Below are 69,764 nucleotides of genomic sequence, written 5' to 3' on the forward strand. Positions count from 1 at the left end.
AGGGACGCGGGGGTCTCGTTCCTCGGGCTCTGCTGCCACCTAATGGTGTCCCCACAGCCCGAGCCAGCCTCGGAAACCGCTCCCTGCCAGGGCTCCGGTTCTGTTCCCTTTTCCCCTTTTTGTTCGATAAACAGGGGCTCAGGGGCTGGCTGACACAGCCGGCAGTGAGGAACAAAGGGAAGCTTTATGCCAGCAGTAAGGTGACGTTTCCTGCATTCTGTACCTCGCTGTAAAACACCTAAGGTGCAAAAATTGAAAAGTTTCTAAAAGCACCTTCTAAATTACTGATAGGGCTTTAGGTACTTTAGGCAGGCCAGAAGCCAGACCAGCTCCTGGGCAGTGTGGATGTGCAGGATGGCGCTGGCACTCAAGTGACTTCACACAAATCAGTAGAACCCACACTAGACCTTGTCACTTTTCATCTGCAAAATCCCCTTCTCATCAAAGAGATTCATTTGTGAGTTAACTGTGAAACTAAACACAGTGCATGGGCAAGATAACTCTCATAAGGTTTTACAAGTTTATCCTTCACTAAATAGTGGGTTTAGAAGCAAATGCTGAAAAACTACAAGAAATATGTTGCTTCAAGTAAGCCTGTGTCACAAGAAAGCCATCTCCAACACTCATGTTTGCAAAAACCAAACACAAAACACATTTGTATCTCAAACCAAATATTGAGATAGATACAAAAACCAACAATGCTTCAACAACTAGTAAATCTTCCACTGTTTTAAACAAATAAGCATGTTAAATAATGTTATTTCAATTTAAATATTTGAATGTTCACTTATTTTAAAATACTCCACATAAAATGTAGCTGTGAGCCACCCTGTATACCATTCTTTTGGAAGATCCTTGGGCATTGTTAGCAGCTGATACACAAAGTGTTCACTGGTGATGAGTAGTTGGAGTAACAAATCCCATTGGTGCTGAGTTTTGCTCCTGCTGCTCTTGGTTAATGAGTCATTTCACATCTTGAGGTCACACTTCCACTTTTGCTCGTTGCTGAGGGCTGAGTTGCAAGCTTTGAACACAGAGCAGTGGACCTCTGCCTCATGGCATGTACCTTTCATCAGGGTACACAGCATGTAAATAATTGCTGCTTGGCATCCAGGTGACCTCTGTTGAAACAGGGTGATGCTCCTAAGTGTTAAATATTTTGGACCTATTTGGAAGTCTCTCCCTACTAGGATGCTGTGCTGCCTCTAACAGTAATTTCATTTTCATATTACACTTTGAAGTAGAATTTGGTAGGTATGACTTTTCAAAATTCAAGTCTTCAATCGCTGCTTGAGCCTCTGAACTGTCTGGCTATAGAAACCACATTTAATATCTACCCAGGCAGCACAAGTGGAGGCTCCCAGCCAACAACAATACTTCTTCCAAATTGTTTGACTAAAGTGAGATTTCTTGGATAAGGTACTGACACTTGATTAAGGGGAATCTCTGTATCTCCAGGTCTATCAGCCAACACAATGACACAGATTTCTTTGTCAAGACCATCCCTTTTTCCTCCATTGCTCATGCTTCTGCTGCAAAATCTCACTTCATGATCTGCATTCTGCAAGAGCTCCCTTGGCAATGGAGGCTCAATGTCACCATGTCACCCTTTGAAACTTTTATCACACTAGAGGGGACCTGTTCTCCTCTGCCCTCTGCCACCTCTCCCTCAAATCGACCATCCTCATCCAATCCTCAAAGGCTGTAAGCCACTTCTGCAGTAGTTAGAGAAGCTCTACTTCAGGGTGCTCCTTAGGTCCATCTTAGCCATGTTGAGCTAAGAATACTCCAAATTTTGCAGCCTATTGCCTTGGAGACTCTGGGGTTAAGGAACACTTGTCTGTTACTGATTCCAGTGTCTCAGTGGCTTCATGTGAAAGGAGTCAGGACCTAATTGCCTTGAAAGGGATCTCATGTCACAACCTGTCTCCTTCTTCCAGCTGCTGGGCAGGAGAAGCTGTTCAGGGTCCTTGTGCTGCTTTGCCTCCTGCCACACTTTGAGAGTTTCCTGCCCTCCAAGGCAGTTCTTATTTTGAAGAACACTCCATAGTCCCTCCAGGTCCCTTAGGTCTCTCTGGAGGTGATTGTCCCCAACTATCACAGCTGTTCAGGGTTTTTTCAGAGAGAAATGCTCGTTTTCACTGTGATATTCAGAGTTTCTAGCATCATGGGACCCTGTCTCTGATTCAGGCTGATAGAAGCTAATAAAGCATGAATAGAAAGGAGCATAAAGTTCATGGTGTTATTGTTGTAATACTTTGTACATTCCCCTCTCCATCTCTAGACCAGTTTCCAGCATCAAAGGAGACTTAATGCATTTAGTTTTTATTAAGAAATATTGCATTCAAGGGAAAGGCATCTGTGCAGGACAGAATCACTTTAATAACATTCATGACACACAAAATGCAGGAGGAAGACAATGTGTTTATAATTCTACAATAGATACTTACTAGACAGAACAAATGTCAGATGACAATCATCATACATAATTAATTGCTTTAAAATGCTTGCCATTAGAGATCTAAGAGACTGGAAAGACAAGAAAATCTACATAAAACTTTAAATTGTTGGCAAGGAATAAAGGATGAAGGATTGTCAACAGAATAATAAATTATGTCTTTTTTTTAACCATTTTAGATTTAACAATTCCAATGGAGAGGCATATAATTATTTAAGGCTTTAATAATTTTTTACTCTTATCTTTTTACCTTTTTCCCTGCTCCTAGAGATTCATTTTGCCCTTGTGGATTACTGATCTTTTTGATGTATTTTCCAGGTATTGGAACCCATTTGAAATCTGAATTCTGTCTGTATTCTGGAAATCATCCTATCCAAGGAATCCTGAATGTCTGAAGTGTCCAGCTGGACCAGAGCAGAGGCCCACCTGTGCCACCCCTCTCTCACTGTCCATGGCAGGGGAGGATGGTTCATTTAGGGACCACCATGCAAGCCAACAGTCTGTCACCTTACACTTCCAGGTATCCATAATTATCACCAAGCACTAATTGGAGATATTAGATGATTATTCCATGCCTATTCTCTTCTTTAATTCATGTATAGACCTGTTACCTAGTTTGACTAGTTTCCTTTTGAACCTGCTGACTGCTGCCTTTACTACAGCCTGTGGTAGGGAGTTCCAAGCATGAATTACCTGTCTCTGGGCAGTTTGTAATGCCTGAGCAGTCTCTGTGTGTGTACCTTCATTCCAGTCTGACAAATAACAGCTTCATATCATCTCAGCCCCTGCCTTTATGATTTCATAAGCCTTTAACATAGTTTCTCAGCCTCCTCCCCTGCAGGTGGAAGAGCCTCAGCCACTTTAATCTCTCTTAGTACATCACTGTTGCACTCTCTTGATCACCACCTCTGCCCTTCTCTTTCCCTTCCCTGGTTCTGTTGTGCTGTTCTTGTGGTGTAGTGACATCTCCCACTTGTAAGCACAATGCGGGGGTACCAAGGTTTCATACAGCAACCAAATTCTTCTTATTCTTTCCTCTTCCCTTCAGTTTTCATGAGGTTTGTTTTCTTTCAGATGGCCATTTCATAACAGCAAAGTAGCCAGGAGAATTTTTTTCTAAAGTTTTCAACCATTGAGCTCTTGCGGCTCACTTGTTCACAAAGTCTGTTTGCACAGTTTCTTTTTTAGAAGTGGAACAGTTATGTTGCTTTAAAAAGTGGAAATGTGATAGAAAGTTATCTTTGGCAGAGGGCAGGCATAAGTATAGTGTCCAATCTTTTGAAGATATTACAGGACAAACACTAAAACCTGCATTCTGGACACTCTTAAGTGTCAAGTAAAATAATGGATACAACCTAGAAACCACACCAAAAGGCAAGTTTAAAAATGCAGAACCATCTTCCAAACTATGTAACAAATGGCCTGGGTTTTGCTGCTGACAGAAGAGTACGAGGTATAATTGATGAAATTCTGTCTGAAAAGAAATTCCTGCTGCTTCTCCAGGACTGTACAGCAGCGTGTCCTGACTCAGGAAGTGGCACCCAGGTGAGAGCCTGCGCTGGGAGTACGACTGCAGTCCTTGCTCATGCACAGTGTGCACAGGAGTGAGGCACCATCAGATCTGCTCAGGCACTGGCAGGATGCAGGGTATTGGCAGCAGCAGTGTGAGATGTGCCCAGGTCTGGGTAAACTTCTCAAACACTGCTGTAAGAAATGATTTCAACATTCAGTGTCCATTAGTGAGGACAGCTACACTCAACACCAATTTCTTAAGAGCTGGTTGGGCTGTTGTTGGTTATAGTGTGGGTGGTATTTTTGTCTTGTTAAAGGAAATGCAGATTATCTTATAATTATCCCAGTTACTTCTGACACTCTCTTACAAGCTGTAAATTCATGGATTAAAATTACAGATAGTAATTTCAGAGTTCCCTGTGGTGCTTCTAATACTCTCTGGTGTTTGGTGGCTCTGTGTCTCAATGCAGGTATAGAAGAGGGACAGAATAATTGTATTTTGGGGGGAAAAAATCTTTAGAGAACATACAAAGACATATGGTAGTCTTGGAAAACTATGTAGTCAAATAAAGATGAGCTGAAGATATAAATAGAGTTTTGGCAAATAAAGAAATCAAGATAGTATCTGGAGCAGCTTGTTTTTCATATTTGTAGACATCTGGATAATCAGTTGTAGGAACTCTTCTTCCAAGTTACCATGGTATCAGATTTAGGTATTTATGCATTTCACAATCATAGAATCTGAACCAGTTCTTTTACCAGAAGTCAGCATTTTTAAATCTTCATCACCAGCATCCCACTTCAGCAGCACATCAAGAATCCTCAGAGAGTCTCTGCAGCTTCTGGTTTCTCACAGCCTGTGCCTGCCTGGCACGTGTGTAACTCTTCACCCAGCCAGCACAGGCTCTCTTTGCATCTCTCCACTACTTCCCCATGAGGGTCTGCCTCTTTCAGCTTCCTCTGAGTCCATTTTCCTGGAGTAAATTGAATGCAAAAATCTTTACATATCTAATAGAATAAAGTTATCATGATCATCAACTATATTTAATAACTATTTACAAACTGTTTCATAATATGCATATGAAGTAGGTGAGGATTAAGGTGTTTCTTATAGGTGCAGTATAGCTTATTTCATTAACAAATGTTGATTGAGTTTTGTAGCAATAAGCACTATATTAATGTAAATATTGATTAGCAAATAGCTTATTCAAGAACTAATTTTAATATTATAATTCTGTGCTCCATAATTAAAAACTTCTGTTGCATTTTTTCAAGTTTTTGAAAGCTGTAATAAGCATGACATTTCCTTTTTCAGGTTGTATAAGTCTGTAGAGTTTATTTTAGAGCTCAGAACTTTGTTGGTGATTTCTGTAGAACAAGTGTTAGATCAAGTGAGGACATGAACTGACACAAGGGTGGGGAAAAGGGGAATTGAGGCCACACATCCAGCAGTCCTGGAATAATTCCTGAGTACATTGGGTCAGTGGACAAGGTTTTAGGGAGCAAGTCAGGTACCTGAACATGGATGTCTGGTGGCATTTTAGATGTGATGTAGTAACTTATGTCCCATGTCCATGTAGTAACGTAAATCCGCCAGGCCTGTGTCTTGGATACCTGAGGACACCTGCACTGCTGCTGGATCCTGAGCATCAGGGCTGGGAGCAGCTACAGTAAGAGCTTAGGGGCTAAAAGCACATGGCAAAGGGCAAAGGGCAAATGGCAGGACTGAGGGCTACTGACGGTGCATTCCTGCTCTCCCCCAGCACTGTTGTGTCACAGAGCACGGCAGGGCTGAGGCTGCTCAGGGAGAGGCAAGGCCAAGGGTGCTTTCATCTGAGACCAGCGGAGCTGAGGGTGGTTCTGTGGTCAGATGGCTCTTGGAAAATCGCCCTTCCCTCTCCCTTCAGAGTGCCTGAAGAAACTGAGAAATAAGGCTTGTGTGGGTTCTGAAGAGAACGTGGGCTTGTTTGAGAAAGCCTGTGGCTACAGGTGGTTGGAGTCCCCGCCGAGGAAGATGGCATCGAATTCGAGGGATGCACAGTAAATAGAAAAAGGCACAGCGATACTTTTAATTCAGTGATTGATGATTGAAAAGGCACCACCGAGACCTCAGGGCGGCGGGGGCCGGGCCGGGCCGACCCGAGCACAGCCGAGTGCAGCCGAACCGGGCTGAATTCGTCCGGTCCGGTCCGGTCCGGTCCGGTCCGGGCCGAGCCGAGCCGAGCCGAGCCGAGCCGAGCCGAGCCGAGCCGAGCCGAGCCGAGCGCACGCTCCGCCCCCCGCGCCCCGCCCCAGGAAGCGCAGGGTTTAGCGGCCGGCCCGCGCCGCGATGCATTGTGGGGCGCAGCAGCAGAGCCAAGATGGCGGCCAGCAGGAGGCTGATGAAGGTAACAGCGCGGGGCAGGGCCGTCGGGCGGGCGGCTCCGGCTCCCGCGGCCGCCCCTCCGCCCCGGCCCCCTCCGGCAGCGCGGGGCCGCCTCCCCCGCCGTCCCCCGGCGGGGCGGCCTCCTCCGCGCCCCTCGGCGGCGCCCCGCGCCCTCACGGCCGGAGCGGGAGCAGCCGGCGGTCGGGCCGCGGCCGTGAGGGGCCGCGCCGCCCCCCCGCCGCCGCCGCCCCGCGCTCCGGCAGCGCCCCGCGGAGCCGGCGGCCGCCCGGGGCTGGGCGGGGGCGCCGGGCGGGCGCCGCGGGCCGCCCCGACCCCCTCGCTCGGGGGGCTCCAGGGTGACTAAGCAAAGAGGAAGGGACGGGGGAAGGAAACGCCGCCGCCCGGGGCCGGGGCATCCCCGGGGCGGCGGGAGGGCTCGGCGGCCCTGCCGGGGAGGCCGCGGCGGGGAAGCGCCCTCTCCTCCCTCCCTCTCTCCCTGCGGGGGGAGGTTCGCCGCTCCCCCACGCTCGCCCCGGTGAGGAACCGTCCCCAGGCGCCCGGGGATGAAAAAATTTCGTTTTCGTTGTTTCGGAGAGTAACCTCTTCCTCGTATGAGTAAGAGGTTTATCACACAGAAACACGGACCGGGGTTCAGAAGTTTCTTCATTCGCTGCGGACGTGGTAATGTTTTTGTCTTCACTCTTATTTGTTCTGAACCGTGGATGATACTTGGAAATGGAAACTCGGCCCCGGCTGGGCTTTTACCAAGAGCACGTATAGTTTATGGTTAAATACCACTCGGGATTGTGTTTCTCGTTATTTTCTTTGAGGAAGAAGGTGCTTTGTACAAGGAAAATAGTAACCATTGCCCCCAAAGCACACAAATTTATTTTATGTGCTGTATATAATTGCCAATTAACATTCTAAACTGTAAGCAGCGAGGTTTGCCTAGGACGCACTACATAGTGGCATAAAATTTATTCATCTGTAAAATGCTGTGACAGAATCCAGATTTGCATGTGAAGTGCCTGTGGGGAAATCAATGGACTTTACAGGACAGTCCTGGGAGGTAGAGGGGAAAGACCCCATAACTGTTGAGCAATGTTTCAGCCTTATTTAAAAACCTGCCCCTGTGGGGTGCAGAGTAACCCTCCACTGGGATTTAACAGATTCTTGGGTGATTCTGTTAAATTTAATCCTTTAATACCAGTTTTACAGCTGGCTTCAAGGCCCTGGACCCCAGTAGGGCTGGGATTTCACCCGGACGTGTTCATGGCATGTCCTGAAGTTGCATTTCCTTGATGTGCAGATATATGAATAACCACTATAACTCGGGTATTTTAGAGGAAACCAGTAGCTCAGCAGTGCTTCTATAAGACTCATTTTGTTGGTTTAAATGTTCTATGGAGCATTTAAAAATGAAATAGTAGATAGTGTGCAGTGTCATTCATATATATTAAAAATCAGTAGGTGTAAACCTTTAATTGTCCTTAAGGATCCTGGTGAGATGGAATTCATTTTTTACTTCATTTTTGGTAGCTCTATATTTTCTCAGGGCTTTGTATTATAATCACCATGTCTGTTGGTGATTGTATTATATTACACCAAGTCTTTATACTCAAATAAGGTTTCCCTTAGTTTCAGACATAAGATTAAATGCTTGTTTACTGTTTTTGTAAGGCAGTTTTTCTTCTTGTTCTGAAATAATGCATGAATTGTTCAAAAGCACATCACTACTACTCTAGTAGGAATAATATATATTTTCTATTTTTTGTTTATTTAAAATAGAAAATACAAATCTCAAAGGCAAGAAAAATGGTTCTTAATATTTTTAGTGCCTCTTGCTTTTTAGCCTCCCTCTTCATTTTTACTATACTTGTGAAACATTAGGATTTCAGTCTTTCACTAAAATACACTAAAAAGGAGTTTTGATAATGTGACCTTATTTTCTAGAAAATTGGTGTGGCAGTTGTTTTTTGGAGGGAGTGGTGTGGGCATGCAGGAGACATTGATAACTTACCTCTTCTGTTTTCACTTTTGTTTCTGTTGCCTAACACGCGTGGGTTGTTCGTGTTTGTGTGGGTTTTGTGCAGTTGAGGAGCTGTGGGCTGCTGTGTCCCACAGCTTGCAGAGGCTGTTAGATCAGCACTCCCTGCCTGCTCCGGGGAGTGGAGCAGCCCAGGAGGCCCTGGCTGTGCCATTCATCTCGGCAGGAACAAAGTGGAGCTCTCGTAGGGATGATGTCATCGGGATTGCTGCAGCATGATGTGAAGGTCCAGGCTCACGTGTGTGTCAGCCTCAAATGACTGCTAAAGTCCCATGTTCACAGGTCCACTTTAAATCAAAGCCTTTCACTGTTGGAGTTTTGCAGTTAGGAAGAGTCTTTGGGGTCTCTTTGTCAGGGTCTTGGAATGATGAGTGGTTATAACTAAAGGAAATAGGGTTTTTCCCTGTGTCAGTCAATTACCTTTAAAATAATTTAGGATAAGCATTAACTGTCTTTTCTTCGAGCTAAATAATCAAGCTTGTCTTTGATAAATGAGACTAAGCCTTAAACTTTTTATAGTTACATAAAATTAAGCAATTCCAGTTTCCTTAAGGTCTTGCCAACATTTTGAAGTACTGCATTTTTTCTGGACTCAAGTCATGCATCATAGTTATTCATATTAATCACCATGGCTCAAAGAGACTGGGTGCAGTACATCCATAGTAACTCACTGCTGCCTGTGGCAAACTGGGAGCCGTGTCCTGCCCTTTGCCACTTGGGGAAGCCATTTGCATCTTCAGTTCACAAACCCCTGTGTGAAACAAACATTACAAATTTTGGTACCTTGAACTTGTACCATTCAATTTTAAACATGAATTCAGGTTATAAAGACAACAAGATTGGCTTGTTATCTGAGGGTGTGTTTGAACAAATCACCTTCCCTAGGCCAAAGAGCTTTTTTATGGCCTCTTTTTGCTGAGCTTTATCCCATCAAATGGTGCCACCTCACTGAAGTCTTGTCCCCTGATTCACAGCAGAGGTGTGCCCTTCCAGGAGTGCACTCAGCATAGCAAAAACGTGAAATAAACATGGCTAGTGACTCATATTCCAGTGACATCTGAGGTGGAGGTTTGAGCTGTGAGCCACCATTACACCTTTTCAAAGAGCCCCAGTTGTTGAATCCTGGCTCCTTGTGAAACGTGAGCTCTGGAATGAAGCTGTGTTTGTCAAGGTGTGGTGTTGTGGACAGTCAGGGATAAAACACACAAATATGGAGTGATGATATTTAGGAGAGGATCTAAGGCTTCTCTTTGAAGGGGGTACTGGGCTTTATGGCACTTTCTCATAGAAAGGGAATTGTCTCAGGCTGTATGATGGGGAACACAGATCTCCCAGAGAAGTGCCAGAGACTTCAGGGAAGGCTGTGCCCAGTTGCCACCTACTGACATGAAAGAGGCCGTTCCTCATGCTGGTGCTGTGTGAGAGGGGGTGCCCAGGGAAGCTGCTCTGTGCTGGACACTCACAGTCCCTGCAGGGCTGCTGCTGTGTGGGGCTGGGCTGTGCCTCCCACGGGGGTCTGGGTGCTCCTGGAGAAGGCTCTGCTGCCCCAGTGTGGGGCTGGGCCTTCCATGGGCACTGCCTGGGATGGAGCTCGGGTGTCTGTCACATCCATGCTTTGGTTCCCTGGCTTTTACATGTTCAAAAGCATCTTTAGCAATAGAAATTGAAAATGGATTTAAAGAGTAAATAACACTTCACATAGGAAGTGAGAGATGTTGACAATTATTTTAATTTTATTGTTTTTACTCTGCTTCCATAGTTGCATAGTCAAACATTTATGCAACTGTTGAACTCCTCCATGATAAAACACAAACATGGGACCACACCCAGGTAGGTGGCCTGCAATCTCCAGGATGCTGTGGTCCTGTAAACACTGTAGTGCTCCCAAATAAAGGGGTTTTAAACAACTCTGATACTTGAAAAATAATTCTAAATTGATCCAAGCTTCAGTTCTTAGTAACAAGGGAAATACGGGTTTGAGCAACATGTGATTGTCCTTAGGCAGAAGTGAGAATGTTGATGCATTTTCACTTTTTGAAACTGAGAATTGACAAAAGGATTTTTAATTAAATTGAAATACTTTGCCAAAAAGTAGAATTGCTCAGTCAATAAGATGTGAGTATACAGGGTTGTAAGTTGCAAAGGAAACTTACTGCTGACTCTTAAAAGAACTGAATTCTGTTTCTGTTTTTGCTTGGATTTCTGATGGATTTTTTGGTGTGGTAGAATCAGATTTTAAGGTGTTTTAAGACTTCTCTGTACTGTTAATCCAGAAAGTGAAACTGGCCAGTTCCTGATCAGTGTTTCTGATCCTGTTTGACTTAAAGGCATTTTTTAGAGAATGTATTCATAAACAGATAAATAAGTTGTAATAATGATTTAGGGTTCTTTCAGGAGGCTTTTGGGGTTTTATTTGTGAATTTAATATTCACAAATTAAACCCAGTATTCTGGGCTTGATGCGGCACTTACTCCAGTCAGTATGAGCTCTTACACTTATTCCCACATTCTGGGATTGCACTCTTACAAGTATTTGCTTTCACTGCATCTTCCTGTCTGGCTTGGGTTTTTAGGGAAGTCCCAAAACTTGAAAGATGCGTGGACAGAACAGTTACAGGGTTTTAAAAGATTTAGCTACATTTTAAGCTGATGCTGCTTTTCTTTCTACTTTAAAACATTTAATTTTTGATTTGAACAGCCCCAATGATTACACAGTATTGAAAATTACAATTTTAAACCTTGAATGGTTATATATGAGAAGTTGTATGTACTTTCATGAATACCTTCAGCATTATAGGTTTGAAGATCAGGTACCACCCCTGAAACAGTGTTTTCTCCATTTCATGTGCTGTGTGTAACATTTTGTCTGAACATTTCCAAATTACAAACATCATGTCTCAAGAGAGCCCCATGAACATTCAGACATTTCAGTTTTTCAAGTGGATAAACCAATGCAGCAAGGTCACATGCAAGGTTGATAAAGGAGTAGGGAATGAAGATTGATTTAAATTCTTTCTGCAGTCATCTAACCTTTAGTTACGCTCCTCCTGTGCTCCTTTAATTATGTTACTTGACAAAATTAAGGGGTGGAGGACAAGAAAAGGAATTAATCTATTTACTGTCCGCCTAGACTCATAAGTATTGCTTTGAAATAAATATCTGGACTGTATCTTTTTACCTCAAAGTAGTTTTTGTCCCTTTGGAGTTGCTCAAGCCTGTGTTAAAGGTATTGTTAGCTTTTAATCTGTGATGCTTGAAAGTATTCAGTAGCTCATTCACTTTTTTAACAGCACTGTATACTGCAGTGCCTGCCTGCGTAGCCCTGAGGCAGTCAGATCTTTATTATGGGTTTTGGCAGTTGCCAGAAGGAAAAAAACCCAAAACAACCTCCCCTCACACCCTAAATTGTGCACGGTGACGGTCCTGCCACTCCTGAAGGCACGGCTTGGGCAGTGTTACACCGCCCTTGTGGGGAAAAGCTGTTTGTGAACACCTCCAGCACGGACTGGGTTTATTTGCAGTGACTTACTGACACACTCCTAGTATGAGAAAAGTAATTTGTAGTACAGATTTCAGTGTGAGCCCGCGGTTCAGGTGCGGGCCCTGCTGAGGTGGCTGCATTGTCGCTGTGTGAGGACGGAGCTGCTCTGCCCCTTCATCCCCGGCTGTCCCTGCCCAGCTGCCGGCTCCTCCCGCGGGACAAGGGACAGCACGGGCCTGACACACCCCTCATTGCCACAGCTTTGCTTTTGGACCTGGTTTCCTGCAAAGGCCTCTCATGACATTTTAAGGAGGAAGATGGTCTGAATAATTTTTGTTTGGTTCTTTCGTGCCTCTGTACTGTTTCATTCCCTCTCTCATATGGTGGACTTGAGAAAAAGTGGGAAACAATTTGCATATGTATTTTAGCTTTTCATTGATGGCATACAAAGTTTTACAATTTTATAATAATCTCTGTATGGGATTCTTGCATTTCTTAATTCACTATCCAATTTTTTAACCTGAATCTAACTATAAAATGTAGGTGTTTAATTTTCCATCAATGTGAAGCTACACTTTTCTAATTTGTTGTGTTCGTTTAATAACATACCTGAATTATAGAGTCATAGTCCTTCTTTTTTTTACATCTGGACAGTTGTTCTCTGGGCCAGCAGCAATACAGTGCTGTTGTCTGAACCTGGGACAAAAGCTCCTGGAAGCTGCAGTCCCACTGGGCATAATGGGGGAGATTTCTGTCATATGCATAATGTTTTTGCTATAGTAACTAGAAATTAGTCTAAACCCATTTTCCTTGCCTTCTTTTAGAATGAAGGCACTGGTGATGATGCACATTTATTTATGCTTAAATACCTACTGCTTGGTTAGCTTATGTTGTTCCCAGTGTTTGATGTGTTGTATCTAGTGTGGAATGGAATTTATTCCTTTTACATGCTGTGGGCAGTGCTTTGCCAGTGCCTCACAGGTCTGTGTGTGACAGGAGTGAGCAGCAAACTCAGCTCAGAGCAGGTCCCTGCCCCTGTCAGGACCTGCCCAGCTCTCCCTGAGCTGCTGCTCTGTGCAGGAGCACTCACAGTGAGGCACCGTGGGGATTTGCACTCTGAGTGATGGGAAAGCACCTCTAGAGCTGCAATCATAAAGGTTATTTTCTTTTGAATATTTTGGGTTGCTCTCTATCCCTATAAATATGACTCATGGGATTATTGGGGGGGTTGTGTTTTCCTGCTCTAAGGAAATAGGATAATCCTCTTAGCTCTTTAAAAAAACCACCCAAACTGTCTGTGACATTGCATAAATCGAGCAGCAGTGGAATTTGGGGATTAATCCATGGGTCTAGACTAAAAAGTCAGTGTTAGTGTCATGAAGATAGTGGTAGGCATCAATGCAGTTTCCAAGGCTCCAAGGTTAAACTCCTGTGTTCAGAGTGTGCTCTTGCTTTAGTAGGTCCAGGGGTAGGAATATAAATGTTCATTTGCTGATATGTGGCTGTTGTGATTTTTGTTTCACTTGCATCTGGAATTCTCACTTTCTCTTTGGGTTTTATCATGGTGCTGCATTTGTGCAAGAGGTTACTGCAAGTATTAAATCTGCCAGTCAAGTGCAGCAAGGTTTGATCCAAGATGAACAGGGAGCTATTTTGGAAGACAAACCACGGACAGCACTTGTAGCAGGAAAGCTGATTGGTTTTGTTTTTCATTGTGTAGTGTCTTTCCTTTTAATTGGTGGATTTATCGTAATTATATCCAGCCTAATTTTGCCAGACACCTGCACCCAGTGCAGAGCTGAGCACTGTCAGAGCACCCCAGTGCTGCTGTATAAGCAACATTTTCCCTAACATATGCAGCCACCAGGCATGTGATGCAGTTTTGAAAGCACTGGCAAACTTTTATGTTTTGCTGTGGATGATTTTTGAATTCGTATTTCATTAAATTCTCTTTAAAGATAAAATGGCAGAGTTCAACCACAAAGGACTGTAATTGTTGTGGAGGAAATAAAAGTGGAACCTTGAGGTGTTTCTTTTGAGGTGTTATGAAATACTCCAGGAAGCAGTCCCTACAGTAGGGCTTATATGTCATTTTAAACATCAAAATGCTGAAATACTTATTTTGGTGATACTTGGTTCACAAACTGATTAAAAATAGTCTTCCTGGTGCAGGAAGATAACCTTGCTCAAGACTGATACAGCTTTAAAGAGAGGAATCCTAATGTGTACTGTGGGCTTTGAGGTACGAAACAGAGAGAAAGCTGAATCTTTTCAAGTTACTGCTCTAAACAAGGCTTGATTGATATTTTCCTGGGTTTGGATCAATTTAAGCTGTTCATGCAGGAATTTGCTCATTTTCAGTTGAAATAATTGGCCCGTTCATTGGATTTATCCCTGTTTAAAACTATTATGAAATAGTTCTTCCAAATCACTGCTCTCCTCCACACAAGCCCTAAGATGCATTTTATTTCTGCACCTCACAGTGTTGTCAATAGTCTGTTACCAGAGGCACTGATTTACATTTGAGATAAACTACATTTAAAAATTGTTTTAATACTTCTGCTTCATTGTGTCTATAATGATTTTAATAACAAGACATTTTTGTGTTTTCCTCACATATCAGAAAACAAGAGTTTTAGTATCTCATCTCAGAGAATTTTACATTTTATAGGTGCAAAATTTTATTTCCTATTTGTGTGGGTTGCCACACCACTAATTAAAGAAAACCACATTGACCTTTAAGCATTTTGAAAAATTTGAGCATCTTGCTTAATGCAGTTATTAACTTACACTTAACACTTTGCTTTGCTTTTCAGGAGCTTGAAGAAATTCGCAAATGTGGAATGAAAAACTTCCGTAATATCCAGGTTGATGAAGCTAATTTATTGACCTGGCAAGGGCTTATTGTTCCTGTGAGTATAGACTGTTCCTTATGAGCTTTAAAATAAAATGAGGATCGTTTGTATCTCATAAATCCAGAGCTCAGCAGTGCTGCTGGTGACCATGAAATAATTTTTTTATTGTGGGCCTGGGCTGACACTGGGCTGCAGGGAGAGGTGTTGGAAGGGGAAGCAGTGAAGTTTGGTTTTACATTAAGCCTAAAGTACAAAATCTGCATGATCATAGGAAAAAGGATGTACGAAATACTTTTACTCCTTAATATGTATTTTTTTTAATTTACTGGGTTTATTACTAGGATAGCGCTGAGTATTGGGAAAAATTTGATGCAAGGAAAAGGTTTGGATTTTCTGAAGTGAGCTCTTTAAAAGAAAATAGTATCTTTGTTTAGGCATTAGTTAGTGCCAAAATAAACTTATATTACCTAATTTTTTTAAAAGCACTACAGTCTTCTTAGGGAATGTTTGATTGAAGCAGATAACCGTTTTATTAGTCAAATAGAGAGGGATTTGTTATAAGAGGAAAGCAGAAAATGTGAAGTGTTGATTTCTTGGCTGAAAGTCACTTGGATTTTCACCTCTTGTGTTTCCCACAGCTGTGGCCCATAGCAGTGGGAAATGGCTGGCTTGGTTCTAAGAGCTATTTTTAGTCTGCAGCAATAGGGGCTGGGCCATGGGGGCAGCAGTTGTGGTTTTCTGTGGGTGGTGCCAAAAAGCCTCCCCAAGCAGTGCAAGTCTGTCTTTTTATTCTATGAGTAAGACTTTGAGCCATCTCTGCAGTGCCTGTGCCTGGTTAGTCAGAGGCTGCTCTGGAGCTCACATGGCCCAGCTGAGGTAATGGCTGGGTGGTTCCACTGTGAATGCTGTGGAATACATTCAGTTTGCTGCTTGCTTATGTGCCTGCAAGTGATTCCTTGCAGTGGCTGACACTGCTCCTGCGAACAAAGCAAGTGGGATCTGACACTGAAATTTGACAGAGCTGTGGAACAACTCCCTTTAATCAGTCACTTTGTGGTTCATGTGTAACAGTTTAGTGCTTTGATAACACTTTGAAGCAGTATAAGGTTGGTAAATATGAGTAATAAAACAAACAAAATACTTGTTTACTCCTGTTAAGATGAGGAATGTGTGGTGTACAGCAGCTATTTTTAACAGTTTCTGCTCGACTGAGGATCAGCATGGTGTTTGTTTTGCAGAGCTTTGCAGCATCACAAGTGTTTAAATGCTGGTGCAGTGAACTGTGCTCCAGACCTGCCTTTTGATTTGTAATATGTCCTCTTACAGGGGAAATAGCCTCAAATTCCCTGCTGTTATAGGGAATTTTGTTATTAAATTACACTTTCTATAGTAATTTCAAATTTGTTTTTGTGTTCAAAGAGTAGTGGAAGTTTTTATTCTGAGGTTATGCTATAGATATTTCAGTGTTTCTGTCTCTTTAGCTATTTTTGGTACCAGAGTTGATGGCTTATAAATGCAATACATGAGCTTGTTGAAAGTTAAATTTTTTTCTGTGTTTTTGCTTCACATGCTGTTACCATTTTAGCAGATGTTCTGACTTAGGGTTTAAAGACACATACTTCAGTAGGACTAACCAGTTACTGATTATTAAATGCTATAACTGGGCATTTCCTTGTCAGCTGCTTAATGAAGGCATGAAAAATAATGCTTATTATTTTAATAGTGTTCACACAGAATTACTGTGAAAGATAACATAAAGGTGAGCTGTAAAGCTTCAAAAGCTCCTGTTTGTAACACATTTTGCTCTTCAGAACAAGTGTTAGTTTGTAAGGGTGTTCACTCAATAGAGAAGCAAATTGAAGATAGCTGGTCAACTTCTTTTCCTGTTCTAAATTGTAGAATGAAGTAGTTTGTGTCCTGTGGGTGGCCAAGGTACACTATTTGTTTGATTTCAACATCAAAACAAGACTGTAGCCCAGGGTCTTTGCTCATGTAAGAGGCACAGTGAAGAAAATGGATGTTTTTAAGGCAGGTCACTTCTTGTGTCAATTCACTGAACATCCTCACAAATTACAGCACATGATGAGGAAAGAACAATTGAGCTATGGGGGAAGAGGGCAGTGACTGCCTTAGCTGTCACCACCACCACAAGCTATTGGTTCAACTTCCAAAGCCTAGGATTGCTTGGGTAAAAAGTGATTTTAAAGCTGCTCCAGTTGCTTCTCCCCCTGAGAGAAACTGTGCTGTATTTCTTACAGATACACAACCAAATTCTTCGCATGGATGAGCCTAAAATTTAATGTTTTCTGTTGACAAATATTTTAATAGAACACTCCTCACCCCCAAGTATTGATAAATTCTGGAGTGGAATTGATTGCAGGGAAGGGTCTGGTTGCTAATGAAGAATGTGTGTGATTATACTTTACACCAACTGGAAACTCTCATGCTTTGATTCTTGTTCTCAGAGTGTTTGGAAAGGCTTCATTCCATAGTTACTGTTTTCAGTGCAGAATGGGATTTTCATAGGCTTTAAATGTAGCAGTGTTTATTTTTGTTCTGCCTCTCTTGTGCAGTATCTGAAGCATCAGTATCAATAGTCTAACAGGTTTTTCTTAGTGAAATTCTGGGCATTGTTTTTTCTGTTTGAGCATGAAGAACTGCTTTGCTCACTTCACAGTTCTCTCATCCTGCTCCTTCAAAACTGATCTGATAAGAGTGGGTGCTAAAACTGCATACAAATTCAGAATGTTCTCATCAGCAAACACAGTGAATATCTATCTTTAGTACCAATGAATGCTCAGCAGATTTTTGTGTAGTCAGCACAAAAACAATCTCGAAACATTTAGGGAGATCTGACAAACCAAATTGCTTTGCTGTTCATGCCACCATGTTGTGAGACACACAAAATAACTGTTCAGAAACCCACTTCCCTTGTCAGGTTTGCTGTTTGTGTCTTGTAAGGCTTTACTATGTTTTTTGAAACACAAAACTACTTACTAGAGAGGGCCTTGAGTTTGATGTAAATGGAGCTGGATGCTTTCTTACCCATGGAAATGTCAGAAATGTGGGACAATGGCAACCTGCTTTTTCCAGGGTGGATGCAAATGTGCAGCTTGTATGGCCTTTCACATGGGTTTTGATGTTTCCTGACACATAAACCTGGCAGTAGTGTTGGTAAAATGCCTTTCAAAGAGGTCATTGAAGAGATCAGTGAAATCCAAGTCTGTGGATGCTGCTTTTCACTTGTGTCCATCGGCATGTGCCACATTCTGACATTCTGCCTTCTTGTTGCAGGACAATCCTCCATATGATAAAGGAGCCTTCAGAATTGAAATCAACTTCCCAGCAGAATATCCATTCAAACCTCCTAAGATTACATTTAAAACAAAGATCTATCACCCTAACATCGATGAAAAGGGGCAGGTTTGTCTGCCAGTAATTAGTGCTGAAAACTGGAAGCCAGCAACCAAAACTGACCAAGGTAGGACTCCGTGTGGAGAAAGAACTGGGTATTGAGAAACTTTGTAGTGTTTGGATTTAAAGATAATAATGTTTCACTTGTCAGTTTCCCAGTGCTCTGAGGGATATTCATTGTAAGGTTTGTGTCATGAATCATGTGTTGAGCACAGTACAACTTGTGGAACTTCATTTTGTTACTGGAATGGGAGGTACTGGCACTGAAGTGGCATTTCCACCTCCAGGAAACCACAAAACTCTTCATGACTAAGGAGTTTATTGAGGAAGTGTCCTCAGCATACTTTAAAATTTTGCTGGTGGTTTGTGTGGAGGTTATGCTGTGTTGCTTTTTAAACAGTGACTTTAGAATCCAAAGCTGTTCAGTAAATTCCTGGATGTTTGAAAGGCAAGGTCTAAAACCTCAAGGTTCTGTATATTTTATAATGTGCCATGTGGTTCAGTGATTTGAACATATGGCTTGAAATATCATGCGAGTCATAAACAAAATCTGAGAAGATACTACAGATTAACTTGTAGTTCTTAAAAGATCATTGCTGTCAGACTTGCTGTGTAGAGTGTCTTTGGTAAGAATCTAAATATTGTAAGGGAAAAAGTTTTGTCAAGTTCTGTGGCAGACTTAAGTGTAATATAAGTAAGGTTTTTCCTGTTGTTGCTTGCATCAGGTGTTGGAGTGAGAACTCTGTGTTGTCTGGGAGGTGATGATTAGTTGGGTATTAAGCTTTTATTATTATACATGTAGAAAGCAAACATCCTTGCAAAAAAATGCTTATTTTTAAAGAGTATTAATTCAAATGAGTAGCAGTTTAGGGCAGTGCTAGAGCTCCAGTGACACTGAAGTATCTTGTTCCATAAGAGAAAATACTTTCCCCTTCCAGGCTCTTCTTAAAGGTTATTTTCACATGATCTGTGTTCCTGATAGGAAACAATGCTGTATTTGAGATATTTTTTTCTGTTTATCCCTGTGTGCTAAAGAAGGTACTTCTGGTTTTGTGGTCTGCCCAAAGACAAAACAGGAAAATTGCAGTTGTTTTAGAAGAGGTGAAACAGCTGAATGTTGGTGAATGTGGAGGTGGCAGCAGAGAGAGCCTGTGAAATAGGACTGCTGAGAGCTTAGATCTGTTGTACATTTATCCCTGATTTTACAGGACAAAGGCCCTCAGGAGAGAGGAGATGGAAAGAACATGTGGAAGGTTTCTGTTCTGTCCTGTCCCACACCTGAGCAGCTGTCCTGGTGCTATCAGCCTTTGCTAGTTAACTAAAGGACTTACATGTCTCTACCCAGCTTGAAAAACAAGCTGTCATTAGCTGGAACTACTGAAATGATTGTTTGCATGCAGAAAATAGTCAGTGTCTCCCTGAGAAGTAGCAACTCCCTTTTTATCTGAGAGACTGAATAAAAGCTGTGCTAAAATCAGAATTTGGAACCAATCCTGGCTATCAAAATATTGCAGATCTCTCATGGTCTGCTGTGTTGTGTTTGTTTGTCTTAACTCTTTCTTCAAGTTGTTTTAATGTCAACATCTGTTGTTACTACATGGCTGTATGAACCTGTGACAATGTTACTAAACCCTGCTTAAATGTCTATTCCTTTTCCTTCAGATTGCTTTTCACTGAAAAATCACTCCTAGTTTTTCTCAATTAAATAATGTGACATCATTAGTACAGCATCCAAGTGATTGGTTTTGCTCACACAGGTGTCAAAAAAGTGAAGCAATTTCATCATAAATCACTAACTTACCTTTTGCATACTAAATGTCCATCTTACTGCTGCACTTTTTGTTAATTTATGCTCAATATTAAAAACAACTGTTCATGGCAGGATAGTTTTCAAACTCTGTGGCTATTGAGGCAGCTCCTGTTCTGCCAGGCCTGTTTTTTCTGGCTTGTTACTGTTTTTAAGGTTATTGAACACACATTTTCTCTGCAGTGTTTTTGCATGCTTTGCTCAGTGAGAAGGGATTGCCCCTCAGTGTTTCTGCTGTTTTCAGCAATGTGATGGCAGTTGTTGTAAGGCAGGACTGGTGAGTTACTGTGAAGGAAGCTGGTATCAATTCTGTATTCCTTAGATAGTTTGTTGCAGTTTAAATTTGGATTTGTGGTAAGAAATGCTTTTGTTTAGCAGTTTAGAGACAAATTTTGGATTTGAGTGTGGCTTTGAGTATTAGTTTTGAGGATCAGTGCCCCAAACAAAGCCACTCTGGAGTGACCAGCATTGTAGGAACTTGCATTCCTGCCCAGAGAAAAATGTAGCAGTGAATGGCACTGTGGGGTGTGAGGTTCACTGTGTAAATGTCAGGTGCGCTTCCACTTCCTGAAGAGTGACTTTTCTTTGGAAAGTGACAGGGACATTGGTGACACTGCTGTGAGCACCTTGCCACTCTCACCCCGTGGTTTGCCCAGTACATTTCTACTGGTGGCTGCCTTGGGAAGTTGAGAGTGAAGGGAAGACATGCCTGCTTTTCATAGATGTAAGAATCCCAGGGAAATAAAGCTGGAAAAAAGGGTTTCCAGAAGAGGGTTGGTCACAGCTGTGTCCCTGTGACAGGTGCTGGGAAATGCTTCATGGTGCAAATTCCATCTTCACCAAATCCCTTCAGGGAACCTGTCTGAGGACTTCCATTCGTTCTCAGCCATAGGAGAGGATTTTAGCTGGGATGCCAATTACATGGGAGATGATTTGTAGTGCACTTTGGTCTCTATTCATGTTGATTTTGTTTACAAATACGATTTTCTGGTGTTCATTCATGGTCATTGAGCTAAATCTTGGCATATCACTGCAGCTTACTCACGCCCTGTGCTTGAAAAGGCCCGAGATTTATGGGGATGTATTGAAATGCAGTTAAAGCTCTTTCCTTACAGGGGAATTTTGCTTACATTTTGATTTTGAAAAATTACCCATCTAAGTCTCTGACTGTATTTATACTTCTTTTGACAGTAATCCAGTCCCTCATAGCACTGGTGAATGATCCACAGCCCGAGCACCCCCTCCGGGCTGACCTAGCTGAAGAATACTCTAAGGACCGTAAAAAATTCTGTAAGAACGCTGAAGAGTTTACAAAGAAATATGGTGAAAAGCGACCAGTGGACTAAAATCTGACACAAGTGCTGTCAGCAACCTATGATAGAAGATCGGAGCAGTGCATTTGAGACACCCCGTAAAGCAGGACTCTATGGAAAATTGACAAGTGCCACCTTTCGGTGTGAACTTGTGGCTGTTACTAACTTTCTACAGTTTTCTTAATCAAAAGTGGGCTAGGTAACCTGTAAAGAAAGGATTAAAATTTAAGATGTTCTAGTTCTGCTTTCTTTGTTTAAAAATCACTGCTTCAATATACTTTAAAGTATGCTGTTTTCTTTTTCTTGTCAGAATTTATCAAAAATATCTTAGACTTATATTCTGCCCTTAAATTGAAAAGGTTGTGGCTGTCATTTCTTATTTTTCCTTGCAGTTCCCACTATCTTGAGTTCATTCATTGAATTTTAATCCCCTCCTCAAAGTGATGTCTTAGGAAAAATATCCCAGTTCCGGCAGAAAATGATTGAGTGTTTGGCAGTTTCGTTTACTTTTCTTTCTAAATGTTGCACTGTGCTTTGTGGGACTTGTTGCAAGTTCCCCTGAACTTCAGTTTGTAACATAATAAACAAATTCCAACCCACAAAACCAATCAGAAATAATGTCTGGGTCTGATGTAAATCTGGCCAATGTCTATTAAACGGGGAAACCCAAGTTTTTGTGTGCATCATTGAATTAGAATACGGCTTAAGTTCTGCTCTTGGAAAACTTTGGAAAAAAAATCTGTAGCAAACAAGTAGTAGAATGTGATTGCAAACTTCCTTCACTTCTGTCTTTAATACCTATGCAGAGTAGTGGCAAACATGCACAGAACAACATTGCAACCAATCCAGGAGAGTTCCAGAAATCGGGGACCAAGAGGTACCAAAGTGACAAACTATCTTTTGAATTTCAAATCATTATTTTGGAAACGTTAATTTTGAATTCAAGAACTAAATCTGACAGCACTGCTGTCTTCTCAGAACGTTTTCCCTCAGAATGCGTCAGGAGCATCTGTGTTTGTGGGAGGGCCCTGGAGCTGTTCCCAGCCCCAGCACGGCTGCCAGGCCGGGCCTGAGCACTAAGGTGAGGCAGAGTGTGCTTGGCTGCTGCTGCTGCTGGGTTCAGCACAGGGGCAGGGCTGCAGTGAGTGCTCAGTGTTAGTCTGTCCATCAGCTTTGCAGGGGCTGCAGTGAGTGCTCAGTGTCTGTCTGTCTGTCCTGTGGCTGCCCTGGGGCACTCCTGCGCATGCTGAGGGAAAGGACAGGGAGCCTTTCCCCTCAGAGCTGAGCATCCTTTGCCTGTCTCTGCTGCTTCTGCTGCCTTTCTTCCCCAGCTCAGAGCCTGATCCTAGCTCCACAGTCAAACTGCCACACAGTCAACCTGCTGTCTCCCCTTCTGCAGCTGGGCTCTGCTACTGAGTGAATGGATTATTTCCAGTAATCCATCGGTATCTGGGAGCACATATCATTTCGATGTGCAGGAAGCTGAGTTGAAATAACCCTGACACCTAGGTGGTTGCCTGTCCTCCTAAATTCAGTTTTAATACAGCCTCTGCCTTTGCAACCTTTCAGAACTAGCGTGTCAAGCAGTAGATCTCTCTTGGTTTTAATGTCTTGTGTATTTGCTATTTCCTTATTTGTCCCTCTCCTCTGGCTTTCATTTCCAATTTAGTGTAAACAATGACAGCCCAGTACCTCACCTCTGTTGAAAGTAAATTTTTTTATGAGTTAGGGAGCTAAGAAATTTTATGTTTAAGTGTTCTTAGACAGATTCTTTGGCAGGTAAATAAAGTTAAAACACATTCACCTTATTTACGGAAACTTGCATTTCCTAAGTGTTTTCAGGCTTGTGAGAGCACTATTACCAAATTTTCACATCTTTGTGTCTTCATTTGCAGAAAGTTGGTACTGATTTTGTTTCGTTCACGCTCACTCGGATTCATAATAAAATAATGCCAAATTATCTGTCAAACTGAAGTGTGTAACTTCTGCATCACCCGAGTCACTGTACCTTTGATCATGTCTGTTGGCATGGAAACTTACCATCCTCTAAATTTTATTTGAAACAAAACTGTAGCACTAGTTTGCTGCCCTCGTTGCTACTCAATAGTTACTCTGTGGTTGTAAAGCCTCTCAGGTCAAAGACTGCGCCGTCTGCCTGGCTGTGACCGGATGCTGCGGGAAGGGACGGAGGGGCAGCCGCTCCCCTCCGGCTGCAGAGCTCACACGAAGACAGATCTCGCTATCAGTTCTCTTGGTGTGCTCTTCATAGTCCAATTGCTAAACTGTGAGACGTGTAAACAAAGTGCTGGCGCGTGTCTGGGGCAGCCTCTGAACAAAGGGATCCGGCACCTGTGTGGCTGAAGGCTGAGGAGGAGAAATCCAAGTGCGAAGTCCTAGGATAACTCAGGAAATCAAGCTCTTGTTCTCTCTGGTTCCCTAAGCCATGCTGAATTTTAAACGTGCAGTTGAGCATCCACAATGAAAGCAGCGCACTGGTGTAACTACACCCAGGAGTACTGGTATAGGCTTTCTGCAAGTCCATTCTGCTACCCTAATAAAAATTGCTCTCAAAGGCTTTGTGGCATGGTTTTATTTTCACAGAGGTCTGGGAATTAACTGGGCTTGTAGTAGTGGTTTAATTTCAACTTGGGTTGTCTTTAAAGCTTTCACAGAACTACTGAGAAATTTCCTTATCTCCCTATATTTTATGCGATTGAAAGGTTCCCTACTGAATAGTCTTTTAGTAGTTCATTGTTCATTTTACTAATTAAACGTAAATTTGGGGTTTAATGCTCTTCATTTAAAAATAACGACTTTACAAAATCTGTTTTTCACAGTACGGCGCTCGGGTAAAGGCTGCCCTCAGCTCTCCAGTGCTCAGCTGCGAGGAAGTGCATGCAGAATTCCACAGGTGTGCAACGTCCTGATGGGTGCGGTCAGAGCCAATCCAGCGCTTAGAACGTGAGGCAGTTGAAATGTTTATAATAAGGTTTAGAAGTATCCATGAGGACGCGGTGACAATTCCGTCCCCGATGGAGCCCTGCGCTCCGGCAGCGGCTGCAGTGCGGCCCGGGGGGCGCGGGGTGGCGCTGGCAGGGGCGGGCGCGGGGCTGTCCCGGTGCCCCCCGGCAGCATCGCCAGGGTGACGCCTGCCCTGCTCTCACCCGGCCCCGGCTCAGACGTCTAAGGCATTTCTATGATACAGGAAAGAACCGGGAAAAATATTTTCTACCGCATCCTTGATGTTTTTTCCACTTGTACAGGACAGAAACTTCCTGACGTGTTATAGGAAAGGTCAGACAGTTCCCATTAATGATAGAAAGGGAGCCCTTCCAGCAGTGTGGGAGCAGACAGGGGAGTGGGCTTAGTTCACTCACCAGATGTAATTAAACCAAAAAGCCTCCTGAAGCTTTGCAATAGAAAATACCTCCGTTTATTTTTCATTTAAAAGAATAATGATGATACTAATATTTTTTATATTAAAAATATGGTTAACAAAACCAATTACATTAAATAGATCACTCTTGTGCAGAGAATTTTTCCCCATGTGAAAGTCCTTACAGGAACGACAGGGCTGCAGTTAAGAACATATCAGCACTACTGGGGCTTGCTGGAGTTCGAGTGCTCTGGTGACAGGAACAAAAGGGACAAATACAGGGACCTTCTGAGCCACAGCCATGCTCGTGGCTGGCACAGCTCATGGCTGTCCTGAGGGGCAGTGGGTGGTGCAGGACCAGTTGCTGCTGCTCTCACACACAGCAGTTACTGAAATAGCAGATGGGTCAACAGTTGCTGCTCCTGCAAAGTCATCCAAAAAATAAGAAGCCTCTCCAAAAGGGCTACAACTGATGTTACTTTCCTGGGGGGGCTTAACACCAAGAGGCAACGAGAGCAGGCAGACACAAATCCTGTGGCTGAGGCGGCTGCAGACCCCACAGGGCCATGAGTGACCCGAGTGCTCCGAGCAGAGGAGCTCCGAGGGTGACGTGTCCCTGCACCCCTCACCATCAGCGAGCAGGTACGAGTCAGGGCAGGGACTGGCTGCTCTCAGAGAGCTAAATGCTGAAGGTGGCCAGGCCTCCTGTGGGTGACCTGCACTGAGTGAGTGAGCCAAAGCAGCACCCACTCCCCAGCAGGGTTCTTGTTTTGCCATCAGGTCTGAAAGGAGAAATGATCAGACCCCTCAGGGGGCTGTGCTGCAGTGTCACAGCCAAGTCTGTCCCCGTGCTGCTCCTTTGCTGGCAGGAGCTGAGCCCTGGGAGCCTGTGCTGCACTGGGGCACTGTGGAGGGGGTGTCACAGAAGGAGTTTGGCACATTTTGAGCAGATGTTGTGGCCTTAAAGTTGGCAGCTGGGGCTCTGGGGTACTGCCTGGAGCTGCTCACAGGGTGGTGGTGTCCATTGCCAGGCTGTTCACAGCTCCTGTGAGCTGCACCAGGGACTGTGACACTGATAACAGTGATCTGGCTTCTCTAGACATTAGCAACTGCCTGTCTTCAGAGGATGGGTGTAGGATGGATGGATGGATGGATGTCTGCTCATTTATTTAAAGATCTTTGAATGAACACAGCTGAATGTTCCTGCTTTTGTAATGGCTCTGCAGCTCTGGCTTAATTAATGTCTGGAGTTCATGGAGGCGTTCCCAGGACTGTGAGAAATCATCTGGTCCTTCCCCACAGCCCCCAACAGGAGGGACACTGGGGTACCCGGGGTGCACCATCAGCTCGATGGTCACGGTGCCGCTCTGGGGTGCCCTGGGCGGGCGCTGCAGCACGGCGCTGTCGATGGCACTCTGGATGCTGCTGACAGACATGTTCCTGCCCATGGTGCTCAGGCCTATGTAAATGTCTGCCCACCTGCAGCCAGAGGAGGGAACACTGCTGTTAGTGCTAAAGAGGCAGGGAGACAATTGTGTTATGTCCAGTGGATTAGGAATCAAAATTTACCTAAAATTTAAGATATAAAATTGGGAGAAGTTTAAAAAAACTTTTAACTATAAACAGAAGTGAAACCAGAACTTTTCCTGATTGAAACCAGGATCCTATTTCTGCAGCACAGCCCCAGTACTGTCTCTTTGGCAACTGTGAGCTTTCAGGTGCATTTTATTGTCACAAAAACAAAGAGCAACGCTGAACTGAGAAATGCCACACTATCAAAATAAATTAAGCTTTAATAATAACCCTCAGCTAAGTAGAAACAAAAGTGACTGAAATAAAATGGCAACCACGCAGCTAAAGAAGCTTCCTGCCAGAATATATCAAAGAGCTATAATAACTGGACAAAATGTTACTCCTAGAGGACACCACCTACATGCTGCTGCTTAGCTTCACACAATTCTTTGTTCAAGTCTGGCTGCAAGTGTCAAGTTCTAAGTGTGGCCTGGATGAGTCCAGGAGAGCTGAGCCACTGCATGTGAGGGCAGAATGAAAATGTTTTCAGAAGAAATCAAGGCTGGAATCTTTACCTGAATGATCACAGAAGAGCCCAGCACAGCTGTTCTTGAGAAGGGAGAAATAGCAGCCTGCTGCTGGTGTTCAGAACTACTCATACAAAAAATAAAATCCCAGAAGATAATGTTTCCAGTGGACTGAGGAAGTAATGACATCTGCCCCAAAGGACAGGTGACTGCAAGGGTCTCTAGTGAAAGGCCTTTAACCCATAAAACAGTCTAAGCTTTTAAAAGAAGCATTTTATTGGGGGAAGGGCTGAGCTTTCAGGGCAGGGCACTGACAAGGCTGTTTGCTCACAGCAGTGATCACCTGCTGTGGTACTGCCAGCTCTCAGAGCTCATTGCTTCCCCTTAACAAATACCTGTTTCTACTTAGTCTCATTCTTGCTACTTAAAACCCTTTCTCTACTACAACAGGAAGATGAAAATTTAGTTCTTAAATGCTTTCCTTAGGTAATACTTTTGAAATTTCAGCATTGATGCAGCATTTCTCCTGGCATTCCAGATGCCAGGCTGAGGAAGCTTCACTAGAAAGGCTGAGTAGCATACCCTGAAAAAAACATTCCTTTTCAAGTGGAAAGTGACTCATCTCTGTTCAAACAAAACTTCCTAAGCTCTTGTGCCTCTGGCACTTCTGTGCTCCTCCTGATCCTTTCTCTAAGTCCAAAGAGGAAAGAGAAAGATGGTGTTCCATTTTTGAAAGATGCTATCAGGAACTGATACAATCTTAATGTTTTACTACAAAAAAAGGATGAGTAATACCTGTCTTACCTTATTCCATGCTTTGTAAACACATCCACTGTGTTAAAAGAATCTTCTTCTACTCCCAGGTAAAAGTCCATCAGGGATGGTGGAATCCAGTCACAGTTATGAAGGCCTGGCTCTATGGGGACACGTGTGTACTTAATCCCATACTCCTCTAACACCTCTGCAAACACATTCCTGACCTCTGTAAGCAAAACCAGAGATGCAGTCAGGACTTGGATAAGCAGCTTCTCGTGTCCCCTGCAAGCTGTTAGCACAGAGGCTTCCTTCCTTTCAGTGTTTAAGAAATAAAATTCCATTTGGTTTATCTTCTGCTGAAATCCATCTGTATGGGAGTCACCTCCTATACTGGAAACATTTCTCTCTGAACTTCCCCTGCAGGTGCCTTTCTTCCTTTCAGCACTGAGCCTTTAGTCCAGCCCCCCTTCTAAGTGAGTGACTCTGGTCTGCAGTGAGTGCACCAGAGGTGGCTGCACTGTCAGGAACAAATTTTTCATCAAGTCCTTGTACAGCCAGAGCAATGTTATCTGGAGGCAGTCAGTACTGCAGTGGGAAAACCTGGATTCTTTTCTCACTCCATTTTCCATCTGTGTACCACAATGACTTTATTTACAAAACAAAAGATCCTTGCCCATCTCTAAAGCTGAGACCTGCAGGCAGGGACTGAGGTGGGAACATAATGGACAGTATGGAGTTCTGTAGCATCTTAAAGAGCCACCAGCTATTGCAATCTCCAGCATTCCAGTTTGAACTGGCCAGTCTGCTGCTGGCTTTGGTCTGCCTCCTTCAGTGTGGGTGAGAACATGGAATTGGGATGCTGAGAAGAATTACTGTTCTTGGAGGAAGAGGTGTAACCTTGGCCATTTGTGTCATTAATGCCCTGGTGGAAAAACCCAGGGCTCCAAGCAGACTTTGGCTCTGGGCAGGACTGTGGGCTCAGGTGGGAACATTCAAACTGCAGCTGCCAGCAGGTGTCTCAGGGTGGGGCTTAGTGCCCATAAGGGAGCTGGGGCAGGGGAGGCCCCTCTGAGCTGACTCTCACCTGCTTGGTGCAGGAGAAGATTTCCTCCTTACCTGGGAGAACGTGGACGTGCTGGTGCCCATCCATGTGGGGAGGTAGGTGACCTGTCAGCTCACGGAACAGCTCCACCTGGGCCTTGAGCTCCTGCTTCACCTGTGCAGCAGAAAAGGGTCAGAGCAGGACCTGGCAGAGGCTGAGAGCAGGGGAGTGATGGGGCTGCTGGGACCCCACTGGGCAGGAGTCAGAACCCAGCTCTGGGATGTGCTTGTACAGGGATGTGCAGCACTGCTGGGCTACCCAGGGTGTCCCTTGGGCATGGGGCTCTTTGTGGTACTGCTTATGGGAATGGTGGGGATGTTCTAAACATTATTCTAAATATAAATTTCTGTTTAAAATGGATGCAGTTTTGATCACTGAACATGTTTATCCTTGCTCATCCTTTATCCTGGCTGGCAAAACCAGCCACCTCCCTAGAGAACAAAACTTCTCACAAGCTGATGAAAGGCCTGGTACCTACTTAGGTCTTTTCTGTCATTTGCTCTTTACTGATCTCTAGGTTCTTTGTAAATACCTGTCCCAATGCCCTCCTACCTCCTCAGACAAATAATTAACTGTGTATACAGGCACTGAATCAGGGAGGAATGGGTTCTAAAGGCTGCAGAGCCTTTGGCAGAATGAGGCCCAGGACCTGAAGCCAGCTCAAGCTGCACAGGCAGGGTTCATCTTTAAGCAGACTCATAGCTGGGATCTGGGAAAGGCCCTCAGCTGTTATGTGCTGGGATAAATGCAGGCTGATTTTTCAGGAAGGCAAGTTGTACAGCTGTATGTGGCTTTCTCCTACCTCTGACATTTTCAGGAGACCTTTTGATAGAGCTGTTCTGAATCCCATTTTTCCATGGAAGAATCCATCCTGGTTGAGCAGAGAAGAGTTTGTCTTGAGCACCTCACACACAGGGGAGCCCTCGGAGAGGTTGGCATGCAGGCCTGTTGGGATGTTGTATCTGGAGGAGAGGGAAATGTCTGCCAAGCTTTGCACCTCCCTCACTGTGGTCAGAGAGGGGAGATTAAAGTGTAAGAACCAGACTGATCTTAGAGGAGTTGCAGGACTCACTGGAGTACATCTTTGTATCTCAGCTGTGCCAGAAAGGATGGCAGAGTGACCCCAACCAGAGCAGGGCATCTCCAGGTAACAGCCCTGAGCACCCTACCCAGGGCCAGCCTGTGAGTGCCCCCAAACCCTGCCTCCACCCTGGCTCACAGCACAAGGTAAATGCTGTAACTGCACTCCAGGAACTGCAGTCACTGATAACCAACCAAAAAATCCAGATCTTGCAGCTTTTTCTGAAGTGCTCCGTTAGCCCTTGCTAGGTATCCCCTTGAGTTATTCACCCTGTTAAAGATGGTTCATTTATGAGACACAGGAGCTTTACTTGATGACTCCTAAAGCTGCCCTTAAGTAGAATCCACAATTCATATATAAGCAGTGCCCAAGGAAGCTGTGATGGCAACAGCACAGGCTACAGGTGGAAGTACAAGGGGCTGCAGCTGGAACTCCTGCAGTGGCCAGGCTTCTGTCTAGTGCAGCAATCACTCAGTGAGTGGCAAGCATGAGCTGTACAGAGCAGCATCTCCCTGGCACAGCCAGAGAAGGATCAGTGCAAGGAGGCCCAGAGTGAGGTGTAGAGCCTTGCTAAGGAGCCCCAGGGGTATGATTGATTACCCAGTTGCAAGCTGTAAGATTCTTTAAAAAAATCAAAAAAGGGAACTATGGAGCTGGTGTGGCTGCAGAGCTCCCCTCAGGGCTTAGCAGAGTGCTGTGGATTCCCCTACAATGAGAACAGGACTTGTGCATGCTCGGATTTGTGCTGGGTCTCATTAGCATTTCTGGAAATCCTCAGCATCAGTAGCCAAAATGATGCTTTGAAACTTTTTCCAAGACAACCCATGGCCTCTGGCTGACCCAGTGAGGGGATGACAGAAGTGCAATGTTCCATCTGTGCTGCCCAGTCTGAGTCATGGTGCAGAGTGAATTTCAAGACAACAAGTCTGTGATGCTCTAAACCCTTCTTGGAACTTCTGCACGGAGCTGTTAAAAGTGGGTGTGGTCTGTCCCTGACACACCCTGGTACCACAAGGAGAAAACAAAAACAATCTCCATTGAGGCAAAGGGTGCAAAACTGAGACATCTGAAGCTGACTGGTGAAGCACCAGCTCTATGAAGACAAGACTGTGGATGGACTGGACCAAGTCAGAGTCATTTAGCTCATTCAGGTCCTAAGGCTTTGGCCCTAGAAGGACTGAAAGCCTTTTTTTTCCTGGTGCAGTCAGTTGCTAGATACTACTTCTCAAAGACATAAATGTTAGGAGTCAAATTGTATGCACAGCTCTGTGGAACAAAATTAGTCCATTGTGTGATTAAGGAGCTGGAATGCTTGTTTAATGAAGCAAAACAGCTTGTGGAGAAAAGGTCCTCTCTGGCTTTTCTGATCTGGTGATTTCTGTGCAGCAGGGCCTGATTGTTTCACTGATGATGAATGTTCATCATAGCAGGGCCTGAGCACACGTGCACACCAAGTCCTGGCTGCCACAAGAGGTGGAAGCTGTGTCAGTGAGGGGACAGGCTGCAGGGCAGCACAGGAGGCAGCTGCAGTGCAGGGGGTGCTGTGGCAGGAGGGTTCCCCTCCATCCTGTGACTGCCTGGGCACCCTGCACAAGTCCAAAGGCAGAGGGGAAGTCTGTGGTTTTCTTTTAGAAATGCACCCCAGATTCTTTATTCTGTCTCTGGGAAGCTCTTACTGCCTCAGCTGGAGTGTTATTTGTACCACAGCCAGTGCTGCTTGCAAGAAAAAAAGGGTTTCTGTGTTACCATGAATCAGCAGATGGACTTTTTCTGTTGAGTACTCTCTTTCCCGTGTGTTGTGGGAGGGCAAGAAATGAACAGCTGAGCCTCTCAGTGTTGTCTCCCAGGAGCATCAAATGAACTGCCTCCAATTGTGCAATGCCTCCAATGCTGTGAGGGAGGCTATTTCCAGGAGAAGGCAAGTCCCTCTGACAGGTGTGGGACACCAAGGAGCCGAGGGCTGCACTGAGGAACATGAGAGCAGCTCCTGGCCAGGGCTGAACCCAGCCCCAGAGCTGGGAATGTGCAGAATGTGGAAGTGCAGAGAGAGCTGGCCTTGTCCTTGGGTAAGAGGAGACCCTGACTGTAACATTAGAGTGTTTCAGAGCTTTGCCCAACACCAGCTGAATATCTTAACAGTGTTCTCGTGGAGTCAGTCCTGGTTTGACAGACTGTGCATGCTGAGGTGTCTGGGTAGGAACTGCTTGTGTTTAATGGCTCTGGAATAGAGGCACTGAAAGCAAAACTCAAAATGCTGCATGTGAGAAACTTGTTCAGAAATGTTCATCTGTGGGAGGTGCACAGAAGGAGGCATGGGAAGGTTGTAAGGATATGGGGAGAAGGACAGATCAGTGGGTACAGCAGAGTTCCACTGCAAGCTCGCAGGGAGAAAAGTCAAGGTGCAGGAATATCCTGAGAGGGCCCTTTTCAGAGCCCAAATGATTGTTTCTGCTACAGAAATATACTTTGCAGTTGCCCACATCTTTCAAAAGACTGTAAAATAGCTGCTAATTTGTTGGCTGAGATACTGAAGCAGAGACCAGCGGCTCAAGCAGCTTACATAGCATGTGATGCTGCCCTGGGAGCAGAGCTCAGCTGTTGTGGGTTTGGCCTCAAACTCCTCTGCCCAAGCCCTTTCCAGATGGGACAGGGTGAGCCCTGCTGGTCACTGCTGGTCATTAACTGCTAATTGCTCACACAAGATGCAAAATAAAAGGATTGGAATTGGGCTTCAGGCAACAGCTTAGTTTCTGCACAGAGCTACCACTGCCGAAACAAAGTGATGTGAAGAATCTACTTGGTGTCCCTAAATCCTTTTGGGTGACTCTTTTAAGCTGCAGTGACCCTTCCAGTCTGTTTGGAGAGGCTCCTCTGTGTCTGCAAGTCTGTCCCAGTGCCACAGGGAATGCAGAGATGAAGCAGGATTTAGCACAGGGGTTCACTTCACTCCTGATAAAGCCACAGGACACTGGCTGCAGGTGTGTGCTCCTGCAGCAGGAGCAGCATCAGACTGAGCTGCTTGGGAACCTGTGCAGAAGAGGTTCAGGCCACTGAGCTCAATGCATCAGAGAGCTGCTTGCACTGGAAGTTGGCTGTTACCTCTCCTCAGCATTCCTTGTAGAGGTGGGGGGAGAAAAGGAGAGACTTGTGCAGGAGGAAATATCCTTAGAGCAGGTGCTAGAAGGAATTCACCCTGGAAAGATTTCTGAGTCAGCAGGCCCAATCCAGTTATGAAAGAGAAAGGAAATACAGTCAGTTAAACTGCTTAAACTGCTTCCTTTTCAAGTAGTTGCTTGTTTTGCCACACGAGTGCTCTGGATAAGTGTCTCTGCTGAGGCAGTGTGCAGCTGCACTCCCTGTTCATTGACCCTGGAGATGGGCACTGCCCTGAGTCACTGGGGTTGGTGGGTGAGTGACAGTGCCCTGCTCCTGCCTGGCCGTGCCACAGGACACTTGCAATGGCTGTGGGAATGATGACATTTGCCAAGCACTGATCCAATTGCCTTGCTGAAGGCTGGGTGCTCTGGCACAAGCACAGCACTTTACCCTTTCCCTTAATGGGTAAACAGATCCCAGCTTCAACAACCTATTGTATCATCCAGGAAACTGCTGATCATCAGGTTTCAGCCCAAGTGTGACCCAAGTCAGAGCCTCATGTAAATATCTGTATCTCATCATCTCACTCCAGTGAACACCCAAGTGTCTGAAAGCAGACAAAGCAAGGCTTTGAGTTAAAATGTGCACTTCTCACTTTCCTCATATTGGCATTTATAGATTTCCTCACCCACACTTTCACCATTCAGTAATATCTGTCTTTCATCAAATAACATCTTTTCTTGCTCTGTTACTGCTAAAAAACCTACTTCTTCTGCCAGAAATGCCCTAAAGCCTCTGCAGCGTTGAGCTGGTGCTGTAACACAGCTTAGGGACCTGGGTTTGTTGTAGTTACATCTTTGTATCAAGTGCAGCTCCTGTGTCTGTAGCCTCACGTCAGTGAAATGGGCTGCAGCCAGTGAAGTCAGTGTGCTCTGGGATTCTGGGTGAGGCTTCAGATTGGGCCCCACCCCTACCCCAACAGTTCAGCAGAGGAACTGTCTGCTGTGTGATCAACAGTCACATAACAAGGGTTGATGAGAAAGCATGAGAGATTTCTGTATTAGTCAGATGTTAACTGGGAGGGTCAGAATTCAGTCACAATTTACAAACATATTTTGCAATTAGTGTTGATGGGAAAGGAAGTGAAAACAGAGAGAGTAATTAAATGTGGCTTTGTTAGACCCTTCTGTTACATGTACCCAGATGTTGTGGGGGCTTTGGCTGATGTTCAGTATTAAACTGTATTTAAACTGCAAAAAACTACCCAGGAAGACTGAGGGTGTGTTCTAAAATACGTCACTCTTCATGAGCTATTTGGACACAAATGGAAAAAGGTCCTAAGGCTCAGTGATACCTGACCTGTTTGATGTGAAGGGGAGGGGTGGGAGGATATAGCAGCAAACTGTCTTAGATGTCTCTATTTCTATCTCCACATTTCTAAGGAAAAATTAAGGCATCTCTTCATTTCAGGTTACAAAATAACCCTTCCAGTTTCTGGGAAAGGCTCTGGAATAATCACCAGGAAGTCTGGCTAACTTCAAGCAGGGCCTGTTAAGTAGAAAATTGAGATTGTATTATATGGATAAGCAGGAAATCACAGTCAGTCAAGGCCCCATAAAGAAAAAAGTTTTGAGTTACTGAAAAAACCCTCAACCCACAATGGCAGTCTGTTCTCCCACCTGCTGCTCTGGTTATGTTCTGCTCTGGCAGATGCTATCAATGGGTTTGTCATTTGGTGATGGATCAGGCCTCTGCTGAAACTCCTCTGTTGCCAGAAATGAGTGTGCCCCTTCTTTCAGGCCAGTTGTGACAGTGGATGAGGGAGCCCAAGGTGCTGAGCCTGGATATTAAGGAAGGTGTATTTTTTACTGCTTAATTCTGCTGTTCTGCAGTTGGCTTGTGGTAGAGCTGCTACAAAGATGTGCTGACTATCATCACATGTCTGCCAAGGCTTTTAATCAAGGCTCAAGGCAGCAGATGGTATACCCAGAAACTACAGAATTATTGTGAAAATGAAAGGAAGAAAGAAATTTCAGAGGAACTGTGTTCCTTTCTGAAGGATGCCAAGTCCTAACATTGTAAGGCAGCATGAGGTGCTTAGGAAGGAAAAGTTGTCTACTTATTAATTAGCTCTGCCTGTCTCCAATTAACTTAAAACCAGGTGAGGAGTGAGAGTCTAAGACTTGCAGCTACAAGCAATCCTGTCATAGACAGTTTATCAAGAAGCCATAAAAGCAGTCCATCACTCTGACAATCCTGGCACTATGTGTGTGAGAGACCAAATTCCACAGCACTGGAATGTGCCCAGGAAAGGACAAGCTACTTGCTTCAAGCCTCTTCTCTCAGCTGGGGACAGATCCACTCTTCCTGCTTATGCCATTGGTCAAGGCTGAATAGGGCAAGACAAACACGAGGAGAAAAAAACCAACAGGCAGACTTTCATCCCATAATAGAGAAAGCCTCAATATTTACAGTGGGATGGGAGATGTCACCAAGCAGGGGAAAAGGGAATAATATTGGCAAGGCAGTCAAGGCAGTGATGCTTTCCCATTTCTGCAGCACAAGATGAGGAAGACTCAGTGACATTTCTAGCAAGTCTGACCCATTTGTCATCTGTGCAGAAAGAGTTTGCGTCAGCCTTTGTGACATGAACAAACATCTCAGGGGTGACACAGGGGTTTGTTTACACACACAGGTGCCAATTAGCTGCAGCTGAAGCTGGGCTTGCATTACAACATGAGGAAACCTCTTCTCCACACCTGCTAATGCTCCTACCATGGCTGGGTAGGGCTGAATACACCTGCAGAAAGTTACACAAATGAGGAACTGTAGAACCTGGGCTGGTGATCTTCAGAGCTGGCAGATGTTCCCAAAGTCACCCTGCTTATATGCTCAGAAACAGATTTAAATCCATTTCATTCACATTGACAATTCAAAATTATGTTCCCCCACCCAAAAAAAAATCAGATTGTAGCAGCAGGCTGCAGCCTCTGCTGTCCCCTGCCCTCCAACCTGACTTTTCACACCCATCAGCTGCCAGCACCAGTGTCATGACCCGGATTCAAAGATGCTTTTTAAACCCCCGATTACATGGCCTACTTCCTGGCTATGGAAATGAGGCCAGGTGGATTCTATTTTAAAAGCCTGCTAAAGACCGTGGCTAAAATAGCTGACAACATCACCAGAGCACTGGGGCTTAAAGGGTTTCACAGTGCCTCTGTGGCAGAGAGATGTGCTGGCCTTATCTCTGTGTTTTATGTTTCATTTACTAATAGGATTTTAGGAATCTTACTGGCGTGGTGCCTCTCCCCTTCTCGTTGCCAGGCAGTTGTGGGGAATCTTTAGCCTTTTTACTGACCAGATTGCCACTAGCACAGCACCCTGGCTTTCCTCCACTACCCTGCTCCAAAGAAGCTACAAGCAATTTCCAAGTACCCCTAAAATCACAGCAAACTGAGGAGAGATGCTCAGTGAGAACAAGGTCAGCAGAACTCTCATGAAACTCTTCCCCACAGCAGCTGCATTTGAGGCATAAGGTCTCAGTTTATGTAGTAGCAATACAGCTCCTTTGCTTTTCTGCTCTCCTAAATTGTTTCTCAACCCTGATATTCTCTCTTTCAGGACATATTCCTGCTTCCAAGCACTTGCCCACACCAGAGCTGAGTGGTTTAGCTGGGTTTTACCTCCTAAACACAAATAATGCTTCTTATTAAAGGATTTGCTGGACTAGGCTATGAGACTGACACATAGCATTTGATCCACTGCAGAGCTAAGTGTGCCAGCAGCCTCTGAAGTTGGTGAAGTAGTAAAGGTGGTAGGTACAAGGTATTGTGCCTTTCTTTATGTATGCATTTTTACAGATATGCTTATTAAACCTGGGATTAATAGAAATATTGATGTGCTTTTTAAAAAAGGTTTATGGGGTGGGGAAAAAGTCAAGTTTTGCACTGCCCAGTTTTATAAATAAGCCTTTGCAGAATCACACCTTTGCCTGATTCTGCAATGAGTCTGGCTGACCTTGTGTCCAGCCTGGGTGAAATGGATCAATTAAATGAGATTTAAAGACTTGTGCTTTTATGCTCTTATAGTTTTAGGGGTAGCAGACTGGTCTGAGTATATAATGTACACTTTCCTTCTGATGATGCATTTTTAGAAGTGTGGGAGGAGAAAGTCTGACAAACCCAAACTCTACTAGTCAAACAGTGGAAATGGCTTCCTAATCCTGAGGGAGGAAAAAGGTGCAGTGGCCAATTCTAGAGAAAAGACCATTACTGGTATGAGTTAGCAAATCACTGGTTTTACTATGAAGAGTCTTAGTAAATGTGTCTGAATACAGTTTTCCTATACCAGCCTGAGCTGTGATACAGTGTTTATTCTGGGGGAACGAAATACTATATTTTCCAGGCTTGGTTTCTCTTGGAGGCTGTCCACAAAGGACCTAAAGAAAGTAGCTTACCTCCTTGCCAGCTTGGCTGCATCTGCTGCAGCACTTCCGTTGACTAGAAGGGACACGTTAGATACGGCACCAGCCAGGAAACAGTCCACAATGCCTTGGTTTCTCCGAGGACAGTAGCCGAAGTCATCTCCAGTTATTATTAGCTTCACCTGAAGCATCCTTAGATGTCATCCCTGGCAAAAAAAAAGTTAAAGGAGGTTAAATCGGAACACTCGGCAGCCTGCAGATCACCGGCACACAGGAAAAGAGAGGCTTACCGCGGGCAAAGCCAATCGTGACTCAGCCCCGGAGTGACTCCTGCTCCACCTCAGCCCGCCGCTGGCTCGCAGCTCGCCCTGTGGCGGGATTTGCGTGTGGCCGGCGGGCTCAGCACCCAGCCCTGCCCGCTCCTCCCCGAGAGCGGCAGCCGGGCCGTGCCCTCCCCTGGGGGGCAAACCCTGCGTGCGCTTCCACCTCTGCCGATGAGAGAGTGCGAGAGCTTGGTGGGATGATTGAATCGATCGAGGGTGCGTCAGAGGGTCAAATTCCATTGCCGGGCCCACCCTCGCCCGCGGTGCCCAGTGAAATGCCAGGGGTGCGGATCACCTGAGGCAGCCCTGCCTGCAGCCGTGACGTCTTTGCGGCCACCGATCCCCGGCTCCATCGGGTGCGGGCCGTGTTCCCGGGGAGAAGCGGGACGGAGCGCTGCGGGCCCGCCAGCCCCCCTCCCCTGCCCGGGGCGGTGCGTACCTCCGCTCCGGCCCGCTCCGGCTCCCAGGGCCGCCGCCAGGTGTGTTCGGCCGCCGCTGGCCCTGTGGGGACGCTGGCCCCGGCGGCGGAGCTGTGTCCGCGCCGCCCGGCCGCGCATCCCCCCTGCCCGCGCTGCGAGCGGCCCCAGGCGGGAGCTCCCGCCGTGAGGCGAGCACGGGGCGGCCCCGCCGCAGCTCCGGCGCCTCCGAGCGCGGCGAGCACCGGGGAGGCCCCGGCGGCGGCCCCTGGCGGCGGCGGCCCGCAGCGCCGCACGGCACGGCACGCCCGGGGAACCCGCGCCGCTCTCTGCGGCCGCCTCTGCTCCAGGCTGCCGAGGTGAGACCCGCCCGTGGCTGAGTGGGACAGGCCATTCAGTTCGTGCTCTGTGCTGGCTACAGCGCAAAACCGCTGATCCCAATGATGCCATGGATGTATAATCCTGCAATCAGTGACTGTCGCAGTAGCCACTCGCTTGTTTTCCCCCACCTTGGTTTGCTGGCAGTGCACACTCAGTCTGACTCAGAGCCGCAGGGCAGCAAACCCTGGCCAGGGGGTCCCGTGGCACTTGGTGCTGGGCTAGAGAAGGGCAGGGAGAACAGATGAGACTTTCACGAAGGGCAGCTTCTAGCACGCTGTCATTCAGTGCTGGGTGCCAGCCAGTTCTCCATCAGGCTGCATGTAAAATCTTATTTGTCCTGGCATTGAACTGCTTTTTCTTACTGCAGAAAAGCTATTCTGGATCTACCAGAATGAAAGTGAAAGTGCCAAGTACTCAGCTTGAAATGGAGAGTGGAAGATGCTGTCAGCCGGCATTCTTCACCTGTGGAAGAGGATGAAGTTCTATCTAAGTAGAACAACCCCCTTCTTGGTCTGTAGCGTTATCCCAAAACATTCACCCACTTCTGATATTGCAGGAGAAACAACAAACTCGTGGTTGAGGTAGGGGGAATGGCAGCTCAGAAATGCCTTGGTAACATGTCCATGGATCCAGGGCAGCTGTCCTGGTGTTTGCTGTAACTTGTCCCAGGAAGCAGGGATCACACTGGGACTGGGACTCTTGCATGGATGATGGTGATTTCCACCTCTGAAGCTGTGCCAGCATGGAGGTAAGTGGAGCAATAGCTGACAAGCCAAGCACCAGCTTCTTGGAAGAGCAGCTGGAGTGAAATGGGTTGGAAAAGGCTTTAAGGGTCGTTTCTTTGGGAATGGGCTGACAATCCTGCTGCTTAATTCATGTATAAAGAAATGACAGCCTCCAAGTGTCTCCTTGTTCAGCAGAGTTCAATCCCTAAGAGACAGGCAGCGTGCCCATGGCCCAAAGTCAAGGATGTGACTTGTAGGCACAGCCAGAGACTGATGATCTTCAGCAAAGCAAGGACCATCAGTTTGGAGACAGAGCTACACTTCAGCAGAGGAAACTGCACCCTGTTCACACCTGAAGTTTGAAACATCTGTGTTGGGGGCATGAACACCTGTGGGAGTAATGGCTTTCCAGGTCTGTCTCCTAACAAGGAATTTGGAATCACTGAGTTGAGGTAGGTTGCAGCCCTGTTGATCTTTAGACTCTCATTAATTGCAGTCCACGTAGCAAAATGCTACAAAACTTTGTTTCCATCAGCCTCAGAGTGCACTTTGAGGGGCAGCTAAGTTTTGGATGATAATTTGTAAGTTTATTTTGATACTTTGAAGGAGAAAAATAAAATCAGAATGGGTGGTAGCAATATAATTCATAGTAGAATTTGGTTCCTAGGCTGTGGTCTCCCTCTAGGCCCCAAAATGGGCAGCACTGGGAGCATGGGAGACTTCTCTGCATCGAGGGGACATCAGCTGTTTGTCACTTTCTTACTTTCTTGCTCTTCCCTGCTCATGTAAATGAGTGATGACTACTGGAAATGATGGTGAGAGCTGGAAGACAGCCTTCTGCCTCTTCAGTGACATTTTCTCTTAGAAAGGAATTATATGAAATGAAATTCAAAACAGATCATGCTAAAATGCTGTAGACAACTTGCTAAATCTTCATTCAGTCAATTCCTGTGAGCTTTTCTGTCATTTGATAGTAGTATGGCTCTGTTATAGAGAAGTTTTTGATGTTCTGTAAAGGTTTTCAGTGCCCTTGGCATTTCAGAGGGGATATTTTGCACCTGCTGCTTGCTTCCCCTTCTGGGAGATGAACGTCACAGCCTGCCCACGCTCCCCAAGAGGCTTCACTTACTGATGAGTGCTGTTACTGCACAGCTGAATCAGCACAATTCTGAAGTAATGTCATGAATCATAAAACAAGTACCTCCTCTCTTTGCCAATGCAAACTCTGGGGTTTTCTGCCTCTTTCTAGAAGTGCCAGTGCTCCCTGACTGTGCACAGGTGAGAGGAACAACATAAGAATCTTAGACAAAGCTTGGCTTCTCAGCCTTATTAACCTTAGTATGCATTTAATGCTATTAACAGTAACATCCTTCTTAAATATTTAATGCACTTCCTGGAGGCTTTTCTTCTCTGATTTCATACCTGTTTATCCAGCTCTCCTTCCTGCTACTGGAAGCAAATATTCCCCAGCGAGCAAACCTTGTCCCTGTGCCACATCCCCTTGGCAGCAGAGCTCCCTCTGCAGCCTGCACTGCCAGGACAGCCCTTGCAGCTGACCCCACAGAGCCCAGAGCTGAAAGGCCCTTACAAATTCAGCCTGGAGCTGAAAGGCAAGGCAGACTTCCTCTGGACAGCCTCTTCTCTGCACTGAGGACAGGCACATTGGCCAGGACTTCTGGTGGAGCTGCATAAGCCAGGACATGGACTAAGGAGAGGCTGCATCTTCCAGCTTAACTAAAACAAAACACAGCCCAACCTCAGCTTAGCTGCAAAAGCCAGCAGGAGCTCTCACCATCCTCAAGTGCTTCACTGCTTTTGAGCTTGAACTTCTTTCCCTGAACTTTGAGTTAATCAGTAGAAATGCTGAGGTTTCCTGTATTTCACAAAAGTGTTTTCCAACAATTACTGCTTCCAACAAGGCATCTGTTTACATGTTGACATAAAAAATGTGTTTTCTTTTTCTTGTTCCCTTGGCTGCAGCTAGTTAGTTCATTTGGGATTACAATGGTAGCACAGTAGGACTTTGTTTGTCTTTTCCTTGCATGAAATTTTGTTGAAAGTGTGAACTCTAAAAGGCATTGAAATGAGACAAAGTAAAATCCATTTTTTAAATGAAAAGACGTAAACATTTTCTTTTCTGTCCCAGCCTCAGAGGTTTTGTAATCTCTGTTCCAGCCTCAGAGGTTTTGTAAATCTTTGAAGTTCAGTGGTTTCTGTAGAAATGCTTAAACTACAGTTTTTCATCCATAGAACATCTTCCTCCATCCTGCATCAAAAAGGTTTGAAACCCCCAAACTCTGGGGATTTCACTCTGCTAAGAGTGAAAGGCTTCCCTGGTTGCCAGGCAGTACCTGTCACCTTCCTTCATCCATGTCTGAAATATCTGAATTTACACCAGCACAAAATAATGCCTGGCAAGGTGTGTGGTCCTAGCAAGGTGGCTGAAAGGCAAAATTTGCCATTGTGACCTTCTTGTTAACTTGGCATTAAATTATGGAGGACTGCTAAAAGCACCAAACTCAGATTCCTCCTGATGCACCTGGCAGGCCTCTGGTCCTTGGTGAAACTGTGGCTCATGGATGGTGAGTTTTTATCCACTCTCCCTTTTTTCAGAGGGTTATTTTCTCTCTGCTGCATTTCTTTCAGTGTCTAATGTGTGGTAAAAATTAATATTTGAATACTACAGCATCTGTGACTTCTAACTGGGGTTGAGATGATGTAAAGCCTGCACATTCCTTTTCCAGATACCTCTTTGCCTGATGTTGAGGTCTATAAAGACACCTGGTCAAAAAAGAGTAGAGATGGGGAATATTTCTCCTAGACAATTAAGTGACGGGTCCAAAATAGGTACTGTTTAACTGTGCACACTAATAGCTAAACCTAGACTGTCTGATTCCATCAATTCTTTGATTGCATCAGGAATTCAGTTTGACCTCTCTGAAAGTTATTATAAAAGATGCATAGATGTTCTGTGGAATTTTCAGAATTACATTAATGGTTGTCTACCACTGAAACAGATGTCTAGAGGTTTTGTAAATCCCATTAAGAAGTAAGTTATTTTAAAAGCTGCCTGAATTGATGTAACATAAATTGTGTTTTTACATTCTTATTATAAAATAGAAGCTAATCATCAAAACAACAATTCAAATCCATGCCTACAAGTTCTAAATAACTTCCTCAGTTTCAACTTACACTGTATAAACAAAAGCAGAGTTATTGATTACTGCAAATGTTGATCAGGAGTCATTAAAACAAATTAAAGATACCAGAGGCAGGTCCTTATGTTAAGAAAAAAAAATAAATGCAAACATGGGTAACACCTCAGCAGCGTCACTACACAGGAAAGTTCATCTGGCAGATCACTTACAGTGGTTGTTGTCACCTCCCAGCATCACTGAAAACATGGGGGAAATCCCAGTTGATGGAATGGAAATGCAGATTAATTCCTTTGGGGTTCTGAGGGGAGATCCCCTGCTCTTGGAGGACAAGCATCAGGCAGGAGAGTGGCTCAGAGATGGAGACAGTGACAGACACATTGCAAGCACTCTGCAGAGCTTCCCAGGAAACCCTCTCTATCTCAAAGACTAGAAAGAAAAGACAGCAATTAAAAAACATCAAATCTTCTCCCCCAGATGGAAAAAATCTCCAATTTAAATACATAAATAGGTATATGTTAATACTTTTTTGTCAAATGTCTTACTCTGCTTATTCTTATATCTACTGAATGCAAAAATCTGAGTAAATTATTTTGGTTATCTAATCCTTAAACAACTTAGGCTGAATGATAAGAAATTGGAATTCTACAAATTTTTAGCAAGCCATTTTTTATCACTTGGATTTCTCCCTAGCAGACATATTTTATCATTATTACTCCTGTTCACTGTTTGTGTGAGGCTTAGGGGTCACAGTTGGAAGAGCTCTGTTGCAAGGCATGCCAGTGGAGACAAATGTTTCATCTGAAGTGAGGTTTATAACCAGCTGTTCCTCAGTGTGGAGTGAAAGGAGGAGACAGAGAAAAAGCACACAATCTTTGCAGATCTGATTGTCTGCATCTACTCTGTTGAGTTCAGTAGAGTTCATAAAATTGACATAAGAGAAGGCACCAGAGGCAGAGAAAAGCCAATGGAAGGGCTCATGTGGGCTCGTTTCTGTATCAGGTACTAATGGCTTCAGAACTGTCCCTGTCTGCTGTGCCTGAGGTTTGTGTTGGTCTGACAAAGAGCCCAGGTGCTGCTGTAGGGTTCTCCATAAATCAAGGGCAGTCTGTACCAAAAGATGCACCAGTGCATTTTGGGGTGTGGATCACACCCAGGATTGCCAGCTCTGCTACCTTAGCTGTCAGTAACTGCTCCAGTCATGCAAAGCAAACAGAAAGTTTAAAGCCAAAGAAAGTTTAAACAAAGGCTAACATAAAAACTGGTCTTCTTCTATATATCCTTTATAGAAGGATCCTTTATATCCTTTTTCTGTAATCTGTTGCTTTGGGTAAGCATACACCCTCTGAAATTGTCTTGTGCCACAGATTGTTCATTCCTGCATGTTAAAAGCATTTGGCACTACTCAGTCATTTTCTCAGGGAGGGCCAGGTTATACCTACAGCTGCACCTGAGTGGAAATGGTAGGAGTTTCCAAAATGCTTGAAAATCAATTTGGCATAATGGTGAGGAGTGTTTGAGTGATTGAAGGCTTTGTAGCTACATTTTACATTCTCCCCTTTTACAGCACTGTTGAATTATTTTGTTTCTGTGCATAAACAAGAATCATAAAGAGATTCCTATCAAAAAAAGCTGATGTTCCCATGACCAAGGTGAAGCCACATAATTTCTGAGGCAATTTTACCTGGAGCTTACAGCAGTCTAGCAGGAACAATAGAGGGCCCTGTGGCACTGAGGCGCTGTTAATTGCCGTGGGTGTCAGGCACTGATGGCTCTTTGCTGGCAGCCGTTCTAACCCAATTATGTTTCTAAAGTGGGGCTGAAAAGCGTTGGAGGGAGCAGCGTGTAAACGGCACTAAATGCACTGAGACTGAGCGACCTCCCAGAAAGACAGACAGGTGCCAGCTAAAGCCCCAAATGATTGATTTGCCACGGCTAAAACGGCAACCACAGACATCTGGTTTTGCCCCAGCTACAACAACAGAAGCAATACTGGGGTGGTGAGTTTTGTTTCCCACAGAAAAGGGCTGGAATTTGTGTCCAGGGGTCTGCCCCCACCCAGGTGCCTGTGACCCCGAGTGGGCTCCCACCTCCCAAAATTCTGAAATGGCACAGGATGTCTCCCAGAGCCAACCTGCCACCACCAAGGAGCAGGGTGCCCTGGCAGTGCCAAGCACCTCCTGCAAACTGACATCAGGAAACTGATTGTTGTTTTCTTAGCACACCAAGGCTGCTTAGAATGATGTAAAAATATGGCATTTAACTGTCAGTGGGGGAGCTTTTGCTTTTCTGTGAGTAAAGCTTTATACCTCCAGCACTAGGAACTGAGTTTTAAGTCCTGAGGAAAGCACACTGTGTGTGCGTGTGTGTACAGACACACACATATATGTGACCTGTGTTTAGTACTTGGGCTTGTTTTAATGCTCACCTGGCATTTAAGTAAAATATTTTTCTCAAATGTAGGTACAGCTGTGGAAAACAGGCCAAAGCCAGCACAAAAAACCTAACCATTTGATTGAGTGGTATCACATGGGCAGGAAAAAACCTCACTGCTTCAGGACTGGTGGAAGAGAGAGTCAGCTGAGCATCTTATGATGTTTGCACTACCCAGCAACACTCATGTGCTTTCTAAATCTTCTTGTAATATCAAGTGCAGTGTTTTAGTTCTTTGCTGTTGCAAGAACAAAATACTGTTACTACAAAGATGTAAGTCATAAGATGGGAGCCCTTCTACCTGTTTCCTTGCCACTAAGATCAAAATCTTTTGCTCTTTTGAATTACTTTGAATTATTCCCAGTTTTACATGAGACTCACACAAGGCTGTGATGTGGTACATGGGTCAGCCCACTGAGCAGTTTCAGAGGTAAAAGAACTGTGTAGGAGTTCAAGTGTCCTTTGTCAATGGCTGCTTCTCACTGAGAGTTTTTTGGGGGAGTATTTCTTCAGTTTGCAAAACTATGCAATAAAGGACTGTATGTTTGTATGTTAACTTATGCTGGGGTTTTTTCTACAGAATAGAGCTTAATAATCTCTTAGTTATAAGAACTTTGCAAGAGATTGAAGCACAGAAGGTGAATTTTGGGATCCAAAAGCAAAGATGTTATGTTATTGCTACAGCTTAATGGTACAGCAAGCATTGCTAGTTCTTTGTGTAGTGTTTATGCCCTATAATTAGAAGGTCTAATATAATCCAGAAATTACTGGAGCTGTAATTATCATCCAAGTCACTTCACAAACATGACTTCCCTTTGTTTTTCAACACTGTGTTACTTTTCTCTGTAAATCCCCCAAACGGGGAGATATTTACTCCATTCTAAGAGCCAGAACTGCAGGGAGGACCAGAGCTAAATGTGCCGCTGAATGGAACAGCAGGGGCTGATTGACCCGACAGTGCAACTGCGGCTCCCCGAGGCGGGATCCGAGCACTGCCCGTACCGGGGCTCTGACCTCCGGGCCGGTTTGTCTGGCACTGCTCTCGCTGTGAGGACATTTGTCTTTCCCTGGCTCCGGTAATACCCGGCCGGTCCTACCCACAGCACGTTTCCCTTCAACAACCTCTCAGCCTGACCTGGCTGTGATTGTTCATACAGCCCAGATCACGTTAGACAAGGGGGTCGCACTGACACACCTGGCCTCTCCTACGTTCTCAGCAAGGGCAAACTGCAGAGCCGTGTCAGCGCTGCCACGGGGGTGCCCGGCAGGCGGCGGCGACACCGCTCCACTCCCGGGGGTGCCCAGCAGCCGGCGGCGACACCGCTCCACTCCCGGGGGTGCCCAGCAGCCGGCGGTGACACCGCTCCACTCCCGGGGGTGCCCAGCAGCCGGCGGTGACACCGGGCCCGGGGGCGGCAGCAGCGCGGCCCCGACCGGCGCCGTGAGGGAGAGCGCCTGCAGTTCTCCTTCGCGTCCTCACACGAGGGGGGGCCGCCACGCCGCGCTCTCTGATTGGCCACTCCCCTCCTTGCCGGTTCGCCGTAGCTCAATGAGGACGCGCGGCGGAGTGGGGGGCGGGTGGTGATTGGCTGAGTGCGGCAGTGGGCGGGGCGGTGGCTGGGCCCGCGCGGGGGAGCGGAAGCGCCGCGCTGAGGGCGGCAGGGCTGAGGGGGCTGGGGGGCGGCGGGGCCGGACCGGGTGCGGCGCGATGCGGGGCGGCCGCCGCCTCTTCCCGCTGCTGCTCCTGGCGCTGCTGCCCGGGCTGTGCCACGGCAGGGAGTCGGCGCCGGGCGCCGTGACTTGCGGCTCGGTGCTGAAACTGCTCAACACCCGCCACAGCGTCCGGCTCCACTCTCATGAGGTCAAGTACGGCTCCGGTGAGCAGGGCCTGGCCGGGGAGCTGGAACATGGCGGGACACGGGCTGTGAGGGGCCGAGGAAGCGGCGGGGGGACAGGTCGTGCCTGACAGGGAAATGGCGGGGGTGGGCCGGCAGTGAGGGTGGTGGGGAAGGTTGAGGAAGTTGGAGTGTCCCGAGATTCCTATCCCTGGTGCTGAGGGAAGCGGCAGGCCCGGGATGGGGTGTAGGGATGGGCTGCAGGCACGGCAGGGACAGGGGGATGCTGAGACCTGTGGGACAGGAAGATGTCGGGAAGATGTGTCAGCTGCGCTGTGGGCCCTGGAGCCGGGATGTGGCAGGGCTGCTTTGCCCTCATGAGGCAAGCCCTGCTGTTGTCTCGGCCCTCAGCAGCACCTTCCCCGTGCCTGCTCTGACAACGAGGGTGTTGGTCTGTTGGGGAACACGAAGACCTTGATAGTATTTTTGATAAAGATGGGATATTGTGAATAGTACCTGTCATGGATCAGATTTTTTTTCTTGTGTTCACCATGAACTCTGACAGTTTGCATCTGCGAATACATGCTGTGTTTCACTGCTTCCATCTGAAAGATGATTTGGTACCTGCATTCCTTTTGCAGTCAGTAAATGGACTGTGAGAATTAAGCATCTTTTAAACATGAGGGCATGACAACATTCAAGCAAATCTCTGTAGTTTTCTCACGTCTTTTTGAACTGGGGAAGCAGGATAAGTCTGTGTAATTTAATTTTATTCAACCAGGAAGTGGGCAGCAGTCAGTGACAGGAGTTGAAGCCTCAGATGATGCCAACAGCTACTGGCGGATCCGTGGGAAGAGTGACAGCAGCTGCCAGCGTGGGACACCAGTGAAATGTGGGCAAGCCATACGACTCACCCACGTTAACACTGGGAAAAACCTGCACACTCATCACTTCCCATCACCACTCTCCAATAACCAAGTGAGTTGGTTTAAATCTTAAGCTTTTGTACAAGTAGTGCATGCTATTGACAAGAGTCTCTCCAGTTACTTGGGTTTATGGAGAATCAGGCTTGAGTACCAGCTGCCAGAAGCAGTGTGTCTGTGCATATCCAGATTCAAGTATAGGCTTTTCTGCATCTTGAAATGATGTATTTCAGTTCTTGACAGAGGTAATATAGTATGTGCCAGCCCTGGTATTTCACAGTACTTTTAACAAATCTGCTTTTTTTTTTTTTTTTCTGCACCGTTTCTGCTGGGAAGGCTGTTCTGAAATGTTTGGTGTTTTCTAGATGCACGAGATTGAGTATCTCCCTCAACATTGTGAAGATTGCTCTAGAGCCAGGCAATTAGTCATGTGTTATAACATTTGGCATTCCCATGTCCATGTTCCTCAGTGATCCAGTCTGTCAGTCTCAGTTGTCTTCTTGCTATCCCTATTTCATTTCACTGTTCATATTTTTCTGTCGTCCTTCCACAGAAAACTGAACTGCTCTTGCAATCATACTTAATTATAATTTTGTACATATCTAGAAGAGTAATTTCTAACTGTAATTCAGCCCCAGAACAAATACTTCTCCAAGATGGAAAATCTCTCGTAAATAATGCAGTTGTTGGAAGATTTTTGTTGTTAGTCATGTCAGGCTGTGTAGATAGGTTGTTACATTCAAGCTTGGAAGCTCTGACTCTTTGTGGAAAAATATTTCTTTCACCATGAGTAAAGTGGCTGAAACAATAAGGTTCAGCTCTGTGTAGGGTGTCTCAATAATCTGATTATTAAAAGAAGTGATGGAAAAGTAACATTTCAAATGAATTGTCTAAGGGAAAGATTGACTCTGAAACCTTCCCTGAGTTTCATTTTTCAGTGTAGACACTTCATATATTGTCATTAAGAATGTTCAACTGTCATTGTGGAGTTTTGTTTGGAGCTTTTTCAGCACTTTTTGCTCAGATTACAGGTTGGAGTTTGTTGGCTCTTTGTGTTCAGATTGTCTGGTAGAACCTTACTGCTTCTGGCATCAGTAACTGCTGACAAAGCAGAACAACAGCCCTGCTTTCTTCTTTCCCCATCCTTGTCTTTGAGCTCTGCTGGCTCTGTGCTTGGTGTTTGTGTGTCCCGGAGGTGTTTGCTTACACTCTCACTGCAGGAAGCTTGTGTCTCTGACAGGAAGTAAGTGCCTTTGGGGATGATGGCGAAGGAGATGACCTGGATTTCTGGATTGTGCAGTGCAGTGGTTCTTACTGGGAGCGGGAGGATGCCGTGCGCTTCAAGCACGTGGGCACCGAGGTGTTCCTGTCCATCACGGGGGAGCAGTACGGGCACCCCATCCGAGGCCAGCGCGAGGTGCACGGCATGCCTGCTGCCAACCACCACAACTATTGGAAAGCCATGGAGGGAGTCTTCATCAAACCCAGTCTGGACCCTGCAAAACACGATGAGCTCTGAATTGGCACAGGATCCAAAACGCTTCGTGTGACTCCAGTGTTTGAAGATGCTAATCCTTGGTCTCTTCTAAGTCCTGCCTTGCCTGAGTGACTGATTTTCTGTGTTACTGAAGGGCATTAGTTCATTCTAGGGATGCAGCACTTCTGTGGGGAATGGCTTCTGCCACGTTTGGCCGCTGACATTTATTTGGTGAAGTCCTTTCTGAATTTCCAAGCTTTATTGGTGAAACTAGTTCCTACATCTGTTAGGTTTTGTTGTCATTTGTTTGGTTGTTACTTTTTCTTGAATTTGAAGGAAATGAAAAAATGAAAGTAATACTTTCCTCTAGTCTCAAGTACAATAAAACTTTGTATTTTGTAATCTTTTTCCAGCTATAATTAAATATTTAGAAACTGATTTTTACATCCTAGTGAAAGAATGTTATTGATGAGGAGATGGATTGAGTATAGAAACAGAAAAATGGTTCTGAAATATGGTGGTTTTGAATGACTTTCAGTCAACTATTTAGTCTGAGTTAAAAAGAAGTGTCCATTTGAAAATTGCATCCAATGTCTTATGACATTTCATTCTGTATGGTATTGGAAGATTTGAAAATACTGTGTATGTTGGAGTAAGAAGACAAAATTTTAATAGTTTTACTTTGTCCAAGAAATTCAGATGTTCTACTAGTGGTGGTACAGCTGATTGTCCACTGGTAAGGCTGCTCTGCTCTGTGAACAGGTGCAGAAAACTGCTGCTTGCTTAACTAATATTGGAATTTTACAGAGTTTCTCATGGTGTAAAGGAATGGTTAAATTTGGCTTACTTCTGTGTCACTACAAGATCAGTATGACAATCCAGGTGAATAAATAGTGAGGCATACATCTATGTGGGGCTTTTTATGTGTGAATCCAGAAGAGCAAAAAAAACCTGAGACAATGGTTTGGTCATGGATTTCTGACAGAGTGGTATGCACTGGAGTGCCAGCAAGGAATCTTCACTGAACAAGAATTTCTGTGTTCCTCTGTGAAAAGGAATTAATTCTTCAGTGTGTTTTTTACACAGTGGTACTGGAAATACTGATTAAAATTCAAAATACCATGTATTTGTGATTTTGTCTGAAATTGAAAAGCTCACCAAATCAGTGAGAAAAGTCAGAACATTCAGGTGTTCTTGTTTCCATGTGTAAATAGTTTACTGATTACAGTGCTCATTAGTCAATCAGTTAAAGAAGCAGGAAGCTGATTTAGTGCTCTTCCAGCTGCAGTTGGGAGCTGCAGTGTTGGTGCTGTGTTGAGAGGGTGCAGTAGGCACTTGAGTTCAGCTTTACAAACCCAGCAGGCTGCTCTGTGCACCTCCTGCAGGAGTGCTGGCTCCAGGCTTTATTTAAGGATTTCCTGCTAGGGAAGATCTGTCCAAACCCTATGGGACAAGGAACCTCTGTAACAGCATTTCTGTGTACCTTGCTGCTTTTCTTCAAAGGAAAAGGTAAGAATGTTTTTCTAGTAATTTTAATTGCATGTGTGTATTTAAAGATTGCAGGCGTTTTGGAGATTAAGTAGACTGGCTTTTGCTGTTTTGTATTAGAAATAAACTTTCCTGTGATTAATATTTCAGGTTCACTGATACTCTTGACTAATTGGTATTGAGGTTATAGCTATAAAAGGATAACTATTTAGAAACAAAACAAACCTGCATAAACAAGCTTTTCCCTCATTAAGGAAGCTTTTCTTTTGAAGGTGTTATATACATAAACACAAAAAATGTGATGGCATTGGACAGGAGGAAGAAATAGTCTTAGCAATGAGTTCTCTAAGTTCACTAAGAGCTAAAATGCTTTGTGCCTACCCCAATGGGCTTAGTGTTTGTGCACCTGTGGAATACTGAATTGGCTGAGAAGGGGTAGAGCTGTGGGGCTCATCTCAGTCTGTGTGCCAGGTACTGTCCCCACCCAGTGATTGTCTGTGCCTGGATGCTTTTATCCATGGCAAAGGTGGTATTCAGTCTTATTTGTTATGCTTGAGTGAGATCTCACTGGACCTTTGGCTTTCTGTTCTGGATTTGAGCCAAATTGGTTTGGTGAGGCTGTGAAAAAGCTGACTTTTAGTCCTTATTGCTTACTTCCTTATGTTCTATTTTGAGAACTATTTGTGCCTTTTGTTCCTAAAGAACCAAGCTGCTGCACACAAATATACCCATGAATGCCTCATTTAAAGACATGTTCAACAGTATTCCTGTGAGCTGAGTTTCCTCCACTTCTGACTCTGACCAAAGTGTAAAATTTGCTTAGACTTAATATTTCACTTGAGTGTGTGTCACAGTAGTTGGGGGGATTTTGTTTGTTTGGGATTTTTGCCCCAGTTTTTATCACTGTAAGTGGTGGTCTGAAGGAATCTCAAATAAGGCTGTTTGAAGTACACCTTACTTTGGGAAAGTCCAATATAGTGCATCAAGAACTATTGGTACTCCTAGCATGCTGAATTCTGGCTACAAAAGTCATGTTAATGTAGGAAGTGCAAAGATTACAGCTGTGAAAAATGATGGCTTGTGCTCCTGTGCTAGTACTGAGATTTCAGAGTGTGATTCAGGTGTTTTTAATTACTTTGGCTGCTCATAATTCAGTTTTTAAGTCCTGCCTCCATGGGTGAGGATTAGAGACTTGGAGAATCTGTTTTTGTATTGCTGTGTGGTGGTGTTTGTTTTCCATATAATTTTACTGTCTGCCTAAAGCTGTTGGGGCTCTAGGGTAAAACATTAAATACTGAGAGACGTAGATATAAAAGCTGGGAATTCTGTTTTGTTTCTTTATTTTCCTTTATTTTAAAATTATACATTTTATACCTCCTGTCAAAATTCTTTGTATGCTTCAAGGTTAAATGAAACCAGTTTATTTTGTCTTCTGATGCTAGCAGAAAATAATTCTCTCAAATAAGAAAGAACAGGTGCTTTCCTGTTTCTCACTATTTTACTACAAGAACTCTGAGAAGGTGCACCAATGTTGCTTTGTGCCTCTCCTTTAAGAAACCAGAACGGCTTTTGGGGAAAGAATTAGAAGAATCTCTATTTATAATTGTTCTCAGCAGGAATAGTTGCTAGTCAGTCTTTGAAATCTGTCAAATAGTGCATTTTACAAATATGCATATATCTAGTTCAGTATGAAATGCCAAAGGTTTCCTTAGATATGTTAATTTCTAGGCAAGTGTGTGCCTACAGATATTTTTACTGTATTTCTGGAAGCTCTTTAAAGTTCTGCACAACTGCTCTGCATATGAACACTTGCCACACTGACTTTTTTAGTCAGGATGAATGAAACCTGGGTTTAGTTCTTCCAGTGTGCTGGAAGGGATGTATTGCTCATTGATTCTTCATTCTGAATGTTGAAGCTAAATATAAACCAGTGTTTGTATTTAAATGGTATAACCAAAATTTAATTTATTGTGTTAAGGAATACTAATTGGGTATATCTGTTCTTATTAGGTTAAATTAGCATATCTTTTTAAAGACGAAAAAATACAGTCAAAACAAGCCTGTAACAATGACTCTTACTCAGCAGTATTTGTAAGCCTGGCAGTGTTGCTGAATCTTCTCTGTGTTCTGCCTGCCTTCCCCAGCTCTGAAGCAGTAGCTGACCCTGTAGATGCTCCACGTTTCCCACCTGGCCTAGGCAGAGGCTGAACTGTGGCAGTGTGTCCTTCCAGCAGCAGCATCCTGCTGGTGCCCGACTCCCTGCTTGGCATCCTTGCTGCTCTCTGCTCAATTCCCTGCTGGCAGCTGAGAGCCTGTCAGAGATTTGTGTATGTAGGGTGTCTGATGCTGGTGCCCCTTTCCTAGTTTTGAGTTTGCATCTGTGCCTTTTTGGTTTTGCAATTTTCTCTTTAAAAACGTCTCCTGTAATCCAGCCCTGGGTCACCAATCAATTATCTTTGATAGTTAATTGCTTCATAACATGGCTGTTTCATCAGCTGCCTTTCAGGAACTCGTGTTTGGGGTTACAAGACAGCACTTGTGGTTGTGTCATTTAGCTTTATAAGGAAGCAAGAAAAGAAGTTAAATAGGAGTATTTGAAGCTAAGGAAGTGCTTTTGTCTTCACTGTGCTTGGTTCTGTCCTGTGGGGTAGGCAGCACAGGGCATGGTTTTCTTCCTCAAGGAAGAATGAAACATTCAACCTTACCAACCTGGAGTTATGAAAGAAATTTGAATATTACCTTAGGGTTTATTATGCATGCAGGTCACAAACAGTAATAAACTTTAAGCATTTTGAAAAACCTTAGGAAGCTAAAAGAGTAAGTATTTCATACCTCTTCCTTTTCCTTCCAGGGATATTCTAAGCATCTTGGTGCTCCCATGGTTATAAATTCTTTGGTAGGGCGTGCGGTATTTACGCATAATTTTTTTTTTATTTTCTGTGCAAAAGAGGGAAACCCAGCATTAGCTTCTTCTCATCTGTTCCCTGAGTCAAACTTGTTGTAATTGCAGTAATGCATGGAAATTGATTGAGACATGGTTAGCCAATTCCTGTGAGGACAGTACTGGTTTATTTTGGGTGTGTATGAGCAAGGAGGGAATACAGTGAGCACCTTGAAAAGTAGACTTCAGCAGCTGCACTGTTCAATGCTTCTTTCTATTTAAATTGCATCAAATTGAACTGATTATAAAAGCCTTTTTACTATATTTGGTATTGTGCTAATTCTAAATTAGCATAAAGTTCACAGTGAAATCCTCTGATAGCTCTGAGACTGATTCAAGCTGCTGTTCTATGAGGGATTCATCTGTCTCCTGTCCTTTGTGAAAATGGTGTCCTGCTTCATTAGGATAAGAAGTGTTAGAAGCTGTATGACATCTCGGGTGTCCCAAACCTTTATGAAACACATGACAATTAATCAGAATGTGTACAAGCTGTAAAGCTGTGTAATTACTTCCTATGTGCTTTTTTAAATTTTGTAAAAATAATGTGTGGATGCTGACTTTGGCTGTGTGGAGGACTGCCAAGCTTTGGCTTGGATCTGTGACTCTTTGCTTGATCCTTGCGGTGGTTATGTATTTATCCACCTCGGCTTCATTTGCTGAGTACTAATAATTAGTACAAGTGTGTGCTGTACTGAAAATCGGAGTAGGTGGGGTGTGTCTAAGTGCAACTCAAACCACAGCTGAACACGAGACGCAGTTGGTACCCGATGTTATTTTTCTTCTGCTGATGCCCTCGCAGCCCCATCTCTGCCTGGGAGGCTCGGGCTGACTTCAGCCGCCTTCCCGCGGCTGCGTGGCTCGGCCGGTGCCCGCAGACAGCCCCTACACGAGAGTTCTCTCCTGTGCGGTTAAATGCTGGTGGCTCCTCTGTCCTGCCTGGGGAGCAGCCCTGTGGCTGAGCTGTATAAAACCCTGCGTGGGGTGGGTGCGGGCAGGGCCGTGACCGGAGCGGGCGCGTCCCGTTCTCTCGGTGCCGGAGCCGCGGCCGCTAGTGAGCGCTGCTCCCCCGCCTTCCTGCCTGCCTGCGAGCCCTGTGCCTCTGGCAGCCCGGCAGGGTTTCGGCAGCGCAGCTTTGATCGCCGCAGATTTATACTCTTCGGGGGGAAACAAATAACATCCGCTTCCCCCGCGTTACACTGCTAAGGCGATCAGCTGCTGCAAGACCGCCCGTGCGGCCGTGCCTCCTTAGGTGCGCTCTGCCAAGTCATGTTCTGCTCGGTTATTAGAAGGGAAGTTTAAAACATTAGCATAAGCTCTGAAGCGGTGCTTCAAGCGTTTCTGTTTACTATTTTTCTTTAGGATCGTTGAAGTGCGGCCAAGGATGAAGTCTGTTTGCTTACAGTGTACATTTAAGGCAATTATCTGTATTGTAAAATTAAATACCGGTTTGTGCTCGGTGGGGGAAGAAAACGCACAAAAGGATCGTTAAAAAGGGAGCTCTCCTTGTCCTGTCATGTACAAAAAAACGCATTGCATTTCGCAAGATCTCGACAGTAAAAGCTAAAACGAAACGATCTGTTCCTAACTAGAATAGGCTGCACGTCAGTGGTAGTTACAGGAACACCTCTTATCCCTAGCGTAGCTCACCTGGCTCTCCTCGGCTCTTGCTGGACCGCTTCCCCTGGAGTAGATCCTGTGCCATCCGCCGAGGATTCCCGTTTGGCATGAGGATGAAAGCCGAGCTGCCATCTCTTACCGACCCGGTATCGCTTTGCGAGCCGCTGCGAGACTTCTCCCAGCCATCCTGCGGGGATGCAGCTCCCGCGGGCTTCGTGGGTCACCCACATCGCGCCCCACCAGCCGTCCTCAGTGGGGACCGCAAGCGGCGGGTCCAGCTCCCCTTCCTACCAGCGCAGTTGTTGCCGAGGGCTTTGTTCACGTGCCAAAAGAACGTGTGGGTTTGGGGTTTTTTTCCTGCATGTCTGCCTGGCGGTGCAATTTGGGTTTCTCAGCATCCGCCGCCTGCCGATATTCTTTCATGTCTAGCAGAAAGATGCTCTCTCACAGGAGCCTTCAGGGATTCCGGGTACCAGTATTTGCGTGCCAGCCCCTGGTAACGGCGATCCTTGGGTGCTGGCAGGAGACCCTCATTCTCGTAGCGAAATTGTTCTCACGGCTCGCTCTGCCCCTATCCCTCTGCTCTCTGCCGGGCACGATCGGCGTCTCTGTATTCAGCCTCGCCCGCCGCAGCGGGGCGTGGAGGGAGCGGGGAGGTCCCAGGGTGTGCGCCGGCCCCAGCGGAGCCCCCGGCTGCGGGCAGAGCCCGGGCCCGGCAGAGCCTGGGCGGGCGCGGCTCCCGTGGAAGGAAGAGCTCTCGCCGCTGGGCGCGGCAGTGCTTGGCCGCAGGGCCGGGACTGGGCAGTGCCTGTGTCCGATGGGGCAGCAGAGAGGGCGATTCCTCCGCTGCCTTCACCCGACTTCCTCTGGCCAGGCGGCAAGTTTAAAGCCCAGTAGCTGGAGAGCCTAAAAGGATGCACAAGCGAATCGTTGTGCCTTCTAGTGCCGAGAAAACACAGCGGCGGCTCAGTCAGTACCTGCCCGGGAGAGGGAGCTGACAGGCTCACGGGGGCCCTGAGTGCTTATCCCGCATCAAGGACGCTCGGAGGCCTTCGTGCTTAGGGGTGTTCTAATCGTGCTTTTATACGGCTTGTGAGAGGGCTTCCGGCCCTGTCCGGCTGCTGACACTGAGAGAAACACGCCGTCATGCATTCTCAGCAGTTCCCATCCTAGTACAAACCCATCTAGCTCGGTAACTGGCTTCGGCGGGCACACGGAAAGTGATGTGGGAAAATAATCGCACAGGCACTTGTTTAATCACCTGTCTACTCCGCTTGTATCCTCCCTGCTGTTCAAAACGGGAAGGGTCTTTTTCCTTCCATTGCCGAAGGAAAAAAAAAATATAGACCTCTTGTAGCATTAAACCTGTGCGGGTAAAACAGACCTCGAGAAGTGCAGAATGCGAGGCTTCTCCTGAAATTGCACCCAAGGGAGCACCATCTGCTCTCTCTTGCAAATATTATACTTTTGAGCACATTACCTCTGCCTCTGCTGGGTGAGGATGTGCAGATGATTATAGTCGAGCTGCAGGCAATTTTCTATAAAGCTGCACAGCAAAACACGTTTATGTTGTGCTGCGTTTCCTCAGCAATACAAACCCACGGTGAGATTGGCTCTCAGGCGAGCTTAGAGACTTTAGTCTCAAGGGCATAGTAGTTTCAAATGTTAAAATATTTGTCTCTCTATGTGCGCTGTTTTCCGTCATGATATGGGCGGCTGTTTATTGTGAGCAATTAACTGAAATCTTGCTTAAGAAATCCCAGCAGCCTCGGAGCCCCTCGGTCTCGGCTCTGGGGGAAATAGTGCTTCGTGACGCCTCTTAGGAGCACTGCCATTCCCAGGGGTAAAGCCGGGCGCCGGAGGACAGCAGGGATGGGATGCTGCTCGGCAAAGGGCAGGGAGGGGCGATCCGACCGGCGGGAACGCATTCGGTCTTTAAGGGGTAAATTCGCAGTTGGGAGGGCACAACTTCCCTCCTCCCCGCTCAAAAAGGTAGGGGGTACGTGTGATTTTTTTTTTTGGAAGCGACAGCTGGAGTTGAAGGGACACCGCCCTCCGGGAGAGCAGGAGTGGGTGGCAGAGAAAAGCCTGAGAACCCTCTCAAGACTGGAAATTTGACATAGCAGCTTTTTTCGGCTTCCTCCCCAGCGACACCCGAAAGCCGCGCCGGGGAGCGAGGGAACCCCGCAACTCTTGTTCTGCTGGGACGGAGGAGGGTGTCCCGAATGTGGGGAGCATCAGAACAAAGTGAATGTGCGAGTCAGGGACGGAGAACGAGGCTTTCCGAGCCCCCGGCAGGGCAGGGGCGGGGGCTGCGAGGGGCAGGGCGCAGGCGTGGAGCGGCCGTACAATGGGAGCTGGCCAGGGGAGGGTGCTTCAGCATCCTCAGCACGAACCTGCTGCCGGGGCGGCTCCTGCTCTGACCACAGCACGCTCCGGGTCGGGAACCCCCGGCGGAGCTCCGGCAGCGGAGGTTGTGCCGGCTGCACCGGGGAGGAGATGCTGCGCGGGGCGGCGCTGGGGAGGCTGGTGCTGAGTGGGATGCTACATTAAAAGATGCTTTGAAGGGAAGATAATAAATGCCGAATGTCGCTTTTCTTTCCAACCTGCTTTCTGTGCTCTTCTGCATAGGAAAGTTGTGCGGTCTAGATTGTTCTTGTCAGAAAACCACCTTAACGCTAGATCATATTTTCTTATATCTAGTGTCTTAAGAAACCGAAGGAAAAGTGATTGTTTTTCAGTCTGAGACACTATGGTTTATACTGAAAGAATTCCTTAATACTTAACCTAAAATAGAATTCCATCCTCATAAAGTGTTAGCTAAAGTCCAGGGATCTTTTGGAATGAATAGGTAGAGCTATGCTTAAGGTACTGAACTGGAACTGATGAGCAGTACTCAGTTTGTAGGTGCAGAACTGAGTGATCCCAAAAACGTGTCGGTGCTTCTTCTTCCCATCTGGAAGAGAAAATTATAGGTTTTCTTTGCCTTGTCTGTGAGCAGTGCTCTGGGTTCCGGGGCAGGTGTCCAAGAAGCCAGCATGGAGACTGGGTGACATGCCCAGGGCTGCCCAGGTGCATCCCTGCCCTCCCCATATCCCTCTGTCCCGCAGCCGCGCGGAGCGGCGGGAGATCACCGTCTGCCTCTGTGCTGTGGGAAGGTTAAAATGGCGACGGCCACCCTGTCCCTCGAAGGCAGGGATTTCTGTCTGTCCCTGTCCGGCTGTCCAGGGGCTGTGGGGATGCCTGGGCACGGCCGCCACCGCCCGGCTGAGGGAGGCTGGGTGTTCTTCCGGGAGCCAGCCCCTCTTTGGCCCGGGCTGCTGTGGCCCCTGCTCCTGCTGCGCCCGGTGCTTTCTCCGCCGGGACTGACCGGCTGCAGGTGGGAGACGCTCACCCACTTCTTTGAGGGAAATGCCGTGAAACAGTGCGGGGGCTCAGCCCCAAGGCCCCCGGAGGTGCTTTCCCGATGGCACGGTCGGAGCAGCAGCAGGCTCCCCCCAGTCAGTCTCCGGGGCATTTATGTGCATCAGTGGATTTAAATTAAATAGAGAAGAGCCGGGGAAGGATGTTCTTGGGGTCGGGCAGAGGTATTTTGGGCAGAGATAATCGGAAATGTGTGACTGAATAGCCTGAGTAATACTTACTCCTGCTGTGTCGTCCCCCCTCCCCCTTCAAATTTATGTTTATTGTGTGCCCCCAAATTAATTAAAAAAAAAAATCAAGACGTCTATGTCGAGAAGAGGTTTTAGCCGGTGTCCCCTTTGCCCCCGCTGTGAGCCTGTCCTCCCCGGCTCTGCTGGCACTGGCAGACGTGACTCTTGGCGTCAGCCCTTCACGGAGGGGAAGGCAGTGGCTTCAAGCGCACCTTCCCCGACGGAAGGGGGGCCGCCCTCTGCCTCCCTGTGTCACGGGAGGGGGGGAAGATCCTCAGGCTTGACGCCTTCCTTTTGGTCAGAGCCTGCCAACAAAGCGGCGGCACCGACTGCCAGCGGGGTCCTCTCGTGAGCCGGGGGCTCTCGCACCCCCCAAACCATCGCTTTGCGGGGCCGGGTCACCGGGCAGCAGCTGTCGGGCTCAGCCGGCTGCGGTGCACCGGCCTTTGCCGAGCACCGAAAATGAGCCCCCGGCACCGAAACCCTTTATTCCCGCCGGCGGCAGCGCGTCCGGGGCTGCCGGTGCCGCTCGCACGGGTGTGTGCTCGCCGCGCCGTCGGGGCCGCGGAGCGGAGCCCGGGGAGCCCCCCCGGCCCGGGAGCCGCTCTGCGCCGGACGGGGAAGGCAGCCTGGGGCTTTACCCCACCCGCTGCAGTGCCGAGAGCCCTTCATACAGCTGGTCCGGGCTTTAAAGAAGACCCCTTACCCCACTGTCTTCCATAATACTGGGTGCAAGTGGAAAACAGTTCGGCTCCACTTCTCCCGATTTAAGTATTATTCAGATTCTCCCGCCCCTAATCTCCTGCTTTTTTTCTTTTATTTTTTCTTTTTTCCCCCCTTTTTAAAATGTGTGTGAGAGAGATTTCGAGGGATGGGGAGGAGATTGGTCGTTAAGTTTTCTTCCTTCCTGTAAAAATTTACCTTTCAGTAAGGTTGTCTGTGTGTGAACAGGGAAATGAGGGGGAAAAGGGATCTGATCAGAGAATTCAGACAGACATTCAACCAACACTACTCTTTCACTTGCTCCAAACACTGCTATAAATGTCCTAAGTTAATCACTTGGTGTTTGGAGATAGGCAGCAAGAAATCCTTAGCTTTGCTCCTTCTTGGTGTGTGTAACAGCTTGCACATGAAGGTGACCTCCATACATCTTCTCTAGGGTTGGTGAGAGATCCCCTTTTCCTTCAGAATGGGAAGTTTTTTATTTTCTCCTTCTCTCAGAACACAGACTCCCTTTTGTTTGAATTTTTCAAAATAATTCAGAGATGTGTAAAAGGTGTATCCACTGTGAAAAGAAAACCAAGTAACAGAATCTTGTGCTGGAGGGCTGTGTAAATTCAGATGCCATCACCCCAACCTTGTTCTGAAATATGACAGGAATTCACAGTGGTGCAACAAACCAGTTTGTTTCTAGCACCGTGTGATGGTGGCTTTTGTAATCAGTGTAACTCCACATAGATTTTAATTGGGCAAACTGCTCACAAAGACATAGTGGCTCCTGACAAAGGTGTTACTTGTTAGTATACCAGTGTTTGAGGAAAGCAGGGCTCTGCTATTTGTTGCAGTAGTAGCAGGGAGACTCTATAAAATATTTGACTTATTACATTAATGAAAAATGATACATTCGAGTTTGCACCAGAACAGCAGCTTGTCCCTGTCATCTGATTACTCTGTGTCTCAAGATGTTTAAAAGGCTCAACTATCTCCCAGGTGAGTGAGTAAGCAGGAATTTTACAGAGTCAGTGTCTGATGCTGAGCCCAGAACTGTACCTAGTTTCATGCAGTGCCACAAAGACTATTTTGGTTTGCCCCAAGGAACTTCCATTCTCAATTAGCCACCCACCCGCTGTTCTGCTAGTTCCTTATGGCAGAGATCCCTGCCCATGGAGCTTCTGGTGACAATACACTAAAGAGAAGAGCACTGTTTTAAAGCTCTGATGCTTTGAGACTTTTCTCCCCATCTGTTCATTTCTGAGCAGAGGGATGCATCCTTTGCAAGAATGCAGGGCTGCTAGATCCAGGCTTTGCCTGGGGAAGCTTTCCATTCCCAGGAAGGGTTTAGCTGGAGTCTCAGAAGTTGTGTACAGATTTAGCCAGGCTTCAGCTGAAAAGCTGGATAGATAATGCCATTGTCGAACCTCCAGTGGAGCAGTTTGGCCACCTGCTACTCCCTTTGGATGGAAACAGGATGTTTACTGGAGGGCTTTTCAGGAAGGGAATGTACTTTCAGGTACCCCATCTGAACAGGTTTCTCTGAAGGGCTTAACAGTGTATACCTTTTTTCCTGATCAATTACAGCTAGGTTTTAGAATTTTTTTTTTATGTGCTTCATCCCCTTTCTTAGCACTTAGTTTGTTGTAATTGCTGGAACATGTCCTGCTCAGTCTGTGCTGAAATGAATTCTGAGGACTGGCTGTGGAGCAGTGGCAGGATATGGCCCTAAAGCCCAGCTGTTTGTGCTTCCTGCAGGGAAGTGGCCATGGCAGCCCTTCTAGAGGCAATGTATACCCTCTGCTGCAGTGGAGCGAGTGCAGTGCAGACCAGCAGATCTAGGGAAAAAAATTCTATTGTGCCTTGGTTTTCAGCAAATACGCTATGAGCTACCTAGTGGTATTAGGTCTAATCACAGGCCTCAAAACTGTGGCTGGATTTATGTTGATCACTTTAAAACAAATCTCACAGATATATTTAGTAGAAGAATGTGTAAAACCCCAACCCCCAAATGGTATTATGTAACCAATACAGTATTTAAGTGCCCCCTGTGTAAACTAAGTGAAAAGCCTGCTGTTTGCTTTCTTTGCCTCTGTTGTGTATTGGTCAAGCGAAGCCGGGTGCTCTGTTTGCTGTTCTGATTACTATTTTAAAAGGAAAGATCCATAGGATCATGTTATCCAGAAATTGAAAAAGAGTTAAACCCCTCTCACTGGGCTTAAGAGAGGGGTCTGGGGCTGAGTGAGAGCCCTCTCGTGGGCTACCCAGGGGTGTCTATTGCCAGGGGAGCTTGTGCCATTTGAAAGCACACATCAAGGATACAGCCCTGCACAATGTACTTTGTCTCTTTATTTTGGCATGTGTGGTGCAGCCGTTGTCAGTGGCCTCTGCAATCTCAGCCACAGGGTTCAGCTGAGCTCAGCAAAGATGAAGATGTGTTAGTGTAGGGTCAAGGAGATGGTGGGAGCTAGTGGGACAACTGGGAATGTTACTGCTGCTACATCTAGAGCTGATATCTGGTGGAAACAAGAGGTGGACTTCCTCTTGCTTTGAACCAAGAGGACTTTGTAGGCTTTCCCCCTAATTTAATGTTATTGATCTGCCATCAGCTCCTTGCCCAGTTAAATCCTTTATTCAAGGTGCTGGATCTTAGGAGCACAGTGGTTTCCCATTATTGTTATAATCTTTTGCCAAAGAGAGATTCCCTCTTCTCAGTAATGCACCAAAGTGGAAGTAATCGCTCTTTTTTCTTCTTGCATTTGTCCTTTCCTGTTTCATTCACCGATTGAAAAATGGCTAAAGAGCAGCCCCCATTTCACCTCCCCTTTTCCCTGATTGACTCAGCAGCTCCTGGGACAGAGAGAGGAAAGGGGCCTCGAGGTCACAACCTTCACAATCTTCAAAGCCCCTGCCGCTTCCAGCAGCTGTCACAGCTCTCACTGACCATATCCCCAGAAGGTCAGCAAAAAAATAAACACTGGGGCCCGACAGGTCCCCTTCTCATGCAAACTGGCCATTTCCCTCCCCAGCTCCCATTCCATGCATAGATTACACATTGGAGACCCCCTTGGATTTGCACAGAGCTATGCAAGAGCAAAATGCCACAGAAAATAAAAGCAGAAGGGCTTCCTGGGCAGGCAGGGTGGGAAAAAGAAAAGCAGCTTCCTGAGCTCTCCATGCCCACCCACAGGCTGCTGCAGCCATTTTGTGTGCGCAAAGCCTGAAGGTGAAGCTGGGGAGGGGGCTGACTTTTCCTTGGGAGAAAGACTGCAGGGAAGGATTCAGCTTTTGTATCTGCTTGTGCATGTGAAGGATGGAAGATAGAGAGAACCCAAAAGAAATAGGAAAATAAGCATAGACTGTAAAAGCCTTTTCATCAGGATTAGATTGCATCCCTCTCTGACAGCCAGCCTGCTTTCTGCACTCACCTTCCTCTGCAAAAAGTAAAGATGAAGCAGAAATAGTGCCAGAGAGAAGCACAGGTTCAAAAGGCCAGAGCAGGAAGGTCCTTTGCTGAGGAAATACCCCTCCCCAGCCCTCTTTTATAGAAGTATCCATTTCACCATGACCACTAATAGTCAAAGGGCTATTTCCTGGCCTTCCCAGATGCAAAGCACTGTTCTCATCTCCATTATTGCAAACCCTTCCCCTCCCGCCCCACACTCACTTCCCTACCCGCGCTCTCCCATGGCTGAACCCAGCATTAGGGCACGACTGGAGTTTTTCAGGCTCCACAGTGAAGGAAGACGCTCGTTTCCTATTCGCATTTTCGGCCTCTCCCCACAAGACCAAACGGGTGAGCAGCACACAGGATCGCAGGGCAAAAACTCGTCGAGGGGATTTTTATCAGCGAGGGGCTGCCAGGGAGGCAGGAGGGGCTGCTGACCTGCAAGAAACCCCCCAGGAAGAAAAGGCAGGGACAGGGGACTCGGGGGTCACTTTTATTTATTTGGCGTTGGTCGGGTACAGCGGAGGGGCTGCCCCGGGGCCGGCGGGGCGGGGAGCGGCGGCGGGCCCGGGGCAAGCGGTGCGCGGAGCCGCTCACCTTGTCCTGCCCCTGCGCGCACGCTCTCCGCCGCTGCGTGTTTAAACAAAGAAAGTTGCACAACCAAAGTCCGTCCGTCAGTGTCGTGTGTATCCCCTCCGCCCCGTTAAGGTGGCTCTCGGGTGCGGCGGGACGTCCCCGTCCCCGCGCGCTGTCACCGGCTCGTCCCCGGCTCTCGGCGCTCCCCGGCGCACTGACGCCCTTTCATTATTGCACTGCTCGCTGCGACCGTGACAGTAGTGCAACAGGGAAAGAGGGGCAGCCCGGCCGGTGGTCCCAGCGCTGGCACAGCAGCTGCGGCGGCTGCCGGGCTGGGGGCACAGGGGGAGAGCCCGAGGGGGGGGTGGAAGATCCTGGCTTTGTCCCCGAGCTGGCCGCCTCCCATTGGAATGATGCTAGGGGCAGCTCGGGGCGGGGGAGTTAAAACGAGGGTAGCGGCAGCCATACAAGGGGGAGGCAGCGGGCACGGCCCCGTAGGATGGCTCCAGACCCTGCCCCGAGCCCCGCCGGGCCGGGGAGACGCGCGGCAGCGGCCCCGCGGCAGCTCCGCCGCGCCCCGATCCGGCCCTCAGTCCCCTCCCACCACCCCTTTCCCTGGGCCCCTGAGGTCCCGAAAGGGACCGCGGGGACCACCTGAAATGGAAGGCAGGGCCACCCACTCGGCCATCCCGGCTGCTGTCAGCCCCCAGCTGATCCTCACAAAGCGGAGAGGAGATTTAACACCCCCATCCCTGCTTCGTTCCCACGTACCTCAGAGAGCAGCTCTCGGGAAGGGCCGGAGGCAGTGCCCGGCCCCGCTGCGCCGCCCGACCCTGGAGCAGCCCGGGGGATTCGGGGCACGGTCGTGGAGCCCGACGGGCCGCACTCGCCGGGCAGAGCCAGGAGCTTTGTTTCGCCGAGGTTATTGGGATTAGAGATCGGCCTCTTTGTGCTGTGCTCTGCTTTGCACCACACTGGTTTTAGGGCTGGGATCAGGCACAGAAACAGCAAGTATGGCTATGTATCTCCTCCCATCCTTTGGTGGGTGTTTACATCAGTATGTAATATAGACACCCTTCAAACGTCTCAGAACTCATACTATTTTAGAAAGGAACCATGATGGGTTTCTCTGGTTTCAATCACTGCTTGTGTTTTAAACACGAAGCCGTTTTGAATCCTGTGTGATAGCATCAAAAATATGCCCATTACTCACAACCTGAGTCACCCGAATAGCACGATTATTTGTCACAAATACCATCTCTGTACAATTACTCGCCTATCTAACAACACTCAGCATTTCACAACTTTTCCCTTAACTTGGTGGGCATTTGGGATTATTTTTTCCTGCTGTGGCTTTCTTCTCTCCATGAAGAATAACCCTCAAAAGAAAAGACCCTATAAGCAATATTGCACTACTACCCTGATCACAAAAGCAGAGGCAATATTGATAGGGTCTCATCCTTAAGGTTAGGAAGCTGGATAATGTGTCTTGCAGCAGGTGACTGGAGGGAGCTTCATTCCATGCCTGCAAACGGGGAAGGGGTAAAAAGTTAGAAAGCAGTGCACTGCCCTGTGGATTACAGCACCATGTGCTCCTGGGAGAGTGGGGATGCAGGAATGGGGTAAATCTCTGACCCAGAGAACTCGTGCACGGGCACTACCCCTTTCTCCCAGGACACATTTAATTCCAGTATGGATTTTATCCAGGTTTCTGTACCTCCATCCCCAGTTCTCACTTTCTTCTGTGTAAATTTCTCTTCTTTATTAATAGCCTCAGTCAATTAGCTGCCTAGCTGTCAGAGGCTGGGAAGTGCTATTTATTTGATTAACTGATAGTTGTATTTTGAGCCTCTTAGTAACAGGCATCAAGCCCTCAGAGAACTTCCTTTCTAGGGCTGTCCTACTTGGAGAGCCCAGTGTTTTAAATATCCCTCCCTTCATTGGAAATCATGGGATTAAGTACACACCAAAAATTAGAAAGCAAAACAGGATCTCCAGGGCTGGCTCTCCAGCACTGACTTCACATTTATGCACACAGGTTAAACAGTGTTTGGAGACGCACGCGTGTTTTGCCCTAGCTTGTTTTGTTTGGCTTTTTCTTCTCTTCCCCCTCCCCAGCACCTTTTCTGTCCAAGGCTGGAAGGCACAATCTTCAGCTGGGGCTGGCTTAGTGTTGAACATGCTTACAGCCACAGAAATTACTCCCAGGGAAGGGCTGAGACACCTCCAGCTTCAGGGGTGCTTTGCCAACTCAACTCTTCCTCTGCACTCGGCTCCCAATTAACCTGCCCCAGCGCATTTGTCACGTAGGAACACTTGAGAGCCCAGAGGAAGGGGAAGGAAATTTCATTCTCAGGCCATCCCAAACCAGGTCATGATTTTGACACATTAAGCTTCTCTTTCCTCAGTCTGCTTTCCAGTGGATTAAACTGGAGTGTAATGAAGGGACAATCCCCTAATTCATGGATTCCTGGCTAATTTATCCATGCCACATCAATCTGGTGTTTGCCAATGGAGGTCCCTGGATTTTGGCATGCTGGTGTAAGGCAGCCCTGCATCCTCTTTGATGCTGTCTCACTTGCCAAAGAAAAAGGATCTAGGCAAGCTCCATTCAGTGTTTGGTTTTTTCTAATGCCCAATAATCAAAACCTCCAATCTGTCCCAATCCCTCCTTTTCCTCATCCTTTGTGATGCTTGTGGAAGAAAACAGGGATCTTTTTTCCACATTATTTATTTATATGAAATCTTTGCTCACACTAATTAAAAGGCCACATTCACAGAGATTGCTGAAAGCAGCTCAGAATTGAGCTTTATCAAACTTCTGTATTCTTGTTACCTTGGCAAAACCTTAGGTTTAATCCTGCCATTGCTTCTCAACAATCCCTGCAACCTAGACATCCAGTTGGACTGAGAAGATAAAAAAAGATGCAACTAGTCTCAGCCTTACCTTTCCATCTATTCTCGTCCAGTCTATTTTGTTTATTGTTTACCATGTCTTTTCCACTCTTCAGCCTCGATGTTATCTCAAACAAGACTTAGGACATAATACACACAATTTAACTTCTCCAGTGGCCCAAGAGACAAACCTACTGGCAAGCTTACAGTGGAAACACACAATCTGCACATGAAGTGATGTTACTGATGCATGGATAGCGTGGGGGAAAGCACGATTTGACAACTTCCTCACAACTTAAATACTTCAGTAGTTGCAGAAGCTACAACTGGCAGGGGAGGGTAAGGGATGTAATTAGAAATGTCAGCCACAAGTTCCAAGCAAAGGCAATTAAGTTACTTTATGTTTCTGGATCTGTGCTGAGAGCCTAGATGTGTCTCAAAAATGTCCTTATCTCTAAGTGGCGTATTGGCACAGGCCTCCCCACACCTTGCCTTTTTTTTTCAACAAAATAGGAAAAATAAAGACTGAATCGGCCTTCAGTAGTATTCCAATAGTATTCCACGTAGTTTGCAAACGATATGCAAAGCCTGGGTTGCACTATGTCCTATAGCAGGGAGACTCTCTGGAATGTATATGGGGGTTATTTTAAAATAAACGTTTAAACACGAGATTATGAAATGCATGCTATTTATACACTGTGAGGCTCAGCATCTCTAGATATGTTTAGAAACCTCTCTTGCCTTTAATCACAGTTATAGAAAGTAAATGGAAATGTCACCCAGACTAGTATAGAAATAACACTTTATATGTTGCTCAATAATGGAAGCTCTTTTTTTGGCAGTGCGTGTGGGGGAATCTTACTGTAGTGGAGCCTTTGCTATGTGTTTAAGTCCCCTTTTCTGATGTTAGGAGACAAATAGACTGAAGTGTCCTTACGATGAAGCGTTGGGATAAATAAAGTAGTGAGCTGAGTCTCTGGAGCTGAGAGGCCTCTGCTCCTTGTGAGATCAGAGCTTGCTTTCCCTGGTTTAGCTTAGGGAGCCATTTCTCCTTCCCTTTGTTGCTGTTTTGTTTGTTTATTTTTCTTGTGGTTAAAGATGCCACTGGGGCAAGCGGTTTTTTAAAATTTTCATCTCAGTTACAATCTCACAAAACATAGACGGGCACAGTCCAGCCTTGTTTTCCTGGTCACAGCCAGTTCTCTAGCCTGAGGAAAGGAGACCATTTAAAAGACATCTTGCAATTAAATACATTATATAGTTTACAATATATTTTCTGCAGCGGAATTGACACTATCACCAAAGGTCAAAGAAAACACTTTAAACAGCTGTGGGCTGAAAGTTGATTTAGAGTTTTCCATCCTATTTAATAATTTTATCATTGTTTTAAAACTGGGAAGTGTTGCCTTTTTTTTTTTTTCTTTTTTTAAGAGAGAGAAAATTCTTAGCATTCCAGTCTTGGCTCCTTAAGTCTATCTAGCAAGTTTGTACAAATCTGTCCAGAAAAAAAGGGGATTCTTGCTTCCATGCAAGAGTCAACTTGTCCAGGTGTGAGACTCCAGAGAGTAAGGGTTGATAATCCTCTCTGAAAACATCACCTTCCCAAGTGTGCTTCACCCACCGAGCTCAGGGATTCTGTCACCCACAGCCACTTACCAATATGTTCCCCTTCTCCTGAAATCAGGAGGGATTACACTCCAGAATGTCCTGCCATTTGATTCTTGTTCATAATATTTAGTTTGTGGGTTTCAATAACCCTTTTCTCAGCAGCAATATTTCCTCGGCTGGCAGAACCCAGATCTGCGTCAGTGAGCTCCATTAAAAGGAATGACAGAGCTCCTTAAACAGCCCAGACTTTGTAACCCCACAATACGGCTTTTCTGCATGGTGTTTACCAGTGCTCTGCTGTCTGACGGAAAAAAAAAATAAAAAAGACGACTTATGGTACTAAATGGAGGAGGAAAATAGGGCTAAATACTATCACCCTGGAAGTGCCGATCCCACTGTTGGCCCTGCCTGTACAGGGCAAGTGAGAGGCCTTGTAGTTCCCTTGGCTGGGGAAGAGAACATGCAGGGCTGATCCTGAACTCCCCTAAAGAACTCTTTCCCCCTGGGCAAGGGCCAAGCTCCCCCAGCGCACGCCCCGCTGCCCCCAGCCCGCCCATGGCCCATGCCCGGGGTGGGGTCTGTGCAGGGCCCCAGCCCGAGCCTGCCCAGCCGGGGCCGGGGCACGGCCCGAGGGGAAGCGGCACCTCCTGCCCCCGCCCGGCCGCCTCCCTTCCCCAAACCACCCAGGAACGGCCAGAGCAGGAGCGACCTTAACACAGATCTAGCACTCAATGCAATGACTCAAAAAGTCCCCCTGAAAAAAAAAAAAAAAAAAATCCCTCTGAAAACTTAAACCATCTGATTTCACTTTCCGCTCCAATTGGTTGTGTAGCCAGGGCGCAGGTCTGGCCTCCTCCACCACACTAATACCCTATGTGTGCTGCCTCCACAGAGGAGGGGTTCTTTTAACAAGTTTATGCAACAACAGGATGGAGGCTCTGCCGGAGCCCTTCCCCCCGCAGCCCGACCTGATTCCCCGCATTCCTCCCGCGCCCTCCCCCTCCGACCCAACTGGAGACAAACTCTGGCATCTCCACACACATGCAAATGGTTTCCCTTGCACAAATACAGACTCCTGAAGGGGCCTTTGCTTCCGAATCCCCCCTCTTTTTTTTTTTCTTTCCTCCAGTGCCTTTTTTTTTTTTTCGCTGTTACATTCCTCAGCCAGGCAGGGTTAAAAAAAAAAAGAGAAAAAGTGGGGAAGGGAGGGTTTGGAATGTGTAACCTCCATCCCAGGCCCAAATCTGCAGGGATCCCCGTCCTCTCCCCTCACACCCCTGGGGCCTGCCTTGCACAGAGCTGGCGCTCAGCAAAGGGCGCCTGTGGGCTCCATTGCCCCAGCCAGAGCCAGGAGCCCTCAGGTTGTCCCTCTCCCTTTCCCAATGGAATATGGTCCTTGTCATCACACAGGCCTTTCCCTGTATCACACGCCTCAAATTCCCCCCACGCCCAGGGGAGGTTTTGAAGCGTAGTGGCCATATTATTTTTAAAGACATAACTTCATACAGGAAAATAACTATGCATCTATTCCCCCTGTGATTTCTCCACCTCCAAACAAGGCAGGCTCACATGTCTGAGAGGCCATCTTACAGCCCAGCACCAGCCCCACCAAGGCTTTCACTAGCACTTATTTCTATTCGCTGATGGGCTCACAAGAGCACACACACACACACAGAAGAACAAAGCGTTGCCCTGCTCCAGGGTGGCTTCCAGCTCCTCACTGGTCCACCCTCCTTCCCATTCTCCCTGGCCAGGGGCAGCAAAGGGACCCACGCTGGTCACTCTTACACTCCTATTGATGGCTAGGGGGGAAGACACCCCCTAGCAAATCGCTCAGAGATTTCACTCTTTCCTACCTCTTCATTAATCAAGAATTAGAAGGAAGAAGAGGGGAAAGTGCCAAAGCTAAATAGGCCTCCCTGTTCCTTAACACACACAAAAATGGCAACTGTGCTACACTGCAGAGATGGATGAAAAGAAAAGCTCTAGAGAAAGGGAGCCATGGCGGCTCGAGTTTCCTCCACTGAGGCCTGGG

The 69,764-nt window shown here is 46.3% G+C and overlaps 3 protein-coding genes across 5 annotated transcripts; 2 read left to right on the plus strand and 1 right to left on the minus strand.

Moving 5' to 3' along the window:
* The first annotated feature begins 6,282 nt into the window (after positions 1–6,282).
* Positions 6,283–23,449, plus strand: UBE2L3 (ubiquitin conjugating enzyme E2 L3). The gene is made up of 4 exons (XM_054289098.1): positions 6,283–6,357; positions 14,679–14,774; positions 18,012–18,198; positions 21,130–23,449. Exons 1-4 carry the CDS (start codon positions 6,331–6,333, stop codon positions 21,282–21,284), a joined length of 465 nt encoding a protein of 154 aa, XP_054145073.1. The 5' UTR covers positions 6,283–6,330; the 3' UTR covers positions 21,285–23,449.
* Positions 23,450–25,664: 2,215 nt separating this feature from the next.
* YDJC (YdjC chitooligosaccharide deacetylase homolog) lies at positions 25,665–42,577 on the minus strand. Of its 3 annotated transcripts, none has more exons than XM_054289101.1 (6): positions 42,337–42,577; positions 37,158–37,330; positions 29,327–29,486; positions 28,539–28,638; positions 27,471–27,648; positions 25,665–26,106 (listed from the first exon to the last, which is right to left on the minus strand). In XM_054289101.1, exons 2-6 carry the CDS (start codon positions 37,313–37,315, stop codon positions 25,797–25,799), a joined length of 906 nt encoding a protein of 301 aa, XP_054145076.1. In that variant the 5' UTR covers positions 37,316–37,330; positions 42,337–42,577; the 3' UTR covers positions 25,665–25,796. The 3 variants fall into 3 exon arrangements, with proteins under 3 accessions (XP_054145076.1, XP_054145075.1, XP_054145074.1); XM_054289100.1 differs by lacking the exon at positions 42,337–42,577 and adding an exon at positions 37,887–37,993; XM_054289099.1 differs by lacking the exon at positions 42,337–42,577 and adding an exon at positions 37,415–37,623.
* Positions 42,578–46,257: 3,680 nt separating this feature from the next.
* On the plus strand, positions 46,258–50,424 carry SDF2L1 (stromal cell derived factor 2 like 1). Its single transcript, XM_054288665.1, has 3 exons — positions 46,258–46,434; positions 47,174–47,370; positions 48,556–50,424. Exons 1-3 carry the CDS (start codon positions 46,266–46,268, stop codon positions 48,832–48,834), a joined length of 645 nt encoding a protein of 214 aa, XP_054144640.1. The 5' UTR covers positions 46,258–46,265; the 3' UTR covers positions 48,835–50,424.
* Positions 50,425–69,764: the final 19,340 nt, after the last annotated feature.

This window comes from Melozone crissalis, unplaced genomic scaffold (assembly GCF_028551555.1).
Source record: "Melozone crissalis strain CALT ecotype California unplaced genomic scaffold, PUWL_Pcris_2 ptg000063l_1, whole genome shotgun sequence".
NCBI classification, from domain to species: Eukaryota; Metazoa; Chordata; class Aves; order Passeriformes; family Passerellidae; genus Melozone; species Melozone crissalis.

Bases quoted from the DNA above. Each gene is read 5' to 3' on its own strand.
- UBE2L3 (XM_054289098.1), top strand. From the start codon at position 6,331: ATGGCGGCCAGCAGGAGGCTGATGAAG. The intron at 6,358-14,678 runs GTAACAGCGCGG...TTTGCTTTTCAG, and splicing joins CCAGCAGGAGGCTGATGAAG to GAGCTTGAAGAAATTCGCAA. The intron at 18,199-21,129 runs GTAGGACTCCGT...TTCTTTTGACAG, and splicing joins AGCAACCAAAACTGACCAAG to TAATCCAGTCCCTCATAGCA.
- YDJC (XM_054289101.1), bottom strand. From the start codon at position 37,315: ATGCTTCAGGTGAAGCTAATAATAACTGGAGATGACTTCGGCTACTGT. The intron at 28,639-29,326 runs GTAGGAGAAAGC...TCTGCTGCACAG, and splicing joins GTCTCCTGAAAATGTCAGAG to GTGAAGCAGGAGCTCAAGGC. The intron at 26,107-27,470 runs GTAAGACAGGTA...CTCTGGCTGCAG, and splicing joins TTTACAAAGCATGGAATAAG to GTGGGCAGACATTTACATAG.
- SDF2L1 (XM_054288665.1), top strand. From the start codon at position 46,266: ATGCGGGGCGGCCGCCGCCTCTTCCCGCTGCTGCTCCTGGCGCTGCTG. The intron at 46,435-47,173 runs GTGAGCAGGGCC...TTATTCAACCAG, and splicing joins TGAGGTCAAGTACGGCTCCG to GAAGTGGGCAGCAGTCAGTG. The intron at 47,371-48,555 runs GTGAGTTGGTTT...TGTCTCTGACAG, and splicing joins CACCACTCTCCAATAACCAA to GAAGTAAGTGCCTTTGGGGA.